Below are 72,089 nucleotides of genomic sequence, written 5' to 3'. Positions count from 1 at the left end.
TGTACATGAGTATGGGGTCTTCATGCTTACCTGGTTTAATGGATGACTTTGTAGATTCATATGGCTTTTAAGCGTCCTCCACAGTTTTGTATGTTTTTTTTTCGTTCACTGGACTCCAGACACTAGTAATGAGGGTGGGGAATTCAATAAGATGACAGAAAAGACCAGTGACTCCTTATATCGAAAGACATATCACCAGAATTACCAGTTATGACCACTCCTAACATCTCCGCACAGAAGCACATGCCTTAGCTACCTACTACATTTATATAGTGGAATGTCAAAGGTCTAAACTTTCCTGAAAAACTATTACATGCTCTAGGTGATTTATGGAGGGCTAGATGTGACATAGCTTACCTCCAAGAGACCTACTGTACTTCAGAACCGGGCAAATTCAACACATGACTAATTTTCGCTACCCTCGTGGATAGCACAGTAGCTTTCCAGATTATAAAAGTAGAGGGGTTAGCATTCTTCTAGCTTGGACCACTAAATGATCACTGAAAGATATAAAGGCTGATAATCATGGCAGATATCTCTTTGTTAAGGTGATCTTGGGGGGGATGGACATAACTCTGGTAAACGTATACGTCCTCAACACCAGTGAAGTTGCCTTTATACATTCCTATTTTAAAGATTTAACCCCCTTTACGGAAAGTGCCCTTATATTAGGAGGAGACATTAATGTGGCCTTGCACCCCCTGATGGACATTTCAGGTGGGTCTTCCCATTTATTGTTTGCCTTTCTTAAACGTTTTAGGCAACTTCTTCAAACAGAATATTTAGTTGACATGGTGAATACTGTACTTTACAGTAAAGAGAAGGACTACACCTTTTTTGAACATCTAACCAAACATTCTTGTATCAATTATTCCTTCCTTAAAGCAGTCTGACCTCTTCACTTAGGGGTGTACTTTTTTTGTTGTCAGCGGTTTAGACATTAATGGCTGTGTGTTGAGTTATTTTGAGGGGACAGCAAATTTACACTGTTATTCAAGCTGTACACTTACTACTTTACATTGTAGCAAAGTGCCATTTCTTCAGAGTTGTCACATGAAAAGTTATATTAAAATATTTACAAAAATGTGAGGGGTGTACTCACTTTTGTGAGATACTGTATATTGATAGCTGTACTCTGTCAGATCATGCGCCAGTAGTTCTGGAAACTTCATTATCCACTAGCTCATTAAGGACTTGGCAATTGGGACTTACCATAGTTACATACTTAGGTTGAAAAAAGACACAAGTCCATCTAGCTCAACCAATAAAAAACAAAAAAGAAAACACAACCATACAATCTCATATACACAATCCTATACCCGCAGTTGATCCAGAGCAAAGCATGATCCAATTTGCTACAGTAGGGGAAAAAATTCCTTCCTGATCCCCCGAAAGGCAATCGGATATTCCCTGGATCAACTTTACCTACAATTTTAGTACCCAGTTATATTATGGACACCCAGATAAGAATCCAGGCCTTTTTTTAAAAGCAATCTACTGAGCTAGCCATAACCGCCTCTGGAGGGTGTCTATTCCACATTTTCACAGCTCTTACAGTGAAAAAACCTTTCCATATTTGAAGGCAAAATCTCTTTTCCTCTAGACGTAAACAGTGCCCCCTTGTCCTCTGTGAATAACTCAACACAAAGTTCACTATATAGAACCCTTATGTATTTATACATGTTGATCATATCCCCCCTTAATCTCCTCATCTTAAGAGAGAATAAATTCAGTTCCTCTAATCTTTCCTTATAGCTGAGCTCCTACATGCCTCTTATCAGTTTGGTTGCCCTTCTCTGTGCTTTTTCAAGTTCCCCGATATCCTTCTTGAGAATTGGTGCCCAAAACGGTACTGCATATTCCAGATGAGGTCTTATGAATGATTTGTACAGGGGCAAAAATTATATCTCTCTCTGGAGTCCATGCCTCTCTTAATACAAGAAAGTATTTGTCTTGCTTTGGAAGCCGAAGCTTGCATGCTATTATTAAGCCTATGATCCACCAGAACACCCAGATCTTTCTCAACTATGGATTCCCCCAGTTGTACTCCCCCTAGTATGCATGGTGCATGCATATTCTTAGCCCCCAAGTGCATAACTTTACATTTATCAACATTAAGCCTCATTTGCCACATAGTTGCCCAATGAAACAGTGCATTGAAGTTGGCTTGTAAGTTAGAGACATCTTGTAAATAAGTTATTCCACTGCATAGCTTGGTGTCATCTGCAAAGACAGAAATAGTACTTTTAATCCCAGACCCTATATCATTTATAAAGATATTAAAAAGTAAGGGTTCCAACACTGGACCTTGGGATACACCACTGATAACCTTAGATCATTCGGAGTGAGAATCATTAACCACTACTCTCTTCTATCCATTTACAAACTGATCTTTCCAAGCCTGTAGACTTTACCTTACCTTACACATTAGCCGTGTGTGAACTGTATCAAACGCTTTTGCAAAATCCATCCAAGGTTTTACTTACCTCATCATAAAAAGAAATCAGGTTTGTTTGACAACTTCTGTCTTTCATGAATCCATACTGTCCAGCAAGAACTCATCTATGTGGTCTTTTATTAAACTCTCCAGTGTCTTCCCGACTATAGAAGTTAACTAACAGCCCTACACCAATCCAGCAGTACTATTCCAGTCCTTAACAAATCCCTAAAAAATATAAACAAAGGCTTTGATGTTTAAAAGAGCTCAATTCTTTTAAGATGCCATCTGTTCCAGGTACTTTATCCACCTTTATTCTGTCTAAATATTTCTGGACCATATTACTTTTGAGACATTGTGGATCATTTGGGGCTGTGTTAATACCATCCCAATCATGGTCATGAGCTCCCCCATGCTCCTTTGTATACACAGAGCTGAAGAAAGTATTTAATACATTTTCCAGTCACTCACTACAGATTATTTTGTAAAGGGGCTACATGCTCAGACCTAACCTTTTTACTATTAATATATTTGAAGAATTTTTTGGGGGTTTGTCCTATCTTTTGCAAACTGTCTTTCATTTTGATTTTTTGCGTCCTTGATTTACTTTTTACATATTCTGTTATATTCTTTGTAACAAATAAACGAAAATAGTGTTCCTTCATTTTTAAAATTTTTAAAAGCACTTTTCTAATTATTTATAGCTTTTTTAACTTTGGCCATGAGCAATATAGGTTTTATTTTTAGACTTTTAAACTTATTGCCCATGGGAATATACTTGGCAGTGAGTTCACATACAGTTTTTTTGAAGAATTACCATTTCTGTTCTGTGTTTATCAATGCCAATATTTCCTCCCAGTTTAAGTTTTGGAGAGTAGCCCTCATCCTCGGAAAATTTGCTCTCCTAAAGTTAAGTGCTTTTATATATCCTGTATGCGTTTGTTGCTTACAGCTAACATTAAATGAAATCATATTATGGTCACTGCTACCCAGATGTTCTTTTATATGAATATTGGTAATAAGCTCTGCATGGTTTGAGATTACGAGGTCCAGCAGAGCATCATTTCTAGTTGGGGCCTCAATAAACTGCAACATAAAATTGTCTTGTAATAGGTGTATATATTTTTGGTCTTTAACTGTTCCAGCAGTGCCATTACTCCAGTCAATGTCTGGGTAGTTAAAATCCCCCATTATTATCACTGTATAGGATTGCCAAGATCTATTCTTATCCGTCAGTAAGGGTCAGAATCAATTACCTACTTTCAGAGGAATTTAATTTACGAAATGGTACCAGACAGTCATACTCTCTGTCCCCCCTAATCTTTGTCTTAACATTTGAACTCCTTCTTTGTCACATAAGAAATAATCAAAATATTGCTGGCTTACAGGTCCCCTGAGGAGATCATAAAGTTGCAGGATACACTGATGATCTCCTCTTCTTTGTTACCTGACCTCACGTTTTCCTCCCAAATCTTATAGTGGAATTCCAAAATTACAGTGGACTTTCTAACTTCAAGATAAACTTGCACAACCCAGAAGAACTCAGCCGCACTCTCTTGCAATCCACTGTAGAAGCAGTAAAACCACAATTTTCTTTTAAATGGGCTCAATCACAGATTCACTATCTGGGAATTAGGTTGATGTCTTCCCTTTACAGGAATTTTTTAAGCAAATTGTCCTCTACTTCTGTCCAAGATTCATCAAGATCTTAAGCAATGGTCCTATTTCTCTTGGTTTGGATTTGGATGAAACAATATGCTTGATATTGTTATATACTTCCAAGGAATATGTTATGAATATCCTTCCAAGACTTCTCTACTTTTTACAAACTCTTCTACTTAAGATCCCTAAACCATTTCTCAGACAAATACGCAGAGAAAATACGCAGAGAATTCACTATGTTTCTATGGGCCCAGAAACCCCATAGACTTACACACACACCATTATCCCTCTCCAAAGTATGTGGTGGAATAGGATTTACAGATCCCCTGAAATATCAAAGAGCAGTTAATCTAACACGAGTTCTGGATTGATGCACTCACAACGAGGGTGCAATTAGAGGAAGCCCCTCTATCTGTTCTATCAAGTGGCATCCCTTGGCTTGTAGGAAATATTCCATCAACAGTCAAATATCCTTTAGTAGGATACACTGCCCAGCTCATACTTACCGAACAAGCAGACATTCTCTCAGCCCATGTACCATTTCACTCCAGTTATAGGCCATCCAAACTTCCTCCTTGGATTCTCTGATCACTCATTTGAGACTTTTTTTGATGTAGCACTACCCCTTGGGGGTTGCTTGTAATTGTATGATCTTCTGTGCCGCTTTGACCCTGTGAACTGTCCAGCCCTCCTGACACTGTAGGTTAAGAGCCCATTCACACTAGCATGACTTGTGAGGCGACTTGTGTAGCCCCAGGTCGCTTGACATAACAAAAGCAATGTTAATCAATCAGTGTCGTCTTAATTGGCACTACTGAAGTCGCTCTGACTTCAGAAAAGGGTCCTGTACTATTTTGAGGCGACCTGTGATCCGACTGTCCCATATACTTCAATGGGAGTCGCCTCCTTATCTTAATTGAAGCGACTTGTTATCAGACTTTCCAGGAAGAAGAAAGAGATTAGCCAGGCATTCCCCACAGACAAAGTCACCTGTCTCTTCAAAGTAGTGCACAAGTCTCTTCAAAGTCTCTTCCAAGTCTCTAAACAAGTCTCTTCAAGTCACTGGGCGACTTTCTGGTCGTGGTAGTGTGAACCGGCTCTCAAACATGTTGTGTATAACTTTAAATGACACACTGACACAATACAGATAGGTTTTAACTTTTTAGATTTGCTTTACTCAAGAAGAAGGCTTGAAAAGAGTATTAATCAACGAGGCCCTGGTTAAATGGCCAGGGCTTTTTTGAAATAACACCAAAGAACAGTGAATAACCAGTTATCATAACAAGTAAATACACCAAATATACACAGTATCATGTGTTATAAATAATTGGTGCGCTAAACGTTATTAGTGTGATTGCAATAAATCAACTCAATATAAATAACTGTGCTGACAATGTGACAAAAATATCTGAATAAATTCAAAGCATTAAAGTCCATCAAATCATATCCACACTGTGATGATAAATATTTTTGTGAAGCTGTAGTGATATTGCCAAAGTGCTGGAACCACGTCCCAAACTGTGTAACATCCACGTGAGTATAGTTCCCACCACCAGCTGGCTGTTCTTCTTACCAGATATAAATTATCTTAAGCAATCCAAAAATGCAGAAATCATGCACATCCACCCTCGTGTAAACCACACTTGAGAGCCTCTTCCTAGATGTAGCATAAATTTGGGCATGTAAGTGTGCTCTCCCTCGGTCAGAACGTAACAGATGGCTGGATAGATGGTTTAATCTCTCTGGATCCAGTAACAGTAGATCTTCTTATTGTCTCCACAGGTCTGAAGACTGTTCAAATCTCCTGTTGTAAACTCTGGTTTTTAACTCACCAGAGATCCAGCAAGCAAAAAGGTGACAAGCTAAATAGCACCTGTGATCAATTACCTACTCCCCTTAATTAGTAGTCTGAAGTTCCAACAGGAGTTGGAACTTGAGTTGAACAGGAGTCTTCAGACCTGTGGAGACAATAAGAAGATCTACTGTTACCGGATCCGGAGAGATTAAACCATCTATCCAGCCATCTGTTACGTTCTGACCGAGGGTGAGCACACTTACATGCCCAAATTTTTGCTACATCTGGTAAGAGGCTCTCAAGTGTGATTTACACGAGGGTGGATATGCATGATTTCTGCATTTTTGGATTGCTTAAGATAATTTATATCTGGTAAGAAGAACAGCCAGCTGGTGGTGGGAACTATACTCACGTGGATGTTACACGGTTAGGGACGTGGTTCCAGCACTTTGGCAATATCACTACAGCTTCACAAAAATATTTATCATCACAGTGTGGATATGATTTGATGGACTTTAATGCTTTGAATTTATTCAGATATTTTTGTCACATTGTCAGCACAGTAATTTATATTGAGTTGATTTATTGCAATCTCACTAATACGTTTAGCACACCAATTATTTATAACACATTTACACTTGCACAGTATCTTGGTTGCAGCTTCACCTTATTTTATTTATCAGCGCACCCTTTATTTATATCAATTATACACAGTATCATACAGTCAGTAAATTAATCTCTCAGAAAGCTATAAATTGCTATGAGAAATGCTTTTACTAATGGGAACTCCAGGCTAGTCTATAGTACCTGTATCCTAATGAGAGATAAGATAATCTAGATACCAGTAACGTGTCCCCTTTAAGAGCAATGATATACTAATGTTCAGTATGCAAGGCCTTGCTAAGATCTTCACCGGCAGTTGGAGCTCAAAGAACAAATGATTCCCCAGTGTGAGACAGGCAATGCCGGATAGCTGGTTCTGATTATTGATGATCCACTAACTGATCCCAGTGTTGAATGTCTGTGTTCAGTGCTTAGGAGAAACTGTAGCAACTGGACACTGGGCAGGTGCTCTCTTACTAATCCTGATGTCCCTCTTATGAGTTTTGGAAGAACAGGCAACAGCAACTCTCCACGATGTGAGACACTGAGATGGCTGCGCTCTGCTGTTTCAGTGAGTCCTGCCAAATCCACTCAATCAGCGATGCTGTAGGGATGTCCACGATGTAGCGATTGTCATCTGTCCCACCTGGTCTGAGTCTGCAGACAGCTGGGTGGTGTGCAGTAGGCCGCAGTTCTCTCTCTCTGGCGGCAGACCGATGCACACATGATGGATCCTGGGAAGAAAGAGGGCCTATTCAGCAGATCCCTTTATAGTCTCTTCCACAACTCTCTCCTGGAGCGAATTGCCTGCTGGAATGTGAAGTTCTTAAACAGTTAAGCAGTGCAGTAATATCCTTTTAGTGGACTCTAGTTCCCACAATGCTTTTCTTCCAGTCTCAGGAGTATGATGCATGAAATCCAAATCCAAAACTAGGGGAGCGTAGAGACAGTCTGAGAGAGCAGAGAATAAGTATGCAGTGTCAGATAATGGTAGTCTGCTCCCAGCTACATTCGAAATGGCCAGTTTCATCTTGATGCCTTCTTTTGCTTATCTGGATTTAAATCTCTAACGAAGCTTCAGGGCACAGTCTAACCTTCTTTATCCTTCTGGAAAGGCTTATCAACATCTTACAAACTTCTTTTCGCCCTCGTAGTTGAACATACCGCCCTATAATACTAAGTGGGAAACGGATCTAGGTATCACCTTCTAAAACCAACTGAGGGATATCATTATTTCAAGTTATGTTTAAGAAAATGGAATAAAAAATTCTAATGCGCTTGTACAAGGTTTCAGCATCTCTTCATAAAATGTTTCCTCAAATATTGCTGGCGATGTCACACTCAGGAGGGCACACACCTTCACATTTTGGAGTTGCCCGGTTCTGCTGCCTTTTTGGGCTAAGGTGAGGGATCTGGTGTATAAACTTACTAATGTACAACGAGGGGGAGGATGCAATGACCTACCTGCTCTATCTGGCCCCCATGTCTTCCAAGAGATATAAACGATTGCTTACAAAACATCTGTTGACCGGCGCGAAGGCATATATTCCTTTATACTGGCAGCAGACTAACCCACCCCCTGTGAATGCATGTCTATGCAAAATTTCAGAAACCTACAGAATGGAAGAAATACTTGCCTCCGCTAACAGTAAAGAGGAAAAATGGAGGGTACACTTTCCCCTTGCTTTATATCTTCCCCCTGCCTTCCTTTTTTTTTTTCTTTTTTTTTTCTTTTTCTTCTCCTCTGTGTTTCATAGTGGTACCAACCCATTTATGAGAATGTTATATGAATAAAGCCGGCACACGAAAAGGCTTCTTCCAAGTAAAATTCTTTATTCCAGCATGGATAGCAGTGACAATATAACAAATGTTAACGCGTTTCGGGTTTACGCCTTCCTTATAGCATGTACATGTACAATAAAATCAAGCTTATATAATGTGAACACTGCTCCTAAAACTATGGACGGTACATACTTAATTGCCATTAACATCAATACATAACACCAGAGAAGAGGTGGTATGTTCAAATCAGTCAAAAATCAAGTAAGGTGTCCAATAGCAAAATAAACATTAACCCTTAATAAACTTCACAATTATTTCAAAAAAAGGTTTATGTCCATCCTATTGTTCATACCACTAGGTGCTCTTGTATTGAGCTTGTGTATCTACCACACCTCACGCTGTAGTAAAGTGCGGTGTATATCACCTCCTCTAACTGGTCTTCCAACCTGTTCTAAAACAAAAAAGGAAAAAGAACTAAGGTTACCTTCATGGATTTCTCTGAAATGTTTAGACACACTAGAAATATTTTTTGCATTGATGTTTGATTCATCATTGAAATGTTCAGATATTCTTACCCTTTAATTTCCGAAAGGTGCATCCAACATATTTTACTTGACAAACACTACATTCTATGATATAAATAACCATTTATGAGAATGCCTGGATTGCAGGTGTACCCTTCACTTCTATGGCGATTAGCCTCTTCTGATTTTTTGAATTATGCCCCTGCTAATGGTGTTTTATTTTTTATTTTTTTTTAATTGTTGATATGTATATACGGGTTATGCTGTCATGACTATGTGAAACCTTCTTTAAGCTGCTGTAATTTTTTATTGATTGTTTTACTGTCCGACTTTACAAGATATATAAGATATACTGTATATGTATTATTTTATCTTTTCTATACATATGAATTCTAAAATAAAGAATTTAAAAAAAAAAGTTTCAAGAAAGAAATATTAAATAAAGTAAAAAAGTGCATTGTGCTATTTTTACTTATGTAAAGCATAGTTTCCCCCACCCTTAGCCTTCCTTAAACATCAGCTGTTGTTTCTAGTGTACCTTTATGTAGTCTGAACAAGTACAGCAAAAGTGTGTTTGCTTAGAAAACTATATTCATTCCACCCTGATAAATGACCTGCCAGGGTTATGAACATCAGACATGCCTGTCTGACACCCATTCATGGAAATCTGTTAAAGGTTCAGAAGGGAAGCAGAAGCAAAAACATCACATTTTTCATTAAAAATGAAGGGAAGACCAAAAAGTGACCATTTACCTTAAGGCAGCAGTATGTTCCAATAAATACATGTATAATACTTTTGACTCACAAGGGGCTACCAGAATGTTGTCACTAACTTATCTACTGTATCATTAAATACAGAAATGAGGTGTGAACAGGTGTTCTGCAGTCCTACCTGCTTAACATTAAAACTGTATTTATTCAATGACTGTATTTCGATGTCTAATAAAATTTTATGATGTCTAGGTCTATTATCCTTTCAAGAGACAAATGGCCAAATGAAGATTTACGCACTGCAAACCACATGCCACCACAATCATATTTTAACCTGTGTGATTTATTGTAAAGCTGTGCTCATACTGCATCCACAGATTTAAAAAAAAAGTCTTGTATTAAGAGACGCAAATGATTGAAGGACACAGACACATCATTTACTGTGCTGTCAGCCTTGGTAGAAGCGGTTTGTATTGCTATAAATAACGTCCAGCTCTGACCTTGTGGCATCTCACACAATCAAACATAGAATGGACTGAAAAGAAATGAAGCAAACAAAGCGCTTGTGAGAGATAGACCTGTAACCTTGGTCTCCTAGCTACATCCTTACCACAAATAATCATTGCTGGGATTCATTTTTCTGCGCTTCTAAAATGTTTTCCTTTGTAATCATTCCCATCTTTTCATTCATAAGCATATTTTAAGATGACAGTACAATATGTACCTAGCATATGTAAAAATATCCACAGTTACCAACAAGATTACAAGAAAATGCCTATGCAATGGCAATCTAGTAGTGCTAAATTACTTTCAAGACTATTCGTGTTTGCCACTTAAAAAAGTCAAGCACTTGGTTGGCAAATGGCTGGAAGCAGCAGTTGGCATTTTGTGTAGTTGGCTGCTTCCAGGTCAGCCATTAGGGCTCACTGGTATGTTTTAGCAACCTGACATTACAGACAGTGTATGATAAAACATTCCAAATAAACAATATTATTGACCTGTACATGTGGTCAGATCATTTAAATCCTAAACTGCAGCTTCTGATCAGTGGACGGGCAAATTAATATTGCACTGGAACCTATTTTTTCTTCTTAATAGCCCCATATAAATGGTTCTATAATATTAGGCTGTATATGTACTATAAAACCAGCAGTTCTAAATGCGCATTTTGCCACAGAAAGAAATAACTTGCATGGCTCTGCCCACTATTCTAAATTAAGAAAGGAATAGAGCCTTATTTTTTGGCTATGTGGTAGAAATGAAACTTGCAAATATCTTATTTAAAAAAAAAAACTCTACTGTGTCTCTTACAAATTAAAGTGGTTGTAAAGTGGTTCTTGGCTCCCCATACCTAAATACTTACCCGAGTCCTGTATCGATCCAGCCCTGTGCTTATCTGCAGGTCTTCTCTCCCCTCTCTCACAGGTTTGGCTAAGAGTAGCAGAAGCCATTGCCTCATGCTGCTGTTAGTCAAAGGACCAAGTGCATCCAAGGGGCAAAGGAGGCGGGGTTGGGGAAGTAGGAGCCAATAGTATAGGGTACTAACACAGACTACCCCAGAGCACTCACCAGTTAATGCTGCAGGACTCCTTAAGGGGCCCAAATCTCCACCCATGCTCTGCCACCAAGAGCCTTCAGGGACTTGACTCCCCAGCTGAGGATCAGTAGCCTGGATCGGTTTAACACTCTACCAGTCCACAAGGCAATATGCCAATGTGCAGGGTCCCATGCCAACCAGCAATGGTACAGGCCATCCTCGTGTGTCTGGATATGTTTCTTCTGAGCATAGAAAGCCATAGGAAAATGGATCTGAAAAAAGTCTATTAAAAAAAAAAAATTTATTTTTTTTGTCAGTGTCCAATCACCTGAAGTAATGGAAATGAAAATACCCAGTGCCCTGGGATGTAAAATAAAGAAAGAAATAATAAAATATTAGGAACAATAAGAACAAATTTATTCTTAAAGCAAGAATATAGTAAAGGCCTATGGTGCTATATAGCAACAAAAACAACTGGTGACAGCTATTTAAAACATTACTGCAACATCTATCATTTGAAGATAGCATCCAACAGAAAGAAATATATAGATAATGCCAAATTATCACATTTGGAGTAATTCAAAATACCTTCTTCTGAAGCAATCCCATATATTATCTGTGTGAAGTGCTACTTTAATGTGAGATAGCATCAATTAAATGTTATCAACCATACACAATATAAATAAGATATATTTGTCTTGAATATTATCACAAGACTAGATCTAGTGGATTCTAGACTGCCTGCAACATAACTTGATAAATAGGATAGGATAGCATACCATCTACTTAAAAGTCATACCAGTGTAATCCTAGGTGCCTATTGCTTCTCACTATTACCAGCTTTATTAAGAACTGGATTTTTTGTCTTACTGTAAAATCCTTTTCTCTGAGGTTCACTGACAGACACAGCTTCAATTCCTCAGACCAGTGGGCTTCACGTTGCCTCTCTTCAGGAGTAGGACTAGGCGGAATCATTTTTGTTTACGCCCCTGGGGCAGTCCCAGAGAGCATACCATCACTTCCTGCTGTAGGACTCCAGTTTGTAACAAGCAGCGTCAGAAGAACAAACAACTCAACCCCAACAGAGGGGCGGGTGCTGTGTCTGTCAGAGAACCTCAGAGAAAAGGATTTTACGGTAAGACAAAAATCAAGTTTTCTATTTCGTCCACTGACAGACACAGCTTCAATTCTTCAGACCAGTGGGATGTCCCAAAGCAGTGTCAACATGAGGGGTGGGAAAAAAACACAGCAAACGCAGATTTCCCAACAAGGCTAAACATAGCTAACCAGGTAACAACAGGAGCTCCACTAGGAACAACTGGAGCTCACCACCAGGAAAAAGTGGAAGCCTCTGCAACCACAGCCTGCAAAACCTTGCGGCCAAACGCCGCATCCGAAGATGCAAGTACATCCACTTTATAAAATTTTGTGAATGTGTGTACAGACGACCACGTAGCTGCCTTGCACACCTGAACCACTGACGCCTGATGACGGAAGGCCCAGGTGGCACTAAGCGCCCTTGTAGAATGCGCTTAAACAGGGAAAGGAGGATGCCTAATGGAGTAGGCCTGCACCACAGTCTGCCTGATCCACTTGGAAATGGTCGCAGCAGATGCCCCATGCCCCTTACGAGTTCCATCCGTAAGAACAAAGTATCAGATTCATCTAATCGGTTCAGTCACCGCTAGGTAAATCCGAATAGCTCTTTCCACATCTAAGGAATGTAAGTTAATTTCCTTAGGATGTGTAGGCTTAGGATATAGGGACGGTAGCACAATGTCTTCATTCAAATGAAACCCCGAGACAACCTTAGGAAGGAACGCCTGACAGGGTCGCAACAACACTTTGTCCTATGAATCACCAAGTAAGGTGACCGACAGGACAACGCAGCCAACTCTGACACGTGACGTGCGGAAGTTATAGCTACTAAGAAAACCACCTTCTGCAACAGAGTGAGCAGAGGAATGTCTCGAATGTTTTCAAAAGGAGACTTTTGAAGCACCGACAGAACCAAATTGAGATCCCACGAAGGTACCAGGGATCACACCGAAGGAGCAAGGTGGCGAACTCTCTGCAGAAAAGTGTGAACCAAGGACTTCGCCGCCAACGGCCTTTGGGAAAAAAATTGCCAAGGTGGAAATCTGGCCCTTGATGGTGCCCAGAGCCAAACGTTGATCTACACCCAATTGTAGTAATGTCAACAGGCGAGACACAGAAAAGGAGCGTGGAGAAACCCCTGCAACTCACACCAAGTAATGTATCCCTTCCAAATTTGATGATAAATCTTCCTGGAATTAGATTTCCTGGCATTCAACAGTGTAGGATTTACCGACTCCGACAGCCCTCTGTTCTTCAGCGACTGTAAAGCAGGATGGAGGATTGGTCCCTGGGACAGAAGATCTTCCCTGAGAGGAAGTTTCCAAGGGACGTCTGCTACCAGCCTTTCCAGGCCTGTGTACCAAGACCAGCGAGGCCAGTCAGGTGCCACCAGAATGACCTATGCACCTTCCTGTTGAGACGGGAGGCTAGCAGGTTCACATCGGGGGACCTCCACCGAAAACACAGTTGATGAAATACCTCCAGGTGAAGAGACCATTCTCCCGAATCCAACACCTGTCGACTAAGATAGTCCACTTGCCAATTCTCTACCCCAGAATGTGCAAAGCAGATAGGGCCCGAACATATTCTGCCCACCTAAAGATGCCAGGCAGCAATGGCACTCTTTGTGCCCCTTGATGATTGACATATGCCACAGCCGTAGCATTGTCCGATTGTATCCCCACAGGGCATCACTTCAGACGATCCGTCCTTCGGGACAGATAAAGTCTGATCGCCCGAATTTCCAGGATGTTGATTGGAAACCTGGACTCCTCCTGAGTCCAGATACCTGGGACTGAACACACTCCCAAGAAACCTCCCCATCCGGACAGACTGGCATCTGTGGTAATTACAGTCCAATACAGGGGAAGAAAAGATTTTCCCAGACATAGAGCCAGGGAGCGACTCCCTCGAACCCCGACTCAACAGGATCAGATTGTCCAATGGCAGGGGATCCTTGTTCTATTTGATCAGTTTTCTTCTACTGAGCACGAAAAGCGTCAGAACGCACATACGTTGCTGCCTTGGAGACCGTGGGGGTTACTAGCTGGCGTTCAGGAACTTGCCGCAGCTGCGGTCTGTCACATCCCGTTTCAGCGCGAGGAGGTGATTCAGCTCGCGGACGGCGAGCAGCGGTACACCCGGTCCCAATTTGTTTTGAGCCAGTATAATTTCTTGCAGATGTAAGCAGATTGATTGAGGGGGGTTTGGGGAGATGTATATGTGACATAATAAAGTTAAGCAATATTACACTATCCTCTATCCCCATTTGTCTGCTTGCATTTATTGCTGCTACACGGTTCCTGACCCTGGCTTTGGAGGAGGCTGATGAGGTGTCCTGGCTTGTAAACCATTGAGATTGGCTGGATATCTGGGGACAAGGGCTCATGCAGCCGATGCATACAGGCTCATAATGAATTGAAATTTGGTGAGTGTCCATTGCTAAGGGGAGCACAGAAGGTGTGGTGAAGGCTATTGAGCATCTGTTTGAGGAACACTGGTGACCTTTAGCTAGAGAGACTGCGTTTCCATACTATCACCGTTTATAAATTGGACATTCTGGACAGTGGTTCATAATATTTGGACAGTATAATATTATATGGACTAATGTTACGCAATCTTACAGTTCGATTTAAGCGCTGCTGAACGTGATTTATGCTTTTAAATTGCGATTAGGAAAATTGCATTTTGCATGTTTTACATTTATTTAAGGATTATCTTATTTACAGTGGCTGCTAGTGTCCACTTAAGGTGTTATACACAATTTTATATTATTCATACATTTTGAGACCACTAGCGCCGGGTGGGTGTATGTGGTTTTATCTTCAGACACCTCTTTTTAAATACTTCAACCAAATCATGCGGCGAAGGATCACCGCCGTCACAGAAACCCTGCCGGCAAAGGGGGTTGCATCCAGGGATTCATCACAAATATACTGTAACCCTTGGATCAACTGATCCACCAGCTCAGAAGGGTGTTGACTCCCCTCTAGGTCCTGGCTCAAAATCTTAGCCCATTCTGTTAAGGCCTGGGATACCAAGGTGATAGCAAACACCGGTCTTAAAATTGAACCAGTCACGGTGAACAGGTACAGGACCAGAGGCTCAGCTCTTTTGTCCACAGGGTCCTTAATAGACAGGGAATCCTCCACGGGCAAAAGTGTGGCCTTAGTCAGCCTGGAAACATGAGAATCCACCAACGGTGGAACCGTTACTTCCTTCAGAAGAGACTCTTTAAAGGGATATCTCCTAGGAAAATATTTAGTTATTCCAACTATGCGTTTTCGGTGAACCCCACTGACTAGTGACAATCTCGTCAAAATAGGCAGGAAAGGGAAACCCCTTGGTCACCTTGGACAATTTGCGGGTGCCAAACTGCACCGGCGTCACTGACTCAGCCACAGCTGGGTCCTCCAACTTTAAAGTTTCCCGCACTGACACAATTAGGGCCTCCACCAGCGCTTTTTCATGCGCGGCTGCAGAGGAGGAGGACTCGAGCGTGCGTGGACACAGACCCAGTGGGCTGAATCTCGTCCGTGGTGGCCAAATCCACCTCAGAATCTGAGAAAGCAGAGGATACAGGTGAAAGCGGGGGGCACTTCTTGCCAGGCCTCCTTTGCAGGACCATATCTACTTTGGCTACTAGCGACTGCAGGGCTGCCATCATGGCTGCCAGGGCAGACTGAGACCCAGAGGGTCCCGCAACTTCCAGGAATGGATCAGGTGGTGAAATGCGCTCCATAGGCTCCATGACTACAATGGGTTAAACGGAACCGCTCAGCAAAGAAACATTAAAAAGAAATTGGAGGCCCCTCCCCCCTGTGCACCATTGGGGCACCACAAGAATTAGAGCACCTGCGGCGCTGAATACAGCAGAGGAAGGATATATAACCCCCAGAGACTCACCACCCGAGCTGGTGTGCGCCAAACTGGTCTGCCACACTGCTGGAAAGAGAAGGAGGAAATGCTGACCTGACACTAGAGGCCCCCTGTAGCCTCAGCACTGCATCAGACTACAGGAAAATGGCCGCCATTGAAACTTTATGGGGAAACCAAAAACATGGCTGCTGGACCACACAAAAACTGGATTTTTGACTTACCGTAAAATACTTTTCTCTTAAGTTCATTGATGGACGCAGTTCCTGATGCATATCGGTAGGGTTATACTGCCCCCTACAGGAGTAGGACACTAGACAGAAAAAAAGTTCTGGCTTTGCCTATGGGCAGTCCCAGAGGGTACACCCTCTCTCTTCCTGCATAGGATGTCAGTTTTGTATCAAAGCAGTGTCAGAGAAGTAATACCAACCCAACTCAAATAGAGGAGCGGGTACTGCACCCGTCAATGAACTTAAGAGAAAAGGATTTCACGGTAAGTCAAAAATCCAGTTTTCACTATCATTCATTGACAGGCGCAGTTCCTGATGCATATCAGTAGGGACGTCCCAAAGCAGTGCCATAAAATGAGGGGTGGGAACAGCAGAAAAAAAAACAAGTCCCCAAGGCTAAACATAGCCAACCAGGTAACATAGGACTCATCAGAACAACAAGATGAGGTCCACCTGAAAAACAGTAAACATCCTCAAGGGAGACTAAGAAAGTCCCTAAACAGCAGCCTGCAAAACCTTGCGGCCAAAAGAGGCATCTGCAGATGCTAGCACATCCACATCATAAAATTTGGTAAAGGTGTGAACAGACGACCAGGTAGCCGCCTTGCAAACCTGAAGCACAGGTGCCTGATAGAGAAAAGCCCAGGAAACACTAAGTGCCTGAGTAGAATGCGCCTTAACAGGGAAATGAGGAACCTGACCCTTACTTAAATGAATAAGTCTGCACCACCGCCTGTCTGAAACATCTGGAAATAGTCACTGCAGATGCAGGAAGCCCTTTCTTAGGGCCATCCGTGAGTACAAAGAGCGAATCTGACTTCCGATAAGACTCAGTAGTCGCCAAGTACACCCTGATTGCCTGAACCACGTGCAGTGCAAACTCCTCAGGATGACAGATTTGAGAGGCGCTGATATAAAAACGGTTATAGAACTTTACTGTAAATATTAAAAATATATACTTAAAAAAGTGATGAAGTGTATATGCTAAACAGTGTTACATATAAGCATGAAGCGGATACAGTGCTTCATATAAAAATGAATCGGATGAACATCAATATCAAAAAATTAATTCATGGGGATGACGGCGTGAGGTGGTGCTCTGTGTGAGCTCCATGCTGCTACCTCCCTGAGCGTCCAAACGGCCGGATCCCGGTATGAATGCGATCACCGCTTAGGAGCATCTGAGGAATGCCTGCTAGGAAACCAAGAACTCGGGGAAGCAGTCCTCAGACACGGGCTCAAACCCGCAGCCAGGACAGGACTGCAGCAGGGGAGATAGGACGATACTTCCCCGGTGTTGGGAAGGCGGTGTCTTCCGACTTCAGTAAAGCTGAGCGTGGTGCTTTGGAGCTGTCGGGGAGTGTGAGTACAGGAGAGGAGACAGACAGCACGGCGGCTCAGCAACAGCTGCGAGTGTCGGTGGGAGAGATTCCTATTATAAGTGATCTTTTTTCAGATGTTAAACTCCCAGTGACCCTGGAAAGTGAGACAGGGGGAACCCAGGAGATGGAGAAAGAAGCCAAGGAGTCGGTGACACAGCTGACCCAAGGGGTCTCAATGGAGGAGACTAAACAAAGGAATATGGAGGGAACACAGCAAAGTGGTGCATTAAAGGTTATACACAAAGAAATGGATGCTACAGATCTGAAGCCAGATGTATGGACTCTTTTAAAAGCATTACCAACTAAATTAGACATGGAAAATATGGTGGCAAAAATGGAAGAAACTCATCGGCGAGATATGAAAGAACTACGCAGGGAAGTGTGTGGTATCTCGGATAAGGTGTCTAATGGTGAGAAAGTTGTAACATCTTTATCAGGCAGAGTAAAGGAGGTTGAAAAACTCCAGGATGAATATGGGGACATGATGGCTTCTATGCAGTTAAGGATGGAAGACCTGGAAGACTGGAGTCGACGAAACAATCTCAGGTTAAGAGGACTGCCAAAACAATTAAAAAGAGACCAACTCCAGGAGATGGTAAGAGATATTTTTCTTAAAACAATAGACTCTAACAATACCACTGCCGTAGTACTGGATAGGGTCCACAGAGCCCCAGGACCCAAAATGGCTGACTCCGATAGAGTAAAGCCCCGTACACACGTACCGATTGTTGGCCGTAAATTTTCGGCCAACGTCCGATCGGCCGATTGTCGGCTTGTTAGCATGATGCTTCCGACAACCGACTGCGACTTTTCAGGGGGAGTGGGGGTAGGAATGTGATATTAGAGATTATTGGGGAGGTGAAGGTGAAGTGAGGAGGAAGATATGGTACAAGAGGAAGATTATCGCCATATTTTTTATAATAATTTCGAGAATACGAGAATTTTTCTTTTTTCTTTTTTTTGAAGCAAGGATGGGGAAATATCTCTCACTCCTTACCCCCTACCTCTCTCGACAACCCCCCCCCCCCTTCCCATTTTTTTAGGGACTGATGAATTAGAAGACGAGAGGAGACAATTACCTAGACATAAAGATTAATCCCACAGATACACGGATACACATTACTGTCAGAAAGACACCTTTTTTTTTTTTTGTGTTGTATTATATGCCTACACGAGAGCACAAACACGGTATGGATGCCTCTTCCTCTCCCCTTTTTGGGGGGTAGGAAGGAGCACCTTCCTACACGAGGGGTTCTTTTTTTTCTTTTTTGGATATTTTTTTTCTTTACACTCTTTTTTCTCCCTTTACATTCAAAGGGAACATGAATACACATTTATTTATTTAGGTTTGGTTTGTTCACTTATTAAATCTAGTTTGGAGTGGTTTCGTGGTAGATTGATATTGTTTTTTTTTTTTCACATGTCTAGGGGTTCATATGAATCAAAGATTATGCATAGTTACATAGTTACATAGTAGGCGAGGTTGAATAAAGACAATAGTCCATCCAGTTCAACCTGTGTAGGTGTGTGTGACTGTAATCATCTAACATAGCCCTCAATCTCCTGATCCTTGAGATGTAAGTCTAAGAGTCTTTTGAAAGTCACCATACTACCCGCAGAAACCACCTCTTGTGGTAGACAATTCCACAATCTTGTAGCCCTAACAGTAAAGAACCCCCCACGTTGCCTGAGGTTAAAACGCTTCTCCTCTAATCGCATTGTATGTCCTCGAGTCCTCATGCAATTCCTTCGAATGAACAGCTTTTCTTCTAAGCTGAGATCCCCATTAAGATATTTATAAATTGCTATCATGTCCCCTCTCAGACGTCTTTTCTCCAGGGAAAATAAATCGAGCGATTGCAGCCGCTCTTCATAGGTAAGGTCCTCCAACCCCCTAATCAGTTTAGTTGCCCTTCTCTGGACTTTCTCCAGCTCCAACACATCCCTCCTGAGGACTGGCGACCAGAACTGGACAGAATACTCCAGATGCGGTCGGACCAGAGTTTTATAAAGTGGAAGGATTATAGTCTTATCTCTGGAATACATCCCTTTCTTTATGCATGCTAATATTCTGTTGGCTTTGGAAGCTGCCGCTTGGCATTGCATGCTGTTGCCTAATCTATCATCAACTAAGACTCCCAAATCTTTCTCCATTTTTGATTCCCCCAAGGGTTCCCCTCCTAACGTGTATTGTGTTTTTATGTTTTTGGTCCCCAAGTGCAAAACCTTACACTTCTCCACATTAAACCTCATTTGCCATGTCGTTGCCCACTCCGTTATTTTGTCCAGGTCATTCTGTAGGATATCTGCTTCATGCTGTGCAGTTATTGCCCTGGCCAATTTTGTGTCATCTGCAAAAACGGATAACGAACTACTGATCCCTTCCTCAATGCTGTTTATGAATAAATTGAACAAGGTTGGTCCCAGGACTGAGCCCTGGGGCACCCCGCTTACTACCTCAGACCAGTCTGAGTATGCGCTGTTTATTACTACCCTTTGGACACGGCCTTTTAGCCAATTCCGTATCCAAGAGCAAACCCTGCTGTCGATACCTGCAGACCTTATTTTATAAATTAAGCGCTTGTGGGGAACTGTATCAAACGCCTTAGCGAAATCCAAGTACACCACATCCACTGGTCTCCCCCTATCTAGCTCACAGCTCACTTCCTCGTAGAATGCTAAGAGATTGGTTTGACAAGAACGCCCATTTGTAAACCCGTGCTGGTTACTACTGATGATGTTGTTGTCTTTAGCATACTCTACGATATAGTCCCTTATCATCCCCTCCAAAAGTTTACATATTATTGATGTCAGACTGACAGGCCTATAATTTCCCGGGATATGTCTCTGGCCCTTTTTGAATATCGGAATCACGTTAGCCTTCCTCCAATCCCCTGGTACATCTCCTGTCCTAATACTGTCAGCAAAGATCAGGAACAGTCATCATGCCATTATTGTTTCAGGGGGGGGGGGGGGAGGGAGGGATGAAGGAAGATATTATGTATATGATATGACAACTGGGGATAGAGGTTATTTGTATAAAGGTAATATGTGTTGATGAATAATTTCAGAATTATGGGATCCGGCCAGGCCCAGGGGGGAGAAGGCTGAACCTTGCTCCGTAGATTGTTTCAGTCACGGACCTAATTAGGTGAACGCACGGGACACTTGAGAGTGCAACGTGCGTTTAAATAACAAGTTGTTAAATAGTAGGGAGGGTGGGGTGGGAGGACGGGCGGGTCAGGGTTGGGACCTCCGGTTTTTCTTTTCTTTTGCCTTTTTTTTTCCTTTCCCTCTACCCTCGTATCATCTCCCTTCCTTATTTCCGGATTTAAACGAGGTTAAATGGCAACTATAAAGAGTATAACATTGAATGCAAGGGGTCTAAATACACCCGAGAAGAGACATATGCTATTAAATGATTTAAAATGGTCCCAAATAGATATAGCATTAAAACAGGAGACACATTTTAAAGAAACTAAAGTACCTATATTTAGAAATAAAATTTACCCGTGGGGATACCACTCGACAAATAAAGAGGCTAAATGAAAAGGGGTGTCGATACTCATAGCCAAGAGGGAATACCATGGTCTCCAAAAGAAACAAAGATAGATTTAGAGGGGAGGTTCATTTTTGTTAAGGGATTAATAGGAGAGGTGAAGGTAACGTTGGCAAATATACATGCCCCTAACTATAATCAAGTGAGCTTCCTTACGAGGGTCTTGAATAAATTGTCAGATTTTGTGGAAGGACAATTATTATTGGGAGGAGACATAAATATCCCTCTAAATCCCTTGATGGATATTTCGGAAGGATGTTCTTCAATCTCCCCACGTATCGGTAAACGTGTAAGTCAAGAATTATATAAACATCAACTGGTGGACGCATGGCACCTCACACATCCTGGGGAAAAAGATTACACTTTCTATTCACCCGTACATAGACTATACACAAGAATAGATTATTATTTTATTCCTCATAGACAGTTACAAGCAATTAAAAAAATTGAGATCAGAAGTATCACATGGTCAGATCACGCATCGGTGATCTTACAGTATTCACTCTCTGAAACCCTATCCCTAGGGAGTCGGTTTTGGAGATTGAATGAGAGCCTCTTACAGACACCGGAAATCCTCAGGGACGTAACAGAGGAACTAAAATTTTATTTTCAAACAATTGAAACCCTGGGGGGAGATCCAGGCGTTCTGTGGGAGGCTCACAAAGCTGTGATCCGGGGGGTATTGATTAAACATGGGTCGAGGGTAAAAAGGGAGAGGGAGAAAAAAATGGTAACACTATTCTCATCTTTACAGGAGCTGGAGAATGCTCACAAAAAAACCCAACACCCAATATGGAGACAGAAATGAATTGCGTACGGAAACAGATCACAGACCTGTTAGGTTATAGAGCTAAAGCCTCCCTACAGCGGAGTCGCAAAATAGGATACGAATCAGGAGATAAATGCGGGAAATTGTTAGCTAATGCGGTAAAAGACATGAAATTGACTACATATAGCCCCAAAATCTTATCACCTAAGGGAAGTAGGATATCGCTGCCCAGACAGATCGCTCAGGCCTTTGGAGATTATTATTCCGCTCTATATAATTTAACAGATTATTCACCACCTATAACACAGATGGAGGAATATGTGGCCTCAGCTCAAATGCCTAAACTGTCGGAGGAAGTTTGCAGGGAACTGGACTCGCCAATAGAATTGATAGAAATACAACAAGCTTTGAATATGATGAAGACTGGAAGGGCACCGGGGCCGGACGGCTTTACCCTGCAGCACTATAAGGTGTTTTTCCCGATTGTGGGACCTTACCTGTTAAAAGTTATTTAATGATGTTGGGCGAAGACCAGCTCTCTGCAAAGACACGTTGAGAGCACATATTACGGTTCTACCTAAAGAGGATAAAGATTTAACGCTGTGCGGGAGTTACAGGCCCGAATCGCTTCTTAACACAGATTTAAAAATCTTTAAGAAGATAATAGCATCTAGTTTAAATCAACATTTACAATCATTGATTCATCTGGACCAGGTGGGTTTTATAAATAATAGAGAGGGGAGAGATAATACTACTAAAGTATTGACTTTATTACTTGAAACAGACAGATCTCAAATACCATGCGTTTTTCTAGGCACTGATGCAGAAAAAGCGGTTGATCGCGTCAACTGGAAATTTATGATATCAACACTCAAACACATTGGTCTGGGCGATATTATGATACAAAGAATTTCCTCTATATACTCTGACCCATCAGAACAGGTGAAAGAAAATGGGATTTTATCAGACCCTTTTAACATTAAAAATGGGACGAGACAGGGTTGTCCCTTATCTCCTATCCTTTTTATACTGTCCCTTGAACCCTTTTTGTGTAGAATAAGACAAAACCCGAATATTCAAGGTATTCCGATGGGGAAGGAACAGCATAAAATCTCGGCGTATGCAGATGATTTAATATTTACAATAACAAACTCCCTAATATCATTACCTACCTTAATTAGGGAATTTGAACAATACGGGGTCATGTCCAATCTAAAGATACATTTTAATAAGTCGGAGGCTATGGGTATTAGATCATCTAGTAATTCTTTACAGACGTTAAAGCAAAATTTTAAATTTAAATGGGCAGACTAAGCAATAAAATATCTGGGCACATATATACCGGCTAATTCCACTTTAGTATATGAATTGAATTTTAAAGCCCTTTTGACTACAATTCGCCATAAATTGGAAAAATGGAATTCGGGCTTATATTCTTGGCTAGGTAGGTGTAATCTTATTAAGATGTCCATATTACCTAGATTTTTATATCTCTTTCAGACATTGCCTATAAGGATCCCAATATGTTATTTTAAACAGATAAACTCAATATTCATATTGAGTTTTTTCATATTGAGCGAATAAGAAGCCGCGGATATAAAGACAGTTACTTACTCTCCCAAAAAAATATGGAGGAGCAGCAATACCAGACATCCGTAAATATTATTACGCTTCACATGTCAGGAGGCAAATTGATTGGTGTCGCCATGGTGAAATAAAGTTATGGGTGAAAATAGAACAAACCAATACAACGATACCCCTAGATAGGGCACTATGGTGTTATGAGAATTTACCGGCAGAATTAAAATTACATCAACTGATCGGGACAACCTTAAGAATTTGTTCACAAATTTGTCTCCAGAACGACCTTACCTCCTATGATTCACCATTATATCCTATAATAGGGAATCCACAATTCGTTATGGGATTAGAAGCACAATCTTTTAGAAATTTAGGTAAATCGGGATGCTTTCAAGCTTCTCATTTCTTGAGAGAGAATAAATGGCCCTCGCTGGAGATAATAAATGAGAGAGGGGCTTTCAGACTTTCTTTCTGGAATGCACTTCAACTTTACTATTTCCTAAGATCAATCCCTAACCCACAGAGATACAGCCGTCAACTTACGACATTCGAAGAATACTGCTCTGACGCAGGGAATATATCCCAGGTTAACAAAAATATATAATTTGATAAATATCCCCAAAGTAGAATATCAATTATCTTATTTTGATAAATGGGAAAGGGAATTATCTTGTGCCTTCTCCACGGAGCAGAGACAACAGATGATCAGTCTCGTTTTTAAATCGTCTATATGTACTAAATTTCAAGAATTACATTTTAAAATTCTAAAAAAGGTGGTATTATACACCATATAAATTACATAAAATAGCGATAAATAATTCCGATAGATGTTGGCGATGCTCAGTGGAAGAGGGCACATTAATACATATTTTTTGGTCGTGCCCTAAATTATCAGATTACTGGGGAAAAGTTAGAAAAGTAATGCAAAAGTTTTCAGAAATAGAGATACCAGAAGATCCGGGGTTCTTCCTTTTACAGCTGAGCGTGATCCCAAGGAAGAAATATAGGAGATCTTTATTATGCCACATGGCAAAAGCAGCTAGAGCCTGTATCCCTCTTAAGTGGAAGAAACAGGAGCCTCCAACAATTAATTGTTGGATACGTAAAATAGAAGAAATAAACAAAATGGAAGATCTAGTTCTGACAGGCCAACATAAAAGGGAAAAATATACAGAAACATGGGGTGCCTGGAATAGGTCTTTAGTATTAAATCATGGGATAGATAGGCTGGAAGAAGATTTAATAGACTCTTGAGTAATAAAATAAATTAAAGATAATCCGGAAAGAAAGGGAGGAGGTACTCCTTACCTACCTTCCCCCCCCCCCCCCCCCCCATTCTTTCCCTCTTTTTTTTTTTTTTTTTGTCTGTTTGTTTGTTTTTTTTTTTTGTTAGGGGTTGATTTGAGTATTAGAAATAAAGAAGAAAGGGTGGAAAAGTATTGTCGGAATTAGCTGTGTAATAAACAGATGATGTAGGAATTTACGTGAATAAGTTCTATCTTGTTCAATGGTTCTGTGTTTTTTTTTTCTGGATTATGCTGTCTCACCCGAAAACTTTAATAAAAATTATATTTGAAAAAAAAAAAAATTTATTCATGTGCAAATGATGCAATAAATATATAAATTTGTATAGAAGACTAATAAAGTGCTATGGTGTGACACTAATAGTCAAAAAAATTATGACTTATAGTGACAAAGTATGAATCACTCAAAAGTGATGGTTAACCGTGCAAATAATGTGCTCTTATGAACAATGGTAAAGTCCATATAGTAGTATTAACCACTTCCCCCTAGGACGACGTCATATGACGTCGTAAACTTTGCGGGGGTATACCGGGATGATGCCTCTAGCTAGAGGCATCATCCCGGTACCGTTGTTTGAAGCCGACGGTCGGCTTTCCGTCGGTACCGATCGATGCGGCTCGGGAGCTGCTCGATCGTTACATGGGGGGGCGGGAGGGGACGTCCCCCCCCTCCCGCCGCCTTCCGCGGCTTTTACCGGGGCTCCCGTCCCACCGGCTGGATGGAGTCCCGATGAATGCCGGAAACGACATCGATCGGGTCTCCGATGACGTAACCCGGAGGCGGCGTCCATGACGTCACTTCCGGGTTAGTGTGCTGCAAAACGGCACCAAATTTGAAAAACGGCTGTATGCAAAAATGCCGTTTTCGGCGTTTTGCATACAGGGAAGTGTAGTGGAGGGGTCGAGGGTCTTTTAGACCCTCGATCCCTCCATAAAGTGTACCTGTCACCGCATATTGCTGTCACAAGGGATGTTTACATTGCTTGTGACAGCAATAAAAGTGATCAGATTTTTTATTTTTTTTTTAAAAACTGTAATAAAGTTAAAAAAATAAATAAAATAAATGGGAAAAAAAAAAAAAATAATTTAGCCGCCCCGATCACCGTTAGCTCGCGCACAAAAAAAAACGTATACGGAAGTCGAGCCGCGAATGAAATCGCTGTTCAAACCACACGTGAGGTATCGCCGCGATCGCCAGAGCGTGAGCAATAATTTAAAAAAAAGAGCTACACTCCAACTCTAAACTGGTAACCGTTAAATAAATTTAAAGTGTCGCCTATTGAGATCTCTATTGACCGTAGTTTGTCGCCATCCCACAGGGGGGCGCAATTTTAAACTGTAACATGTTGGGTATCTATTTACTCGGCATGACATCATCTTTCACAATATACAAAAAAATGGGCTAACTTTACTGTTTAGTATTTTTTAAATGCAGTGAAATGTAATTTTTCCCCAAAAAATGGCGTTTTAAAGACCGCTGCGCAAATACCGCGTGACAAAAAATATTGCAATGACCGCCATTTTATTCTCAAAAGTCTCTGCTAAAAAAATATATATAATGTTTGGGGGTTCTAAGTAGTTTTCTAGGAAAAAATACTGGTTTTAACTTGTAAACACAAAGTGTCCGAAATAGGCCTGGTATGGAAGTGGTTAAGAAGTATCTTGTAAGGTAAACTAAAATCATCCAGGTGTACTCTATCTGTGATTCAATGATCCATTGAGTAAGGAGTGGATAGTATAATGCGCTCACCAGAAAGATGTGGGTCTCACAGACCCTGCAGGCATTTGGATTTATATAAAATCGCTCTTTAATCCTCCTCCATCAATCCCTTTCAATAGTATTCAAGGAATACACTGCTCCACTTATCTCCCCGCAATACTAATCCAAAAAAAACGTATGGGATCTCTAAATAGAGGACACAATGGGGGGGATGCAGGAGAAAGGAAGCCAGGGATAGTGTGAAACAGTTTTAATGACATAAAATCACAAATAAAATAATAAAATGGGTGCTTACATTGTAAGGTGCCTTCCTAGCACCAGAAAGAAAGCTCTTAGGGGTTCTGAAATGCCGCTGTTCCTGTCTTCCGGCAGGTGAGTTCAGGGCTGACAGGAGTGGATTGCAGTGATGGCGTGCGTTCCGCCGCTTAGGAAGTGACGTGTGAAGATCAATAGTTCGGCTTTAGACCACAATGCATTTCGCAATCTGTGCGTCTTCAGGAAAGACTTTCACATCTTTCTGGTGAGCGTATAATACAATCAACTCCTTGCTCACTGGATCACAGGATTGAGTACACCTGAATTATTTTAGTTCACCTTACAAGATACTTCTTGTCCACCTTTAATACCACCATATGGACTTTACCATTGTTCATAAGAGCACATTATTTGCACGGCTAACCATCATTTTTGAGTGATTCACACTTTGTGTCAATTTTTTTGACTATTCGTGTCACACCATAGCACTTTATTAGTCTTATATACAATTTATATATTTATTTATTGCGTCATTTGCACATATTGCACATGAATTAATTTTTTTGATATTGATGTTCATCCAATTCATGTTTATATGTAGCACTGTATCCGCTTCATGCTTATATGTAACACTGTTTAGCATATACACTTCATCACTTTTTTAAGTATATATTTTTAATATTTACAGTAAAGTTATAAAACAGTTTTTATATCAGCGCCTCTCAAATCTGTCATCTATAATCATTTTTATTAGTTACGTACTTTTAAAATTCTGGGGCAGCAGAAGGACTAAGCGCCTTCACACTGTTTACAAACTCCTCAGGATGTTTGGCTTAGGACACAGAGAGGGTAACACGATGTCCTCATTTAAAGAGGAAGTAAACCCTCCTCTGCAAGTTGTACCTATAGGTAAGCCTATGATAAGGCTTACCTATAGGTACTGAAAATATCTCCTAAACATGTACCGTTTAAGAGATATTTACCTTACATGCAGCCAGTGACGTCACTGGCGCATGCGCTCTGAAGGAACGGCCGCTGGTGCCGTTCCTTCAGAGCCCCGTGCCCGTCGACTCCCGCGCGGGAGTGACGTCACCACGGCTCCGGCCAATCAGATGGCCGGATGCCGCGATCCCGGAAGACGGGCGACTGAACATGTCGCCCGTCATACAGGTAAGCGGGCAGCACGGCGAGGGCTCCTTCTAAGGTAAGTATTTCATAATGAGCTAGTATGCAATGAATACTAGCTCATTATGCGTTTCTCTTTCAGGTTGTAAAAAAAAAAAAAAAAAAAAAAAAATGTTAAACGAGTTTACAACCTCTTTAAGTGAAAACTGGAAACTACTTTCGGAAGGAAGGACAGATCCGGATGAAGTACCACTTTATCTCTGTGAACCACCAGGTATTGGGAACAACAGGACAATGCTGCCAGTTACAACACCCTGCGTGCGAAAATGATAGCCACCAAGAAGGCCATCTTCTGGGATAAGGTAAGCAGGAGAACCTCCCGAATACTTTCAAAGGGAGGCGCCCCCTGAAGGTCAGGTAATCGCGCTGGAGACCCCCATCAGAGAGAGAGAGAGAGACTCCCAGACTCACTGTACCAAGATGAAGCAGAAGGCCCAGAACGTCTGCATGTGTCAGCAGCAAGTTCTATCCAAAAAGAAATGAGCTGAGAAACTGCCCAAGGTATAGGGATTTTCATAGGCTCCACTCACAGAAAAACGCCTCCAGGAACTCCAATTCAGAGTCCTATCAGAAAAAAAACACCGCAAAATGGCCAAGTCGGGTGTACCAAGATGGCCCCGATCTCCTCAGTACATGAGGCTACGAGAAAATGGCAGCCCCATGCGGCCTGCAAAGCAGCTGAGGACCCTCGTGGGGAACCCCCCAGACTACACAACAGGATTGATTGGCAAGTAGGCCCTTGAGGTACAGACAGAGACCCCCCCGTGTACAATAGTTCGCCTGTCGCACCCCCCATCTGGCCTGGAACATGGCCCCCGACCCCGGGAGTAGGCCCAATTAGCCCCCAACGTGGGAGGGGGTAGGTAGAAGAGGGGGTGCGAGACAGGACAGAGGGGAAGCCAGGATTGTGAGGGTCCAACCGTCCCAAGAAGGGGCCCGGATCCACCTCAAAATACACCAGGTGAAGAGGGGGGAAACATTTACTCACCATACCATGAACAGAGGCGGGCGCCATTTCCTGACAGGCCCCCTCCCTGCCGAAGTGTGTGGGGGGGGGGCTATGGGCCAAATAGGACCGCTGCTACTCGGGCCAGCTATATGCGACCTGGCAAGACGTTTAACTCGCAGAGCCAGTCCCCTTCTAGTGGGACTATGTCGCGGCTGACCCAGCGCAGAGCTAAGGCCTGCGCACGCTCGTTGGCCAATTGGGGTGACCACTGGATCTATACATCCAGCCCGTCAGCCAGATCCGGCATAGTTGCTTGTAGCTCTTACAGGAAAAAATTTGGAGAAAAGCTAACAAAAAAAAAAAAAAATTAACTAGAAAAAAAAACTATGCCAGGACCAGATATCCCAGCAGGGAACTAAGTCCTTACTCCTGACAGATTAAAACTGACATCCTATGCAGGAAGAGAGGGTCCCTCTGGAACTGCCCATGGGCTAGCCAGAACTTTCTGTCTAGTGTCCTGTAGGGGGCAGTATAAGCCTACGGGCTTCGTTCTAGGGTAAGTATTTCCTAATGTGCTAGTATGTGATGCATACTAGCACATTATGCCATTGTCCTGCAGGGTTTTTTGGGATACAACCGCTTTAAAAAGGTAAGTTCACCTTTGGAACATGTTACACATTCCACCCATATTTAGAGTGGAACATGTAACAAGTTCCAACTCCTGACTCCTCTCCTGACCCCCCCCCCCCTCTCTCTCTCTGACAACAGGCAGGGGATCTTCTCCCCGCACTTGCTGTCAGAACTTTTAAAACAATGTGACCATGTGGGCAGAGCTATGAACGATCACATAATAATAATTATTAATAATTATATAATTATATAAATTAATAATTTATTCACAAAGTTCTGTATATGAATGAACTACAAGTACAGCCAGCCTTTGCAGCCAAAGGCTTGAAGTTCTCAATGAACTACGAAAGCGCTGGTGAACGATCTCATAGTCCATGGATTCCTGCTGCTATTCAGTAACTGTCTGCCCATGTTGGAGGTAGGGGCAGACAGCTGTACTGAGATAGTTCAGGCATTGCACACAGCTAATCACAGACGCAATGCCTTTTTACCAGCAAAAAGTTGTGCATTTAATATTTTTTTTAGTAAAAGGTGTACTTAGTCTTAAAATCAGACTTGCAAGCTAAAAGTATTATTGTACATACAGATGTCCCTCAAATTTGTGAAGCAGAGGTGTAGCCATCTAAAACCACAGTGTGATGTAACTGGACTAAATGGTATTTCCAAAACAGTAAATCGCCTTATTAATTCTTTATCTTTTAATTTCTGTATTAGCACCTGACATGAGGTCAGCCAGTGGTCTGTTGAGGAGTAAAGGAAAATATAGTTATCCCACTCAGCAAAGCCCATCCCACCTGGTCTGTAAATGAAATGTTGCTGTAGGTTAAATATGGGTTGTCAGTAGCAGAAACTGTAAATGGTTTAAAATACAAAGTGTTAGAATTCTCAGGTACTTACATTTCACAGCATAATCAGAAACATAAATGTACTGGTTTAGCCATAGATCAGCTTTATAATATGCCAATAAATAAAAAATATTTAGGGGCACATTTATAAAGCAGTGCTTATATCTGAGCCAATATCAGAGCTTTCTCGGCAGAGAAATCTATCCACCATCTACACCCTGCACCCCAAATTTTATCAATGAGTGGGCTACAGTGTGCATAGTGCAGGGGAGGTTCTCTCCACTAAAAGCAAGCTCCATATTTCTGAAAAATACAAGCACAGTTCAAAAACCTTGTGACTAGACCACCAAACTCTTAGGCCCCTTTCACACTTGCAGACCATTAAGATCCGCCTGTCAGTTTTTCAGGCGGATCTGAACGGATGCCCCATGCATCTCTATGGGGCATCGGATGTCAGCGGAGACATGCCCGCTGACATCTGATCCGATCCTGTCCATCAAATCCGGACGAATGGAAACCCTATTTTCCATCCGTCTGGCGGATCGGATGGGAACAGGCTGTCCGTTCTCCTCCGATTCCTTCATAGAGAAGAGCGGGGACCTGACAGCTCCGTCTCCGCACACAGCGTGGAGACAGAGCTGCCATCCACCTGCTCAGCGGGGGATCAGAGGATCGATCCCCCGCTGAGAAAAAGACGGAGTCCGCCGATGGACTCCAAGTGTGGAAGGGGCCTAACTGTGCATATGAAGACTGCTGTGCATAAAGCTGCCAAAAGCCTGGATGTCACAAAAAAATATAAACAAAAAAGAAAAGAAAGGGGGGGGGGGGGGGACAAAAAAAAAAAAAAAGTATCAATGCTTCTTAAAAATGTACCATTCTGAAGAAACAAACCTTTATTAGTTTTTCAAGTATAATACATTTAAATACAATATAAACAGAAAAAACTTCCAACACATGATTTGGTAAGCTGGTTCATTGTAATATGCCTACTTTTCTACTATAGGAATTTTGTCTAGATGCCCAGTGAAGGATTTATAAAGTCTGCACCAAAGCAGATGTTTGTAATATTTTTAACAGCCTTAGTGAACACCAAGGAATGAGTCTCTTGGTATCCTAAATTTTACACACTATATCTGCATGAAAGACTGCTCCACCGCTGCAGTGAGATCTCTATCTGGATTTTTTTTTTTTTTTAAAGCAGTTTCAGAAGATTGAAAGGGATACAATTTATTGTAAGATTGGCATGAATGCTCAGCTACTGCCTCTGCAAATATTCTTTAAATGTATTGCATGCCTATAAATTACTTTTTATTGCTAACAGAAAATTGCAAACAAATCTTCTGAAGCTCAACATCCCACACAGAGTGAAAGGCATTTTTCTGAAGATACACTGTTTACCCGTGCAATTTCATTTCAGGATGTAAAATCATTTTACACTGCACCTTCTATTCTCGGATGTTCCTTAGAGCTGAGGAGATAAATAGTTCTTAGTGCTTACCTAAATTATACACACAAATTGTGTTTTTTTTTTTTCAAAGCAAAGGCATTTCAGAAAGCTTCAAATCAACAAGACTGTGGTTATACAGAACAATATAAACATAAACTTGTTGATGATGTTTATTATTAACATGTGTTAATGGTCCAGGAGTTGAGTAAAGTGCTGCAGGCAATCAATAGGTGATTATGACTGCTGTGGTGATTCATTTCCTCCTGTTCCCACCGCCGCCAGCCATTATCATGGCTACGCGGATGAAGATGTTCAAGGTGTCCATATAAATTCCCATGCATCTGCAAATGAAAAGCCAACGACAGGATAAGTTGCATTTATGAGATTCTAAACTACAAAAATACGTTGTTATAACACACGTGACAAAAAAATAAAAGGATGTCAGTTTCTAAACTAATGCATAGTTCACACTTATTGTTATTCTTCTACAAGTATTTTTTGCATTCTAGCAAGCTTGTACAATGTGATACAACAGGATCCCTATCCAGGATTATTACAAAATATTTAAAAAACAGACTGCTAAAGTATATGGGACATGTCCCTGTGACTTGTTTTGAAGGTGTTATGCTCTGGGTCTGCCATCCTGATCCTTGTCTGCCTATTCTCGGATTTGATATCATAGGACAAACACATGCAGGTCATGTATTTAAACATGTTTATTCTAAGTGACTCCTCAAGCAGACTTCAAAATAAAAAAAAGTCAGCAATAGCAGATTTCAGACCTCTATGCTGTTTCTATTGACATAAAACTCAAATGCCCAACCACAGATGAGAGAATATGATCATTTAAAAAAAAGAAACAGAACTTTCACTTGGCAAAGTCTAAGTTCACTTAGCTCAGTGAATAGGGTAAAGTGGTGATCTCTTCAATTATTAAATCACATGCAAACCCTGTTTTTGACCTACCTTTTACTGGATATTTAAAATGACCACAACCTGTCCCTATATACTAAGCCAAGAAAACATTCACTAAACAATTCTTTCCAGCAAAACGCCCGAATGACTGAGATTTAAGGTGGTTATAAAGCCTTAAGGTTTGTTTTTTTTATGCATTAAGGTAAAAAAAAAAAACCTTCTGTGCTGCAGGATCCCCCAGCCCCCCTATACTTACCTGAGCTAAAGTATTGTGTGTAAATGAGCCATTTTAAAGCTTGTAAAAGATCCCTTTTTGGCACAAATGGTTTGCTTGTTAGAAAACCTACAGTAGATCATACAGAACTAGCAAAAAACATTCTGCTTTATGGCTTTGCCATGACAAAACTGGGTGATATATCAAATGTCATGTAGTATAACACTGCAGCAGCATTAGCGACTGCCTGAAAATCAACTGCCCAAAGCAAGTATTACAGACTGGCCTCACACAATGGGGTCTGGGAGTAGTTCCTGGAAGTACAAACTAGAGGTAACCAATTTGAAACCTGCTAGGAAGCTCAAGTCAATAGGCACTTCGATGTTGATACAAGATTCAAATGAAAAAAATACTTCTCTAAAAAGTGAACAGGTCCATCACCCATGGAGATTAGCAAAAAAAAAAAAAACTCAAGCCTCAGAAAGTGTACATGGTTATTTAAGTGCGCACTAGGGGTAGCCCTAGCAAATTCTATTTACAAATGTCCAACCACCAGCAGGTAGCAGCATATAACAGAGCTGAGCCTAATTGGGCTGCTAAAGGGAGCAACTTTAAGGGACTAGAAGGCATGCAGAAAGCCCAAGGAAGTGAGCAGAAGAGTATATATCATTTTTTTATCCTCACTTAAGCAAAACAAGTAGCTATATCATGCATGGCATAAGGGGAACTACTGTAAGGGTAAAGTTTTTTTTCCAAATTTGGTGTTCTAAAATGATATTTCACTGAACAAGCAAACATTGTAGATCAGACTGTTTACCCAGCACATTTGTATACCACAGACCCTCAATGTCAATACTAGATTGTAAAAGTTTTCTGGATACTTACGAATTGATAGGGTCATATTTCACCATTCCATACATGGGTGTAGCTTCAGCTCGTTTGATAACTTTCTGTGTGTCATACAATAGAAACAAGCCAAACAGAACAAGGCCTCCATAAACAGCAACAGAATACAGTCCAGCACCAAATACAGATGTTGGTGGAAGAAATGCACTTCCTAGAATAAAAACAAAAAAGAGAAGACAAAAATCAAGATGTGGTTTATTACAAATGGAAGTTGAAAGCTTTTGGCACGAGGATATAAGTGTTAGGGGAAAGCAAATGTCACAAATACAGTTTTTTCTGCTTTAAACTACAGAAAACAAAACAGTTTTGGTTTTCATTCACTTGACGACCATAGAGTTCAGATATAATATCAGTACCAGATGTTTCTTAACACAAAACACAGGATAATAGGCATTGCATGCAGAAGGAAAATAGCTAATAAACCTAAAACATACCATTACTGTTTATCATATTACTGAACATATTCCTATTGTAAGATAAGAATGCACCAAAATGCAGATAAATAATGTACTTACCAATAGACGATGCCAGAACAAAACCCAAACCGATGCCAAGTGGTCCACCCATGTTTAGGAATTTTTCACTTGGTGCACACATGGCTACTGTTGACAATCCACCTACAATACCAGCTGTATACCACGCAGCTCTGACAAGTAGAGGGCCACCAAGTAATGTTAATGGTGCGACCACAGCTCCCATTACACCTGCAGAAATACATACACAATATTTTAATATTTAAAAGAGTGTTATGGTAAAAGGTATAAAAATGCTCCTAATCTGAAAGCTTTGCCAAGACCTCAAATCTTTTCTTTGGCAAACTTAACTTACTTTTTTTTTTTTTTTTTGCACTGAAAAAAAACTAAATTCTCTAAGCCAGGGGAAAAATATTTTGTAATCCGTATGTACAAATTCAACAAATTGCATACAAAGCTTTAATTTCAAACATACCTGCATGTAACATCCAGGCTAGATGCTTGGCACCAGGACTTTGGTCAAAAGGTATTGACCTAACCAGCATACCAGCTCCAATCATTGCTGCAAATGTTGCTCCAATGGCCTGGAAGGCAAGGTCATACAAGAACAAAGTCATAAAGAAATCTAAGATATTTCCTGAAATGTTTGTGCCTCGTGGAGGGTGATCAAGTGATCAAGTACTTTCAAACAATAGAAAGATTTGTGGACAATTGCATTTGCAAGTTTGCAAAACAAATTCCGGTTAAACAGGGCTACACATTGTTTAAGTAATTTGCTCCTGTAAGAATAAATGCAAAGTAATTTTAATCTTTCCTGTGCACTTACCAGCCAGGATCCTCTCATCATGAGGCTCATCAAAGCTGGGGACCTACTAACAGCAACAGCAGACAATGCTGTGAGACCAATGCTGCCAGCAAAGTACATGTAAGTAGTCCGGATCCTATCTTTCACATACTGAGGCCAAATTCTGAAAAACACATGAATACAGAAAGAATGAGCTTATGCTACATCAACCATGTTGTTACTCATATACAAACAGAAATGTAGTTGTGCGTTTTTATGTTTTAAGGGCTTTTTAATTAGGGTTGTGGTGCAGTGGTTGTTTGCATATCTTGTCCCTTTTCTTTCATGAGACCTGGGATGGAGTTTAATTTAGAAGCTGTATAGAGTTATGGGGAGAAGGATAGAAAATGTATGCAGTTTTGACTTTCTTATTCAATTAAGAGGCTCATGTTCTAAGGTGAGCTGATCGCTAACAAGGAAGCCTTTTGGCAGAGGGTTACTATCCGCATGTGATAGCTTCAACTCCTTTCTGGAATTGTCTGTGTGATTTAAAACACTGATTAGGTCAAGTTTATCTGTGGATACTATGGTTGTTTCGTCTCTTCATTGAAGCAATTTATTGCAATTTTGATGGACTTTATGAATATGATTTTTTTGTTTGATGCATTCACTGTGAGCACTTTACGATTAATGACTTACAGTATAAACATACATATACAGTATCTAACAAAAGTGAGTACACCCCTCACAATCTTTTCATGTGACAACACTGCAGAAATTACACTTTGCTACAATGTAAAGTAGTGAGTGCATAGCTTGTATAACAGTTTAAATTTGCTGTCCCCTCAAAATAACTGAACACACAGCCATTAATGTCTAAACCGCTTGCAACAAAAATGAGTACACCCCTAAGTGCAAATGTTCAAATTGGGCCCAAAGTGTCAATATTTTGTGTGGCCACCATTATTTTCCAGCACTGCCTTATCCCTCTTGGGCATGGAGTTCACCAGAGCTTCACAGGTTGCCACTGAAGTCCTCTTCCACTTATCCATGATGACATCATGGAGCTGGTGGATGTTAGAGACCTTGCGCTCCTCCACCTTCCTTTTGAGGATGCCCCACAGATGCTCAGTAGGGTTTAGGTCTGGAGACATGCTTGGCCAGTCCATCACCTTTACCCTCAGCTTCTTTAGCAAGGCAGTGGCCTACTTGGAGGTGTGTTTGGGGTCGTTATGTTGGAATACTGCCCTGCGGCCCAGTCTCTGAAGTGAGGGGATCATGCTCTGCTTCAGTATGTCACAGTACATGTCGGCATTCATGGTTCCCTCAATGAACTGTAGCTCCCCCAGTGCCAGCAGCACTCATGCAGCCCCAGACCATGACACTCCCACCACCATGCTTGATTGTAGGCAAGGCACACTTGTCTTTGTACTCCTCACCTGGTTGCCGCCACACACACACGACACCATCTGAACCAAATAAGTTAATCTTGGTCTCATCAGACCACAGGACATGGTTCCAGTAATCCATGTCCTTAGACTGCTTGTCTTCAGCAAACTGTTTGCAGGGTTTCTTGTGCATCGTCTTTAGAAGAGGCTTCCTTCTGGGACAACAGCCATGCAGACCAATTTGATGCAGTGTGCGGCGTATGGTCTGAGCACTGACAGGCTGACCTCCCACCCCTTCAACCTCTGCAGCAATGCTGGCAGCACTCATACGTCTATTTCCCAAAGACAACCTCTGGATATGATGCTGAGCACGTGCACTCAACTTCTTTGGTCGCCCATGGCAAGGCCTGTTCTGAGTGGAACCTCTCCTGTTAAATTGCTGTTTGGTCTCAGCCACCATGCTGAAGCTCGGTTTCAGGGTCTTGGCAATCTTATAGCCTAGGCCATCTTTATGTAGAGCAACAATTCTTTTTTTCAGATCCTCAGAGAGTTCTTTGCCATGAGGTGCCATGTTGAGCTTCCAGTGACCAGTATGAGAACGATAACACCAAACACACCTGCGACCTCGTAACACCAACAAGTCACATGACACCGAAGAGGGAAAACTCACTTTTGTTGCCAGTGGTTTAGACATTAATGGCTGTGTGTTCAGTTATTTTGAGGGGACAGCAAATTTACACTGTTATACAAGCTGTACGCTCACTACTTTACATTGCAGCAAAGTGTAATTTCTTCAGTGTTGTCACATGAAAAGATATAATAAAATATTTACAAAAATGTGAGGGGTGTACTCACTTTTGTGAGATACTGTATTTTTTTATACGCATTTATTAGTACCATAAACCTTATTGAGTGTGGTGTTAACATTAGCGCTGTACAAAGTATTCAGGTTAGACAGTAACTAGCCTAGGCAAGGCAGAGTTATTTTCACGAAAACAAGGTAAACAAGAAAAACAGAAAGGTGTACTGTATATGAAGAGGAGGGGAGGAGGGGAGGAGTGGGGAGGAGGTAACCTGTATTTGAGGGTGAAGATCCGCTTTAAGCAATTGCAAAGATCCCCACTTACTTCTTGTGGGGTCACAGAGTGAGCAAAATCTCTTCAACAGAAGAACAGACCATAATAAACTAATTTTTAAACTGCAGTGTGGGAAACATTGAAGATCCCAAATAAGTTAGTACTGCTGTTTGGGACATCTAAATTTTTGTGTTGTCACCAGAACAAGTAGTAAAATGGGACAAAGATCCCTGCAGACGTTCCCCCTTTAAAAAGAACAAAAATTGTATATTGGGTCGAGCAGAACACTATCCCTTTCACCACCAGATTTGAAAAATGTTTGTACATGATAAATTAGTATTATAATTTAAGGCCCCGTTCACACTGGGGCGACGCTACTTTGCCGGGCGACCTCACAGGTCGCGGCACGCTGCTCGCACCGCGACCTCGGAGCGGCCGGCACGGACTTCATAACATTGAAGTCTATGCCGGTCGCCCCAAAGAAGCTCCGGACCCCTTTTCTAAGTCGGAGCGACTTGTGTCGCTCCTATTAGAACGGGTCCGCAGTTTCTCTATGGAAGGCGACCTGTCAGGCGACCAGGTCGCCTGACAGGTCGCCCCCGTGTGAACGGGGGCTTAAAGGTCAGAAATGCTTACTAGCACTGCACAACTGTTTATTAAACCAATATTTTTATTACAGTTCATTCAGGCAAACACAAAACAATGCTTGTTTATTGTTACATACTCTCTGGTATGTAAAAGTGATCAGACAACTTCTACATTAGTGCCAGTTCACATTTCTGTGATCAGAGATTGCATGTAATTTGGAGCGCACTGCTCCTAAAATGACATGCGATCTCTGTGTGGAACAAATTCAGCCATACAGTTTGTATGGCTGAATTCGCACCGCAATTGCACCCAACTCGCACAGGACCCTTTTTTTGGTCCGCAGCAGAATCGGATCGCATGGTGGTTCACACTAGTGCGATCCAATTCTGTGCAAACTTTCAGATCGCACTGCAATATGCGATCTGATCTAGGGGTGTCGCTAACTTTTAATTGACACCCCCAGCGTATCGCATATGGCAGTGTGAACTGCCAGAGGATGCGATGCGGGAACACGCTGTATATTCGCAGCGTTCCTGCATCGCAGAGATCTGAACTGGCACTTAAAGAGCTGAGCCAGGAGATGAAATTTTAATGGATGTATTCTGAGTTCTAACCTACTGCCATGACATGAGGTAAATATCTTTAGCAGTCAAAAAGTAATCAAGACTGCATGCAATTATTGCGCCTATTTGCATTCAATCTATCGCTTCTCTATCAGCTTATTAAAACATTTTTTAACTTGCGCAACTTACACTGCTTTCTCAATTGCACCGACTTCATTGGACATCCCAAGCCCATAGTAACACAGTGCTCCAAGACCAACAGCAGCGCCTCCAGCGACAATTAATTTACCTGTTGCATCAACTGAAATACAAGAAAGAAATATATCTGAACTTAGTGTTAAAAGATATCTTCTAAGTAATAAATGCAGACAAAGGGGATGAAAAAAAAAAAAGAAGTTTTAAACCGGGGGGGGGGGGTTGAGGCACCTTAGGGGTGCACTTTTTAATCCTCGCCCTGGGTCACAGCAGACCTTGTCTAATGGCACAGCTCACAAGGAAGGGCTCCTTTCTTCTTCCACAAGAGAATAGGTACTAAGGCTAAGTGTCTTACAGGAGATATTTTGAAGAACCAGTTGAAAATATATATATATATATATATATATATATATATATATATATATATATATATATATATATATATTTTAGAATTTGTAGAATTAGGCTTTAAACACTTGCCGACCACAATACGTGTGTATATATATATATATATATATATATATATATATATATATATATATATATATATATATACTGTGCAGCTTGCAAGTGGTTTACAGGGATTATGGCTGAAAATATCAGCCATAACCCTGGTATTTATAAAAAAAAAAATGTTTTCAGGCTTTTTTTGACTCTCTCATAAAAGTGGTCCAAGTGGCTGCTAAGTAGCTGCTGGATCGCTGTTTCTCGGAATTACTAGCGTGCCTGGGAAAAAACAATTCAACGCTTACTGTGCTAGCCAGAGGTAAACAGAGACCAGGTCATCTCTTTTAACCTCTATGATCTCGGGGGACCAAAACGCCAGTCTAGGGCGGAGGTAAACAATTATTTTTTGTTTCCAAAGAAAAAGATCACATTTTTGTTTTTTTATCTTTTTCTTTGCAAGGTAAAAGGAGAAATTTGGGATCTTATAGACCCCAGAACTATCCACAAAGAGGACCTGTCATCCCATATTTCTATTACAAGGGATGTATACATTCCTTGCAATAGGAATAAAAGTGATCAAAATAAAAAAGGACAGTGTAAATAAAAAAAAAAATAAATAAAATAAGAAAAAATAAGAAAAAATAAATAAAAATTTAAAGCACCCCCATCTCCCCCTGCGCTCACACACAGAAGAAAACGCATATGTAAACTGTGTTTGCACCACACATTTGAGGTATCGCTGAATGTTAGAGCGAGAGCAATATTGCTAGCGCTAAATCTCCTCTAACTCTAAAAACCGCTGCGCAAATACCTGGCCTCTGCTAGAAAAAAAAACGATATAATGTTTAGGGGTTCTAAATAATTTTCTAGCAAAAAAAAAAAAAAAAGATTTTTACTTGTAAACAAAAAGTGCCAGGAAAGGCTTGGTCTTCAAGTTCTTAAACAAAGCACCAGACACCACTTTTTAAGCACTTGCAATGGAAGAGAATAACTACTTACAGCAGGGCTTGACAAATTTGCCTGAAATCTAGGAGCCAGCTAAAAAAGTTAGGAGCCAGTTTTTTTTTTTTTAAACTAACAACCAAGCTTTATTTAATAAAACGGATACTAAATTTACACATAAATACGACTAGAACCTCACTCTCCTCTATAGCGCAATTGGATGGAAACAGATTGTCTGTCTCTTTCCATCCGATGCCATCTGATCCGATCCACGGGATGGATAGAAAATAGAACCACCATCCGTCTGTTTTTGGCGGACAGGATCAGATGGCGGCAGATTACTGCTCCATAGAGGAGAATGAAGGGTCCAATCAGGTCTGCCTGAAAAACTGACAGGTGGACCTGATCAGACAGCCCGTGTGAAAGGGGCCTTCGGCTGTGGCATGGCGATGAGGAAAAAAAAAAAAAAAAGATTTTTAATTTTTTTTTTTTTTAATAATTAGAATTGAAAAAAAAAAAAGAAAAAAAAATATTTTTTTTTAAATTTAAAAAATAAAATTAATAATAATAACCACACTCCCTGTCCACTTACCTTTAAGCAAAGGTAACTGGACAGGGAGATGAAGCCTGCAAAAACTTCCCTCTCATCTCCTCTTGGGAAGGAGATGGGGATGAATTGAGAACAGGCAGTGGAAACAGTCATTACTCCCGGCCACACAAGAGGCCGCCAGTTCTCCATTGGAAGCCTCTCTCATCTAACAGAAGAAGGCCAAAAAGCCGGGGCCTCAATTTTCGGACGGCGCGGAAGTCTGTGCACTCGGGGAGGAGGTGGGGGCGCAAAAGGGACAGGACATCTCCTGCAGGGCACCCCAGGCGCCAGGTCGCTAATTCTAGTCGCAAATGCGACCTGGCGCCCGGGGTTTGTCGAGCCCTGACTTAGAGTGTCTTAATGGTTCCTTAAAAAAATGTATTAATGTTCTGACCTCTGTACATTTTGCTCCAGTACTTTCAGGAGTGTTGGATACTGATTTTTACCAACCTCAAGTCCTATTCTCTCTCCCCATCTTTACCTCTGTAACCTGTGTCTGTGTACATGATTCTGGCTCCTAATGTAGATGTTGACTTTGTGTGCATTTCCCAGCTCCCCCTTACAGTTTCTTGAATCAAAGAGCTTAGGCTGAGCTGACAGCAAGAGAGGCCACAAGAACACTAAATAGCAATAAGTGCCAGAATTATGCACAGAAACACAAGTGATGGAGTGAAGGGCACAAAAAGCACCCAGCACTGCTAAAACTCTCTGATCCTGGAAAACCTTGGGTGGCTCAGAACACTGCGAAACAAACCATTTGTTCAATCAGCAACTAATTGTTATTCTCTACTGCTGCAATGGTTTAAAAATAAAATGTAAGTCTAGAGACGAGTTCACTTTGACAAGATGTGACTTTGCGGGTATTACTTACTACGAGCTGCGGTTTTCATCGATGGCTCAAAAGCAGCCTCCTTGATCTCTTCACGTGCAGATTTACCACGTAATCCAAATCTAGATTTAGTGGCATAACCCTAATTAAATAGAAGAAAGTCATTAGTGAGTAATCATTAAAGAATATTTGACTTCAACATTTCATATTCCCAATATGTGCCTGCTGTATCATGTATTTGTATCAAAATGTATCCTGTTCTCGTTGTATTTCTTCCTTTATGTGAAATCCCTGGTGTTCCTGCCAATCATTCTGCTTTCCTATTGAAAACTTACCATACTAAACATAAGAGCACAGCGTGGTCAGTTTTCTGGCTGTGCTGGGAACTAAGCTTGCTCTCCTCCAATGATTACATTTCTGCAGACATGAATACACACACACACATACACCCTTTCACTTGGAAAACCATTGTAATGTGGTTTCTCCTCCCTACCTCTCTAAGCTCCTTATACAGCTAAGAGGGAATGTGATCACTTACAAAAATGAGGAAAAAAAAAAAAAATGGTATTTATAATGTTTTTCTCCTCTCCTCGGGTTCCTCTTCTGTGCTCCTGGGCCCTCCCTCCTGTTGAGTGCCCCCACAGCAAGCAGCTTTCTATGGGGGCACCCAAGGCAAGGCAAAGATCCGTGTCTATTCAGACACAGAGCTGCAACCAAGCCCCAACCCTCTCCCGATTGGATGACTGAATTTGATTGACAGCAGTGGGAGCCAATCCCACCACATTGCTGTCTCAGCCAATGAAGAAGGGAATCCAGGGCAGCTGATACACTCCTGCAGATAAGTATTACAGTGGCTGCTGCACACAGGTGTTTTTTTTTTTGCCTTTACAATCACTAAGGAAACAACAGATTGTGTTTATGTCTATATGCTAATTATACACAAAGTATTCTCTGGATATCAGATCCATAGAAAAATGCACCAAGTGACAGCAAAAAGCTCAGAAATGAAATAGCAGGCTATATTTTTCTTTTAACTGTATAACATTTTTACTTATATGACAAAAACATACCAAACAATGTATACTTTTATCAATTTAATCGGTCCCTAATCGACAAGGGCTGACAGACACACAAGGCTAAAATGCCCTGGTAATTGGTCTATCACCCCACTATAAACTGCTGCTAGGGTCTTACCCCACCATACCCTTGCCTAGGGAACTATTGAGAGACAGTGCTGCAGTGTTCTTAGAAGATTGTTTTCACCAGCATGGCACCGACGCACATTTCTAAACTCGACAACACACAACAACCCAGATTATGGGCTCTGCCGCATATTAGATTATACCTCTACACTGACAGACAATGGCAGACAGCGGACGGAGGAAGACCGTGTTTGTTATATTTAGCGGCATCGGCAGACGAAGAAGACATCACCATGGCGAAGAGGGAGAAGAACCACCGGAGAGAACCGTCTCTTGTGTTTTGTAGCACTACACTTTTTTTTGGTGAATGGGAGGGATCTGGTGGTCTCCTTGTTAAAGGGGACATCCACATTCAGATAAGCCCCCTGCCCACAGACCCCCACAACCACTGCCTATGGCTGTCGGGGAGAGCCCCCCAATGTTGAGGGCATGCAGCCTGGTATGGCTTAGGAGAGGGGGTGGGGTTAAGCACTCGCCCCTCCCTTTCCTGACCTGCTGGGCTGCATCCTTGGATAAGGGTTTGTTATAGATTTTAGGTGGAGAACCCATGCAGTTTTGTTGCCGGCAACTTTTTTTTTTTTTTTTACAAAGAAACCACTCCCTGTCAGGACACCTGCCCTGAGATTGCTTGTATTGCGGATATCAATGCTTCCTGAATCAACGACCTGGAACCTGTAAACTGATAAGGAATTCTGACACTCAATTACAGACTGCTTATTCCAGGTCTGACTGCTTATTCCAGGTCTGTATTGAAGTCAGACACAGCCAGGAACCCAGTATTTTCAGAAAAAAGCCAGTGATTGCAGTACACATACTCTTTTTACAACAGCTGTACTAAAAAAAAGGGTTTGAACTTTAATATGACAGATTACTAACCAAAGAACTTCTTAGATGTAAAGAACAAATTATACATGATAAGATGCACGCTTACCTGGTTAGGTTGTATGAGCCATTGGCTTGTTTTCAAAGGGGAACTCCTGATAGCTGGAGAGGCCGGAGTCAGAGTTGGGCGGACAAGGGTAGGAAGACCCCTAAGGCATGCCAGCCTTGCAGCAAGCATCTTGTATCAGTCTATGCAGATCTAAAGCAAAAAGGATAAACACATTTATTTTTGGATAGAGTAGGTTTCTATTGAGGTCTGGTAGAATGTTTCATTGATATCCATTGAAATGAGCCCACAGAGAGATTTGCCCTGGTGACTATTGTTACAGAGTCAGAAAGTGATGGGAAATCCAAAATGTTTGTCACTGTCACCAGAAGAACTCTGCCAATAGGGAGTGTAAACAGGGCTTTCCCCTGCTTCTTACTGCATCTCTGTGACAGGTATAATTCTAGGCTAAGTCTTTCTTTTTAATGTGGGATAGAGTGGAGGAGGATTAGGACAGCCCTAGTCAAGTCTTTATTACTATAGGTAGGAATACAATAGTCTCCCTATGGCATACTGCAACCAGAGAAGTGGCAGCAGCCTAGAGCCCCTACCAGATCTATGTGCACTTTTATTATCACACGTAGACTTCCTCCATAGCCCACAGCACTCTCCTGTTAGAATAACACTAAAACTCTTCCAGTCAAGGATTATCACAAAAAAAACTAAAATTTTTTATTGCTGTCTGCGTCCCCGTTGTGGAGATTCACCCCTCTGTTTGTAATAATAACCATTTTCAATGAGAAATGATGTCCTATTCACACTGGAGTGATTTGAAGCTTCAACAAAACGAAGTTTATTCCATTCATCGGTGCCCGTTCACACCTGAGCTTGAAGATTGTGGCTTGAAACAGTACATGAGCTTCTCTTGACACAGATTTCAATGGGTGTGCCTGAAAACCTGTGAAACAGCATGTATTGTAAGTTTTCTTGTCTAGTGCCTAAAATAAAAATTCCCAAGCCTGAAAAGTAGGGATGAGCTCAGGCATGTTTAGAAAAGAGCCCAAACCCGCCTGAGCTATTTACTGGGAACCTGTTAAAGCCAACAGCCAATCACAGGCAGCAGAGGCATTCCCCACACCGCAGCTGCACATACGTAAGAGGCATGTATAAATGTGGCTGAAGGGCGGGGAATGCCTCTGTTGCCTGTGATTGGCTGTCAATTTTGACAGCTTTCCGGTGCATAGCTCACCTGGGGTTGGACTCGTGTCCGAACATGTCTCAGGTTTTTTTACTGCAAAATAGGGCCCCAAAAATGTCTAAACAGTCAATAAAGCCACCAATAAGGGGAAATTTCCAATGGGGGCAATATTCCAGGGACAGCTTTGGGAGATTTTCCCCAACTTCCTGTTATGTTTGAGACAGGAATTAGAGAGAAATGTCCCCATTGGTACACAGGAAGCAAAAAAATAGCTTGGCAAGGATTTAAGGGCTAATGCATGTGGATGGTGAGAGGCACAAGTGGAAGCTGCTCTGCAAATCACATGCAATGTCTGTTCGTTACCAATTCAGTCATACAGATTGTATGGCTGAATTTGCATCGCATTCAGACCAAAGTCGCATAGGACCCTTTTTTTGGTCCAAACCAGAATCCGATTACATGGATGTTCACGCACACACGCATGCACACGCATGCGATCCAATTCCTGTCCGAACTGACAGTTCGCACTGCAATATGCGAACTGATCTGGGGGTGTAATTAACTTTGTATTGATACCCTCAGTGATTCGCATATGGCAATGTGAACTACCTATGAGTTGAGTGTGATGCAGTAACCAGCAGTGGATTTGCAGGGTTCCCACATCACAGATGCGTGAACCGTTGTTCTATCAGAAAACCATACCCCATCAGAATTCCATCCCTCCGTCATTTCTGGTGCGGATCAGCTGTGGCTTTGTCATGCACCAGCTGTAGCTGCGTCACACATCCTAGTGCGCATGCGCGTAATAGGTAGGGAATTTAGATAACATCGTAACGGATCATGCAAAAGTCCTAGTGCGCATGCGCACCAACGGGTCGGGCAGCGGCATCTCTTATAACAAACATCCATCTGATCCCCATGCCCAACACTGCACCGACCCGACAATGGCACATAGCTATCAAATGGACAGTGGGCGTGCGCGTGGGGGTAGGGAATAGGATTGTCCCATTGTCAGGTCGGTGCAGTGTGGGGCATGGAGATCGTATGCATGTTTGTTATAAGAGATGCCGTGGCCCGACCCGTTGGTGCGCATGCGCACTAGGACTTTTGCCGGACTCGTTGCGATGTTATCAAAATTCCCTACCTAGTCCGCGCATGCGAAGTAGGACGCGGATACAGCTGATGCATGGCGAAGCCACAGCGGTATGGTTTTCTGATAGGGTATGGTATTCTGACAGAAGACCGGCACTTAAAACAATCAAAAATGTCCTGGCTAAGTACACAAGTACACGTTTTTCTATTTTTTATAAATGTGCAAAGATTTCAAACAAATTTCTTTCATGTTGTCATTATGGGGTATTGTTTGTAGAATTTTGAGGAAAATAATGAATTTATTCCATTTTGGAATAAGACTAACATAACAAAATGTGAAAAAAGAAAAAAAAAAAAAAAAGAAGAAAATCTTTTTCCCACACCTGGGGTGTCACAAGTGGCACATAAATCCAGATATTGAAGTGCATTGTTGTATGTGCTTGTACTCAAACACCGGCCCTTGTACTATATGTACATTATAAGGATTTAGCGGTCTTTGTTGCAGATTCCTACCAGTTTCTGCTCTGAAAAATTCTGTAGCTATTTGTTCCACTGTCCAATATCTCGGATACTGATTCTGAAAATTTATTTTAACCAGCTGGTGAACTTTCTGCCTTCTGATCAGAAATGTTGCAACAACCGTATCCCTTTACAAGTAACTAACCCTTAGTGCCGGTTCACACTGCAGAGGCACCACTTCGGGGGCGACCTGTGAAGTCGCGTGCACCGCGACTTCCTCGCGACTTGCACGGACTTCATAAAATTAATGCCTATGCAAGTCGCTCCGAGGTCACCCCCGAAGTAGTACAGGACCATTTTTCTAAGTCGGAGCGACTTGTGTCGCTCCCATTAGAACGGTTCCTGTACCACAAATGGACCGCGACGGTGCATGACTTGTCAGGCTGACCAAGTTGCCGGACAAGTCGTATTAGTGTGAACCGGCACTTAGGCTCCATTCACATATAGGCATCTCAGATTGCGGGCAGAATTGCTGCGATTCTGCCTGCTTTCCTGAACCATTGTAAGTCGCGGGACCCCGTGCGATTCCCGTGACTTGCAATGGCACCCCAAACTCAGCGCGATTTTGCTGCGATTGTCGCCCAACAAACTGCGGTAAAATTGCTCAAACAGAATCGCGGGATGCCTGTAACCCAAAAAAAGTACAAGAACTTCTTTTGGGTGACAGGCATCCCTATTACCTAAGCTTTATCTCTTTCCTACTCTATGCAGCTAAGAGCCTGTGTCAGTAAGCTTTTCTTCACTGAGTAAGAATTGAATCCCCTTACCTGCAGGTCAACTGGAATACAAAACCCACTTGAAGCAAGTCAAAATAGAGACCTAATGCACCTATCAAGGAAATCTGACAGCTCTCAAAAGTGTCTTTGGTTGCATTCACATTATCTTGTTTCATTAACCTGTGCAAAATCATACAGTATGCTTGTGGTACCATTCATCGCCTATGGCAATCCAAACATGGCAACTACATGTGCATTTTTCACTAAAGCTGCACCGAATAGAACATTTTGGTGCCAAATCCAAAACTGCAGAATGTGCTTGGCCAAAAACTGACAGTTTTATATATGTGCATTATATTCAACTTTTTAATTATCATGAATTTAAATTATTATATGAAATTATTGTTGGTCATTATTGGCACCTTGAAAAGCTCAAGAAAAACGTATCCCTTTAAATTCTATGTATGTCTTTACACTGGTCTGTTGCGGTGTTAAAAATCCTGCTTGCTGCATTTTTGGTCAGTTAAAAAAAAAAAAACAATCGAAATTCAGTAAAAACACATCAATAACGCACCCATGTTACGTTTTTGAGTAACATGACTTATGAAAAACAAACCATAAGCACAGTAAAACTGTGGTAAAAACAAGAAAAAATTGCGGCAAAATCGAGGCAATTTTCAGTGCCTTTATCCATTATCGGAAAAATGCTGATAACATTTTCGACCGCTGAAATTTCAGTGCATCTCTATTTTTCACATAGCAAACGCTGTACTTAAAAATGCCCCATGCTCAAAAAAGGTGCACAAGCTATTTTGCCACATTTTGAAATGAATGAGATGGGTTAGAACTGCACGATTTTGGATTAAATAAGAATCGCTATTTTTTTGCTTAAAGATCACGATTCTCAGCGTAGCATCATTGTGAGACTCTGTGTGAGACGTAAAATATTGCAACGACTGCCATTTTATTCTCTGGGGTCTCTGCTAAAAAAAAAATAAATAAATATATATATAATGTAGGGATGCACCGAAATGAAAATTCTGGGCCGAAACCGAAAATGCAGGATGCCCTTGGCCGAAGATGACTTTTTCCCCCCAAATGATTTTAAAATAGAAGAGGGGCATACACCAAAAACAGGCAGTGACGTACACCTGTCGCTGCCACCCTGTCACAGTATATGTAATGTGATGGGTTGGCAAGAGGTTAATTTAATTACCAATGGTATTTGTAATATGCAGCATGAGGGGGTTAATGTATTGCCTCTGCTGGTCACTGATGAATTGGTGACCAACCAGTGGCAGTTAATTAACCCCTTTGTGCTGCATTAGTGCAACCAGTATCAGTGTTAACTAACACTGGTTGCACTGATACTGGTTGCACTAATGCAGCACAAAGGGGTTAATTAACTGCCACTGGTCGGTCACTAATGCATCAGTGACCAGCAGAGGCAATACATTAACCCCCTCATGCTGCATAATACTAATACCAATGGTAAGCTGCCTCAGCTTCCCCCCCGCCTCAGCGTCCTTACTGTCACTCTGCTCCTCCGGTGTCATTCAAAAGACGCGCCTATGGCCGGCGGCCTGCCTCCAGGTGATGTCACTACTACTACGATCTGTGTATGAATGAACTGACACACCTGGCGGGAGGGCGGGTGAGCGGCCACTAATAGATATAACTATGTGAGCGCTTCACTTCACTGTCAGAGGAGATATCCGCATGACAGGGAAGTGAAGCACTTACATAGTTATAGCTACTAGCGGACGCTCGCCCGCCCTCCCGCCAGGTGTGTCAGTTCATTCATACACATCGTAGTAGTAGGGACATCACAGGGAGGCAGGACTTTTCAAACCTGCGCTGCGTCCTCCTCCTTCCTCACGGCGGCCATTAATTTCTGCATTTTTAACCCATTTTCGGCTTGAAAATTTCGGTGCATCCCTAATATAATGTTTTGGGGTTCTAAGTCATTTTCTAGCAAAAGATACTGATTTTAACTTGTAAGCAAAAGGCTTAGTCTAGGTCACAGGTGTCAAACACAAGGCCCGCGGGCCGCATGCGGCCCCCCAGGCCATTTCATGTGGCCTTCGCACCTCTCATGCAGCTGTGGCAGCCCCCTTGTCTCTGCCCCCACCTTGTCTCTGTAGTCGGTAGCAGAGAGGACAGAACTCCTTTGCCAGATCCTGCAGTACTCTGTGCAGCTGCAGAAAGGCTTGTCTTTGCCCCCCCTCCTCCTCAGTAGTCCGCATCGTAGAGGAGGGCAGAACTCCTACAGATCCTGCACCTCTCTGTGCAGCCACAACACCACTTTGTCTCTGCCTCCCCTGGTCTCCGCATTCAGCAGACTCTGGAAGCTGACTCCAGCCCTTTTCTGGTTCTCCTCCAGACCCTGCACTTCTTCCCAGATCCACCCTCTGGTAAGGGGGTGCATTTTGATGTATGGGTGTAAGGGGGCGTGGGGTGCTCTAGCCATCTAATCTTACAGATATAACCGGCCCTTTGAGGGAAACCATAATGCTGATGCGGCCCGCGATGGAAGTGGAGTTTGACACCCCTGGTCTAGGTGGTTAACCACTTTCCGCCCGCCCTATAGGCAATTGACGGCGGTAATGTGGTTGCATTATCCTGACATCATATGATGGCGGCAGGATAATGCGCTCTGCGAGCCTGCATCTCCGAACTCGGTGAAGAGCCTACTGACGTAGGCTCTTCACCATGTGACCAGCCATGTCCAATCACGGCTGGTCACATAGTACACAGGAAGAGCCATTGATCGGCTTTACTCAGTACGTGTCTGACAGGCACGAGTAAAGGAGCGCCGATCTGTGGCTCCCCTGACAGGGGGGGGGTCTGCACTGGTAATCAGATCATTGATTACCAGTGCAGACCCTCAGGGGGGGGGGGGGTGCCACTAGAACCACCAGGGATGCCCACCCATGACCCCAGGGATGCCCACCCATGACCCCAGGGATGCCCACTATGGCCCCCCAGTGCCCTCCCCATCAGTGCTGCCCACCAGTGCCCATCATTGCCATCTATCAGTGCCGCCCACCAGTGCCCATTATTGCCCTCCAGTGCCGCCTATGAGAGCCACCCGTCAGTGCCAATCAGTCCCGCCTATCAGTGCCCACCAGTGCCGCCTATCAGTGCCCAGCAGTGCCACCCCATCAGTGCAGAAAAAACTTATTTATTTACAAAATTGTATAGCATAAACAAAAAAACTTTTTTTTTTTCAAACTTTTCTGTCATTTTTTTATTTGTTTAGCAAAAAAGAAAAAACCTTGTGGTGATCAAATACCACCAAAATAAAGCTCTATTTGTGGAGGGGGGGGGGAAATGACATAAATTTGGTTTAGGTACAGTGTTGCATGACAGTGCAATTGTCATTCAAAATGCAACAGCGCTAAAAGCTGAAAATTGGCCTGGGCAGGAAGGGGGTGAAAGTGCACAGTATTGAAGTGGTTAAACTAACCACATTTAGTCCCGGTTCACACTAAGGCGACCTGTGAGGCCTCACAGGTCGCCGTAGGTCGCCTCCCATAGGGAAGCTGCAGACCCGTTCTAATAGGAGCGACACAAGTCGCTCCGACTTAGAAAAAGGGTCTGGAGCTTCTTTGGGGCGACCAGGAGGCGACCGCCATACACTTCAATGTTATGAAGTCCATGCCGGCCGCTCCAAGGTCGCAGCGCGCTGCTCGCACCGCGAACTCGGAGGTCGCGGTGCGAAGTAGCGTCGCCCCTATGTGAACGGGGCCTTACAGACTGAAATTCAACTCTGATCTAAAGAACCAAATGATACATTGTAAAACATGTTTATTAGTTATCTCCCAGCACTGAGAAATGTTGATAAACATTTGCTGGAGCAGTGGGAGAGCAGAGAACGGCTCTGCACTGTATGCATCGTGGAAATACCGGATTGAGATCGTGAGGAGGGTTGAATCGGGATTGAGATTTTTTTTAACAATTAATTTGTGCAGCTCTACTATGCGTGTAGTGGAATAACATGCAAAAAAAAAAAAAAAGTGCACATTCAGTAATACCTGACTTTGTGCATCATAATGTGAACAGGGCCTCAAACTAATTGAACTGACATAAACCCACAAACAATAAAAACATCATCTAGAATAAAGTTTAGATTTTACTTTGGCATATACGTTCTTCAATTCATATACTGTACACCAAAATAACTTCTCAAAATTGGAGCAGACAGAATCTGGAGCAGAAATGAATGCTGACTAATCAGCGGCTATCTTTCATTTTTAAAGCTTATCAGAACAAGCTGAAGATAGAAGCTGATTGGTTGCCATATGCAACTACTACAGTATCTCGGGGGATTTTGCGACATCCTTTAGAATTGTGTCAGGGAGCAGCACCAAAAGTGTGGGTGCTTTCACCCAATTTATGTACCTGTCTGCAACAGCTACATGAAGTTTCTTGTCTTCGCTCTAGGGAAGTGAACTCACCGCTGCCCTCCTTCCCTGGCCACTGCACCCAATAATCTGATAGACATGGCAGAGGATTTTTATATGAAGGGTGGGTGGAGACAGATGGGGGAACAGAGAGGCGAGTTCTCTATCAGGTCCGCTCTACTTCTTAGTAGACAGTGCACAGCACTGGCGGATCCATAGTTGCTATTTAGACCAATAATAGCCTTTGAATCCAGCCACTGCTGTGCACGGTCACTCAAACGTAGAGCTGTCCTGATGGGGATGCAGATCTCAGTTCCCAATGAGGCTCTGCCCACCCAGTGACAAGTCACTGCCCATATCTGGATAATGACTTTACCTGTAACCCCGTGTACACTGAGCTTTCAGCCAGGGAATCTCCTGGCCTACAGCTGATTAAGGCTGGGAATACAGCGCTGTGTGGAAAGCGGTCACAGCCATGGCTTCTCAGCACAGGAACGCCCTTCTCAGGGTACTGGCATACCTCTGTACGCAAGATCACCATTGGTATTAATTACTGCCAGTTTCCTAAATGGAGAACTGACTGTTATTCTTAAGAGCCCATTCACACTGGAGTGGCACGGCTCTATACAACTTCAGGGGCGACTTGTGAAGTCCTGTGCACCACGACTTCGACCACAACTTCGGCGCGACTTGCATGGACTTCATATAATGGAAGCCTATGCAAGTCGCTCCAGGTCGCCCAGAAGTAGTACAGGACCCTTTTTCTAAGTCGGAGCGACCCCCTCAATGTCTCTGCTGTGACGGAGTCCCCCTCAATGTCTCTGCTGTGACGGAGTCCCCCTCAATGTCTCTGCTGTGACGGAGTCCCCCTCAATGTCTCTGCTGTGACAGAGTCCCCCTCAATGTCTCTGCTGTGACAGAGTCCCCCTCAATGTCTCTGCTGTGACAGAGTCCCCCTCAATGTCTCTGCTGTCACAGAGTCCCCCTCAATGTCTCTGCTGTGACAGAGTCCCCCTCAATGTCTCTGCTGTCACAGAGTCCCCCTCAATGTCTCTGCTGTCACAGAGTCCCCCTCAATGTCTCTGCTGTCACAGAGTCCCCCTCAATGTCTCTGCTGTCACAGAGTCCCCCTCAATGTCTCTGCTGTCACAGAGTCCCCCTCAATGTCTCTGCTGTCACAGAGTCCCCCTCAATGTCTCTGCTGTCACAGAGTCCCCCTCAATGTCTCTGCTGTCACAGAGTCCCCCTCAATGTCTCTGCTGTCACAGAGTCCCCCTCAATGTCTCTGCTGTCACAGAGTCCCCCTCAATGTCTCTGCTGTCACAGAGTCCCCCTCAATGTCTCTGCTGTCACAGAGTCCCCCTCAATGTCTCTGCTGTCACAGAGTCCCCCTCAATGTCTCTGCTGTCACAGAGTCCCCCTCAATGTCTCTGCTGTCACAGAGTCCCCCTCAATGTCTCTGCTGTCACAGAGTCCCCCTCAATGTCTCTGCTGTCACAGAGTCCCCCTCAATGTCTCTGCTGTCACAGAGTCCCCCTCAATGTCTCTGCTGTCACAGAGTCCCCCTCAATGTCTCTGCTGTCACAGAGTCCCCCTCAATGTCTCTGCTGTGACGGAGTCCCCCTCAATGTCTCTGCTGTGACGGAGTCCCCCTCAATGTCTCTGCTGTGACGGAGTCCCCCCTCAATGTCTCTGCTGTGACGGAGTCCCCCCTCAATGTCTCTGCTGTCACAGAGTCCCCCTCAATGTCTCTGCTGTCACAGAGTCCCCCTCAATGTCTCTGCTGTCACAGAGTCCCCCTCAATGTCTCTGCTGTCACAGAGTCCCCCTCAATGTCTCTGCTGTCACAGAGTCCCCCTCAATGTCTCTGCTGTCACAGAGTCCCCCTCAATGTCTCTGCTGTCACAGAGTCCCCCTCAATGTCTCTGCTGTCACAGAGTCCCCCTCAATGTCTCTGCTGTCACAGAGTCCCCCTCAATGTCTCTGCTGTCACAGAGTCCCCCTCAATGTCTCTGCTGTCACAGAGTCCCCCTCAATGTCTCTGCTGTCACAGAGTCCCCCTCAATGTCTCTGCTGTCACAGAGTCCCCCTCAATGTCTCTGCTGTCACAGAGTCCCCCTCAATGTCTCTGCTGTCACAGAGTCCCCCTCAATGTCTCTGCTGTCACAGAGTCCCCCTCAATGTCTCTGCTGTCACGGAGTCCCCCTCAATGTCTCTGCTGTCACGGAGTCCCCCTCAATGTCTCTGCTGTGACAGAGTCCCCCTCAATGTCTCTGCTGTGACAGAGTCCCCCTCAATGTCTCTGCTGTGACAGAGTCCCCCTCAATGTCTCTGCTGTGACAGAGTCCCCCTCAATGTCTCTGCTGTGACAGAGTCCCCCTCAATGTCTCTGCTGTGACAGAGTCCCCCTCAATGTCTCTGCTGTGACAGAGTCCCCCTCAATGTCTCTGCTGTGACAGAGTCCCCCTCAATGTCTCTGCTGTGACGGAGTCCCCCTCAATGTCTCTGCTGTGACGGAGTCCCCCTCAATGTCTCTGCTGTGACGGAGTTCCCCCTCAATGTCTCTGCTGTGACGGAGTCCCCCTCAATGTCTCTGCTGTGACGGAGTTCCCCCTCAATGTCTCTGCTGTGACGGAGTTCCCCCTCAATGTCTCTGCTGTGACGGAGTCCCCCTCAATGTCTCTGCTGTGACGGAGTCCCCCTCAATGTCTCTGCTGTGACGGAGTCCCCCTCAATGTCTCTGCTGTGACAGAGTCCCCCTCAATGTCTCTGCTGTGACAGAGTCCCCCTCAATGTCTCTGCTGTGACAGAGTCCCCCTCAATGTCTCTGCTGTCACAGAGTCCCCCTCAATGTCTCTGCTGTCACAGAGTCCCCCTCAATGTCTCTGCTGTCACAGAGTCCCCCTCAATGTCTCTGCTGTCACAGAGTCCCCCTCAATGTCTCTGCTGTCACAGAGTCCCCCTCAATGTCTCTGCTGTCACAGAGTCCCCCTCAATGTCTCTGCTGTCACAGAGTCCCCCTCAATGTCTCTGCTGTCACAGAGTCCCCCTCAATGTCTCTGCTGTCACAGAGTCCCCCTCAATGTCTCTGCTGTCACAGAGTCCCCCTCAATGTCTCTGCTGTCACAGAGTCCCCCTCAATGTCTCTGCTGTCACAGAGTCCCCCTCAATGTCTCTGCTGTCACAGAGTCCCCCTCAATGTCTCTGCTGTCACAGAGTCCCCCTCAATGTCTCTGCTGTCACAGAGTCCCCCTCAATGTCTCTGCTGTCACAGAGTCCCCCTCAATGTCTCTGCTGTCACGGAGTCCCCCTCAATGTCTCTGCTGTCACGGAGTCCCCCTCAATGTCTCTGCTGTCACAGAGTCCCCCTCAATGTCTCTGCTGTCACAGAGTCCCCCTCAATGTCTCTGCTGTCACAGAGTCCCCCTCAATGTCTCTGCTGTCACAGAGTCCCCCTCAATGTCTCTGCTGTCACGGAGTCCCCCTCAATGTCTCTGCTGTCACGGAGTCCCCCTCAATGTCTCTGCTGTCACGGAGTCCCCCTCAATGTCTCTGCTGTGACAGAGTCCCCCTCAATGTCTCTGCTGTGACAGAGTCCCCCTCAATGTCTCTGCTGTGACAGAGTCCCCCTCAATGTCTCTGCTGTGACAGAGTCCCCCTCAATGTCTCTGCTGTGACGGAGTCCCCCTCAATGTCTCTGCTGTGACGGAGTCCCCCTCAATGTCTCTGCTGTCACGGAGTCCCCCTCAATGTCTCTGCTGTGACAGAGTCCCCCTCAATGTCTCTGCTGTGACAGAGTCCCCCTCAATGTCTCTGCTGTGACAGAGTCCCCCTCAATGTCTCTGCTGTGACAGAGTCCCCCTCAATGTCTCTGCTGTGACAGAGTCCCCCTCAATGTCTCTGCTGTGACAGAGTCCCCCTCAATGTCTCTGCTGTGACAGAGTCCCCCTCAATGTCTCTGCTCTGACGGAGTCCCCCTCAATGTCTCTGCTCTGACGGAGTCCCCCTCAATGTCTCTGCTCTGACGGAGTCCCCCTCAATGTCTCTGCTCTGACGGAGTCCCCCTCAATGTCTCTGCTCTGACGGAGTCCCCCTCAATGTCTCTGCTCTGACGGAGTCCCCCTCAATGTCTCTGCTGTGACGGAGTCCCCCTCAATGTCTCTGCTGTGATGGAGTCCCCCTCAATGTCTCTGCTCTGACGGAGTCCCCCTCAATGTCTCTGCTGTGACGGAGTCCCCCTCAATGTCTCTGCTGTGACGGAGTCCCCCTGAATGTCTCTGCTGTCATGGGAGTCCCCCTCAATGTCTCTGCTGTCATGGGAGTCCCCCTCAATGTCTCTGTTGTGACGGAGTCCCCCTCAATGTCTCTGCTATCATGGAGTCCCCCCTGAATGTCTCTGCTGTGACGGAGTCCCCCAGTGTAATAACACTACAAGGTGTAATATGAGCACACAGCCACACACCAATATACACACAGGCCGCTCAATGACTACATCACACGCTGAGCACAATTACCTCTTATTAGACAGGAAACCAATCCACAGGAAGAAATGTCCGACCCCCGAACACAGAACTCACTCCGCACTTCTCACACCACACTACCGCTGCTCTGCTTCTGACGTAACTGCACAGCAACCTTCCCGAACTTTCCCAGGGTACAAGTTCCGCTGCACAAAGCATGTCGGGAAACGTAGTTTTCTTTTACTCCCCAGCGGCATAAAATGACGGAGAAGGGAACAGCTATAAACTACAACTCCCACAATGCCTGGCGTCACTAACACCCGCCTGCTCTGTGAAGGACACTGCGCTGTGTTATGATGTATCTTACACAACCAGTCCTGCCCTCTTCTGCTTGGTATTGCTGGGAGGTTTCAGCAACATAATAATGATATACACGTATATGTATAAAATATAACATTTACAATAATAATATAAAAATGACATAAAAGAAAAATACTTTCAACGCATTTTATTAAATAATAAAAGAGATTATAAGGAGTCAAACATTAAAAAAGATAATAAATTAACCACTTAAGCCCCGGAAGATTTTACCTGACCAGGGCCTATTTGCAATTCGGCACTGCGTGACTTTAACAGACAATTGCGCGGTCGTGCGACGCTGTACCTAAACGAATTTGACGTCCTTTTTTCCCCACAAACAGAGCTTTCTTTTGGTGGTATTTGATCACCTGTGCGATTTTTTGATCATGCGCTATAAACAAAAAAAAAGCGCAATTTTGCAAAAATAACAATATTTTTCACATTTTTTTTATATGAAATTCCCCCCCAAAAAAATGTAAAAATCAAAATTTTTTAACATTTTAGGCCAATTTGTTTTCTGCTACATATGTTTGGTAAAAAAAAAATCACAAAAAGCGTATTTTGATTGGTTTGCGCAAAAGTTATTGCGTTTACTAACAAAGGGAAAGATTTTTGTCATTTTTGTTGTTTTTTTTTTTTAACGCGTAATGGCGGCGATCTGCAATTTTTTTTTTTTTGCGGTACTGCGACATTGCGGCGGACAGATCGGACCCTTGACTGACATTTTTGACACTTTTGGGGGTACCAGTGACATTACTACAGTAATCAGTGCTATACATATGCACTGTTACTGTAAAAATGACACTGGCAGTGAAGGGGTTAATTTTTTTTTAGAGGGAGGGGTTATGTGTGTCCCTAGGGGCGTGCTTCTAACTGTGATTGGCTGTGGCTACTGGTGTAAGAACAGAGATCAACGGTCCTACATAGCAGAACCGTATGATCTCTATTCTTACACAGGGAAGAATGACAGGCGGCTTTGTTTACATTAGCCGCCTGCCTTTCTCCCGCTGTAACGGACAATCGCGAGTGACCTGATGTCCGCCGGGCACACGCGCGGGGGGGTTCCCTGAGCGAGCGGGAGCGCGCCGCTGGCAGCGCGCGCTCGCTTCCTAGAGCCTCACAGGCTAGCGACGTAGACCTACGTCTCTTTGCCTGTTAGGGGCTGACTGCCGACGTAAATTGGCGTTAGGCAGTCGGCAAGTGGTTAATAAATATAAGAGAATAATCAGCTTTTCGTTGATACTTTTTAGCTTTGTAGCCAGGGCTGGCCCAAGACATTGTGCTGCCTGGGTCCGAGAATGAAATGCTGTCCCCCCCAAAAAAAATAAAAAATTACGCCCTCCAAGAGGCCCCCACATTCTATAGGACTATGAAAGCAGTCAGAGGAGTGTGAGTGTGTACGGAGTGACAGCAGAAGGACAGAGCAGTAGACACTGGGCAGATGAGCGCACCAGGCTTTCTACTGTCTATAGTGCCACAGTGCCCTGCAGGGCTGTGGGCATGGTACAGGAGAATGCAGTGCTGCGGGCATAATACAGAAGAATGCAGGGCTGTAGGCATGGTACAGGAGAATGCGGGGCTGTAGGCATGGTACAGGAGAATGAGGGGCTGTGGGCATGGTACAGGAGAATGAGGGGCTGTGGGCATGGTACAGGAGAATGAGGGGCTGCGGGCATGGTACAGGATAATGTGGGGCTGCGGGCATGGTACAGGAGAATGCGGGGCTGTGGGCATGGCACAGGAGAATGAGGGGCTGCGGGCATGGTACAGGAGAATGTGGGGCTGCGGGCATGGTACAGGAGAATGCGGGGCTGCGGGCATGGTACAGGAGAATGCGGGGCTTTGGGCATGTTGCAGGAGAATGCGGGGCTGCGGGCATGGTGCATGAGAATGCGGGGCTGCGGGCATGGTGCATGAGAATGCGGGGCTGCGGGCATGGTGCAGGAGAATGCAGGGCTGCGGGCATGGTGCAGGAGAATGCAGGGCTGCGGGCATGGTGCATGGGAATGTAGGGCTGCAGGCATGGTGCATGAGAATGTAGGGCTGCAGGCATGGTGCAAGAGAATGCGGGTCTGCGGGCATGGTGCAGGAGAATGCGGGGCTGCGGGCATGGTGCATGAGAATGCGGGGCTGCAGGCATGGTGCAAGAGAATGCGGGTCTGCGGGCATGGTAGAGGAGAATGCGGGTCTGCGGGCATGGTAGAAGAGAATGCGGGTCTGCGGGCATGGTGCAAGAGAATGCAGTGCTGTGGGCATGGTACAAGAGAATGCGGGGCTGCGGGCATACTACAGGAGATGCAGTGCTGTGGGCATGTACCATGCCCACAGCACTGCATCATCTGTAGTATGCCTGCAGCCCCGCATAATGGCAGGTAGTGTGGCTGTGGAGCCTTAGAATTTAAAAATGGTGCCGCCCGGTGCCAACACGTCACCGCGCATGCGCTGCCGTCGCTCTAGAAAGCTCGTACATGTTCAGCTATCCCCGGCTTTCTCGAGCGGCAGCGGCGGCGCATGCGCAGTGTGCATGTCAGGCCGGCTTTCTCCCATTCGTGTCAGGCCAGCTTTCTCCCAATCATGAACATAGATATCAGATTTTCCAGCCGCCCCCATACAAAGCTAGCCAACAACTTAGCTTGTACTGGAATCTTCTTCTTTATTGAACAGTTTCACACTCAATTTATACACACATGAGCACATCCCCCTCTTGATCAAATTACCCCATCAGGTCAGGGGTTGCCTGATTACATTATCATATGCAGATGAAATTGTATACAGAAATAGAATTAACCTGAACTAATTATCTAGCCATCTGGATAGAAACAATATGTAAGTTCATTAACATTTAACCACTTTGCCACTGAGTACCGTAGTACTACTGCGGCAAAGTGGCTCGTTATCGTCTGACGACGTAGACCTACGTCGTGAGACACTCCCCCTTGTGGGCGGCGCTCACGCACCGCCGGAGGCTCGCTCCCGCTGTATTCAGTCACAGCGGGAGTCGGGCCAGGGGAGGAGCAGCGGCGATCGCCGCTGCTCTGCCCCGATTGTCGGGGATCTAGTGTGGAGATCCGCCCGCCTGTGTAAACACAAGCGGGCGGATCTCCCAAGTGACAGGGAGTGACAGATCGGAGTGTTCAGCATAGCTGAACACTCCGATCTGTCCCTGGCTCACACAGTCACCTCCCCCCCCCCCCACACGTCAGTAAGCACCAGGCATACATTAACCCCTCCCTCTCCAATAAAATTAACCCCTTCCCTGCCAGTGTCATTTTTACAGTAACAGTGCATATATATAGCACTGATTACTGCAGTAATGTCACTGGTACCCCCAAAAGTGTCAAAAATGTTAGTCAAGGGTCCGATCTATCTGCCGCAATGTCGTAGTCCCGCAAAAAAAAATCGCAGATCGCCGCCATTACGCGTTAAAAAAAAAACACCAAAAATGACAGAAATCTTTCCCTTTGTTAGCAAACGCAATAACTTTTGCGCAAACCAATCAAAATACGCTTATTGTGAATTTTTTTACCAAACATAGGTAGCAGAAAACAAATTGGCCAAAAATGTAAAAAAAATTTAGATTTTTACATTTTTTGGGGGGGAATTTCAAATTTTTTTTGTTATTTTTTCAAATTTTACGCTCTTTTTTTGTTTATAGCGCAAAAAGTAAAAATCGCACAGGTGATCAAATACCACCAAAAGAAAGCTCTGTTTGTGGGAAAAAAAGGACATAAAATTTTGTTTGGGTAAGGCGTCGCACAACCGCGCAATTGTCAGTTAAATTCGCACAGCGCCAAAGCGCAAAAAGTGACAGCAAAATGCTCTAGTGGTAAAGTGGTTAACAATTGTGGAAAAAATGGTGAAGAGGGCCATTAAGTCAATAAATCATAGCACCAACATCCCTTGTATAGAAAGACTAAGAACAAAGGTATATCATAGGACTTTAACGGTGCTTGGAATAAACCAACATATGTAATAAAAAAGTATACATTTTATTTATATCAAAATAAACATAAAAATTACATCAGCATAAAGTGCATTTTTACAGAGAAGTAAACATAAAAACATGCTTCCATCTGCACTGATTTAGCTCGATGCTGACCGGTTTTGCCGGAAATGGCTTCTTCAGAGCAGCACCAGACTATGAATGCTAATAAAATATATAAATACAGGTAAATACATAGAATTCAATTAATGCGCTCACCAAATATATAGATAAGGTGCCATGTGTCCAAGCGGTGTGCACCAAAAACAAGGCAAAAATCATACCTGTGGCATGAAGCCTGAACCTCAGGGGATGGTTGTGTAAGAAAGCCAGAGAGACCACATAGCCAGAATACGCCATTTAGAGCCTAAAGGTCACCCGCAGAGGGGAGTAGCAGGAGCTGGAGTGTTAAGATTAAATAATTAATCAGCCAATAGGGAAACAAAGTTCCGCAATATGCACAAACTATGAGTTTATAAATAAGAATAAATTAATCAAAAAAAGATGGATCCTCACTTACATTCATTGTAAATGCTGATTAAACTGGGCGGTAGCACCAGAATAAGGAGAGATAGCAGCCCAACTAGTGAACAAAAAAAAACCCTGCACTTTCTGACAAACTCCAAGCTTTGATTATGCAAGAATGAGCTGCCATTAGTCAGGATGTGACCCAGAACTTGATAAACAGCATGCCAGAGCTCATTGCAGAGGTCCCGAATAAGAAGAATCAACACAAATGCCACAAATAGTAGTAACTGCGGGGAGTATGGCTACTTTTAAAAGACTCTTGGACGTACATCCCAAGGACATTAACATTCAGGGGTATGGGAAATGATTTGCACTGACACAGGTTGAACTGGATGGACTATTGCAGGGGTGGCGAACAAGTTCGACAAAAGGAGCCAAAATTTTAAACTGTGAGAGTCAGAGAGCCACACCACGCAGTGACCTGCCAATGATCGCAGAGTGCCAGCCACACATTGCCCCCAATAATCGCAGAGTGCCAGCCACACATTGCCCCCAATGATCTCAGAGTGCCAGCCACACATTGCCCCCAATGATCGCAGAGTGCCAGCCACACATTGCCCCCAATGATCGCAGAGTGCCAGCCACACATTGCCCCCAATGATCGCAGAGTGCCAGCCACACATTGCCCCCAATGATCGCAGAGTGCCAGCCACACATTGCCCCCAATGATCGCAGAGTGCCAGCCACACATTGCCCCCAATAATCGCAGAGTGCCAGCAGAACATTGCCCCCAATGATCGCAGAGTGCCAGCCACACATTGCCCCCAATAATCGCAGAGTGCCAGCCACACATTGCCCCCAATAATCGCAGAGTGCCAGCCACACATTGCCCCCAATGATTGCAGAGTGCCAGCCACACATTGCCCCCAATGATTGCAGAGTGCTAGCCACACATTGCCCCCAATGATTGCAGAGTGCCAGCCACACATTGCCCCCAATAATCACAGAGTGCCAGCCACACATTGCCCCCAATGACTGCAGACTGAGTGCCAGCCACACATTGCCCCCAATAATCGCAGAGTGCCAGCAACACATTGCCCCCAATGATTGCAGAGTGCCAGCCACACATTGCCCCCAATGATCGCATTCGCTATTGTCACAGAATGGGCGGGTCAGGGTGCACTGCTGCTCCCTGGCCGCCACGTCTACGGCTGCGCGGTCCGAGCGCGGGACATTCAATTGTACTGCGCTCGGACGCGCAGAGGGATTCAGCCACAGTATACCATAAGAGGCAAAGAGCCAAAGAGCCGCATTCAGTTCGGCCGGGAGCCGCATGCGGCTCGAGAGCCGCGTGTTCGCCACCCCTGGACTATTGTCTTTTTTCAACCTCAACTACTATGTAACTATGTAACACTGCAAATATTGAATCTTTTGTAATTATACTTCAGTATACAATAGTAACATCTGACAAAAAGATCTAAAAACACTGAAGCAGCAGACTTTGTGAAAAAAATATTTGTGTCATTCTCAAAACCTTTGGCCACAGCTGTAGACTGCTAGTCTCAAGAAATTTTGGCTGAAATTTGGTGATGTCATTACTGTGCTGCTCACTGTTCTCCTTGCTGGAGGCTCTGACATGAGGAAGTAAAGTCCTGCTTCTACTAATATGGCCACCTCCACACAGAGGTCAACGCAAAACAAGACATGGTAGGTTAGTAAACCCAGTTCCCGATCATCTGATCACTGTGATAGCCTCTGATTGGCTCTATGTTTTGGACAAAAAGATGTTGCAGAGTGCGATCACTGGGTGCAGCGGAGTCCATTCAGATCAGACATTGTGGAGTAAACATGAACTGGCTTCTTTATTGGAACATAACACAGATATCAAAGATGTAACCTCATTGTAAGAAGAACAAACAGACAGGAAGAGATAACCAACAAGTTCAGTGCAGTGTACAGGAAATACAACACATCATAGAAAATGCATAGCATATCACTTAGCATTAGCGACATCTACTGTCCTATTTGTGAACTGCAGTTTATCGGCTAAGCTGAAAGCTGTTGTATCTCCAACAAAAGACACATTGTATCTTTTTTTTTCTGCTGGAAGTGAAAATTTAAAGAGGAAGTAAACCCTCCTCTGCAAGTTGTACCTATAGGTAAGCATATGATAAGGCTTACCTATAGGTACTGTAAATATCTCCTAAACATGTACCGTTTAGGAGATATTTACCTTAAATGCAGCCAGTGACCCCACTGGCGCATGCGCCCTGAAGGAACGGGCGCTGGTGCCGTTCTTTCAGAGCCCCGTGCTGTGACCATCACGGGTCCAGCCAATCAGATGGCCGGATGCCACGAACCCGGAAGAAGGGTGACAGAACATGTCACCCATGGGAGAGGAGAGCTGTCGGCGTTTCGGGGCTTCGTTCTAAGGTAAGTATATCATAATGAGCTAGTATGCGATGCATACTAGCTCATTATGTGTTTGTCTTTCAGGTGTACTTTAAAAAAAAAAAATTCTGAGGTTTACAACCTCTTTAAACAGAAAAAAATGTGTGTTAAAAAAAAAAAGGAAGATTAGGGTTTCATGTAGGTCAGCGTGTCAAGGTCTTACCTTGCCTTCCTGTCTGCAGCCATCTTGGACATGTGCTGACTGCTGTCTTTTATAGATTCTGATTGCTCATCGTTTTCTGCTGCTTCCTGGGCGTTGCTTAGTGATGAGCTTGCACACAGGATATATATATCACCTGTTGGCTTGCAGTCCTTTGTTCGTGTGTTTGTGCTTCTAGGTGCATCTCTGCTTGCTGTTTTCTTTTTTCCGTGCATGACCTGGCTTTGGCTGATGACCTTCCTGGCTCTCGATTCCCATTGGCTGACAACTTTTGTGTGACTACGCTTCTGACTAATCCCTATCGGCTCACCTGCTCCCAGATCCGAACTTGCTCACCTCATGGTGGGGCAACCCTGAGGACTGAGATCTGGTGCCAACAAGCAGTGATGTCCATCTCCACCATCAGGGGCTCTGGTGAACACTCTGCACCTCAAGTTAGCCTGTGTCTTCCACCAGGGTGAACCCCCTTTACACGTTTGGCTCAGCTATGGGAGGCCTGACACAGGGTCAAAGGTCAGGGTCAGTATGTTTTAGGTAGGATATAAAAAATAAAGCTAAATGCATGCTATTAATTCTGGGCCCAACTAAGGATAGAAACAACAAATAATATAGGCATATGTGGTATCACTGCAGTTGTCAAGAGCAGGAGAATTTAATTTTGGGTTGTGTTTTGGTGGTAGGTTGTAGTAATAGCAAGAAATATAGGCTTCAGTTTAAAAAAATATATATTTTTTACTATTTTGTCTAGAGGTTATCATTTCTATTTATCACTGATTAAAAGCCAAATTTGTCCTGAAAAAAAAAAAAAAAAAAAAAAAACAAGGTATAATCCTCCTGGATACACTAAGTACACTAAGTCGTTGTGATGAAATGTACTGTATAGTTTTACTAACACACGTCAAAGCTGAAAAATTGTATTTAGGCATTAGGATTTGTTTTGCCCTCATTATGAAGGGGTTAAACTTTCTTTCAAATAGAAAAAATAAAGATCAAAAGCACTAAAAAAAAAAAAAAAAAAAAAAAGAACCTAAATTCTATCATTTATCATCTCAATATTTCACCAAATAAGTTTCAGATTGCTACACATTTACCACACAAAACTGGGAAAACATTTTAAATAGATACAGTACAACAATAAGACCCTGTTCACATTATCATGTAGAGATAATTACAATATAAAGCACTAAAAGTGCTCTCTAACCCCAATCTTTTATTTGCCAGTTAGCACTCTAAGCCAGGGCTTCCCAAACTTTTTTGGGCCGAGACCCACTTCTGAATGCAGTTATTTTTCCGGACCCACTTGCTTGTAATTCAATATTGTAATACAGAATTTGTTGGTGCTATATAAATGCAAATAATAATAATAATGATAATAATTTATTTTAAAGGAAGGGGGATGTTAAATTAAAAATATCAATTTACTACTTTTCAATTTATTATTGAATACACTTAATTAATATATAAATAAAGATAAGGCTATATGGCACTCACCCTCCTTCCTCTCCCAGCGGTCCACAGTGAAGGTGAGGCCCCAGTTTGCCCTCTCCAGGGCACAGCACACCTCACCCAGAGTCTCCACGATGAGGAGCTCTATGCTGGTCTTGGTGTTCTGGCTCTTCTCCTTCAGATCCTCTACTGGGGTCACAGAAGCTGCCATGAACTCCTGACACTGCGGGGCCACCTGGTCCTCCTATGACACCGAGGCTGCCCGCTATAGCTGAGAGAATCACGCCGCCAGTATAGCCACCATCACTGCTGCCAGCAGGGCGGAGGAGCTGGCTCTGCATATCCTACATAACAGCCCACATACGTACTCACTGATGCAAGTACCCTCCTCGCGGGAAATGCAGACCAGCCTCCGTAAACTGCGTGGGCGGGGTCCTGAATCCATTGCAATTTGACTGCTCTGGCTCTCTGTAATTTGTGCGGGCTCACACAGCACAATTTAAGCGAACCCTCTCTCAGTTCCAGCTCATCGTGACCCACTCAAACACAGCTCGCAACCCACCAGTGGGTCCCGACCCACAGTTTGGGAACTCCTGCTCTAAGCCATACCAGCAGTTTCTGGCCAGCTCTTTAGGACTGTGTCCTTTGGACCCTGTTTGACCACCACACCTTAGGCCCCTTTCACACATACGGTTCGTTCAGTTCATCAGTTCAGTCACGTCAAAATGTATCAGTTTTTCATCCGTTTTTCATCCATTTTTCATCCGTTTTTTGTCAGTTTTTATCTGTTTTTCATCCGTTTTTCGTCAGTTGTTATCCGTTTTTCATATGTTTTTCATCCGTTTTCATCCGTTGTCATCCGTTTTTCATCCGATCCTTTTTTTTGACGGATGAAAAATAGGGCATTCATCCGTTCAAAAAAATAGACATTGACGGAAGCGGATGAAAACGGATGTTAACTAATGATCATCCATTGTCATCCGTTTTTTCATAGAGATACATTGATGTCCGTTTTTCATCCGTCAATGGATGCATGAAAAACGGACAAACGGACAGCATTAGTGAAAGGGGCCTTAGACGCAAGGTCGTTATATGTACCTCTAGATATTATTCTGGCTACTCTCTCCACAGGTGCATATTCAGCTCACAAATTATTCCTGCAATCTCCACCCTTCTGCTACATCCTGCAGCAGAAAATCTTCTGTGCATTGCCCATACCTGTTCAGTAGTTTTTATTAGGTTTCTACGGGGCAGTCTCCTTAGTGTTTGGTTTGCAATTGCTTATCTTTTGAGAAATTCCATTCAAAATTTAGAACCTTTTTACTGAATGTGAGTCTTCTTTAGGAAGCTTTTCTCTCAGTCCCAGAGTGTTGACTGGCACCAGAAGTGAGATGAGTATTATCAGTGGAGACACTGCCAGCTAAAAAATGTTTGTTTGTTCTTTTTGTAGTGTGAGGACAGGTTAGACATTAAGGTTAGGAATAAATTGTGTTATGCTAAACATATGCAAATTTTACACATGTTTACAATGCATAAATACAGAATAAACACACAATAATACATAAATTGTGAATCAGCAAATGAAGTAAGTGAACAGAAAAATTCCATATGAAGAATACCATCCAAAGGTGCCAACAAGTGAAGAATCGTTTCTTCCTGATATCAAAAAATGCCACCAGTAGATACCAACACCCAAAGTGATAATGGGGTACATGATTATCAGGTTTCCATGACCCCCTTAAATTTATAGTGGTTAGTAGTGGTGAGTCTCCTCAGACATCAAGGTCACACTCCAAACAGCCTCAGTATTGACCAGAGGCACCGTCAGTTGGATGCCCATAACTCAATTCACAGCATAGTAATTAATGTAAGGCACAAGAAGAAAAGTCTCACTATAGTGTAAAAACTTTTTAAAATAATTTATTACTATAAAGAAATACACTCACATATGATAAAAAAACAAAAATGCATGTGAATATAATCTCCAAACCGGCATAGACATCTGTTTCCTGGAACTGCTTTTTATCAACAAAGTCTTCTGTTGCCTCATTTCAGTGGGTAGAAGGCATGGGGCACTGAATCTTTTTTCAAGCATCTGTAAAAATCAGAAGAGGGGATTATTCTCCTAGGACAGCTGTCCACAGAGTAATGTTTGAAGGTCAGCATGTAGACTAAGTCTACAAGACTCTGGTCCGGCCACATCTGGAGTATGCTGTCCAGTTCTGGGCACCGGTCCTCAGGAAGGATGTGCTGGAACTGGAGAGAGTCCAGAGAAGGGCAACAAAAATAATTAGGGAAATGGAGGACATCAGCTATGAGGAAAGACTACAAGCACTGAACCTATTCTCTCTGGACAAGAGACGATTGAGGGGGGATATGATATCAATTTACAAATACTGCACTGGCGACCCTAGCATAAGGAACAAACTATTCAGAGAAAGGGAATACAATAAGACACGTGGCCACTCACTAAAACTAGAGGAAAGGCGGTTTAACCTTAAAATACATAGGGGGTTCTTCACTGTAAGAGCAGTAAGGATGTGAAATTCTCTTCCGCAAACAGTTGTATCAGCAGGGAGCATTGATAGTTTCAAAAAACTATTAGATGGGCACCTTAAAGACCACAACATACAGGGGTATACAATGTACGGTTAACAGTAGACACACACACACATCATAGGTTGAACTGGATGGACTGATGTCTTTTTTCAACCTCACTAACTATGTAACTATGTAAGCAAAGTGCAACATATATCACATATATCAAGTCTAGAAACTTATTTTGTTATGAGTTAAGTTCAATAAAAGCCCCATGTCTTCAGGGTCTAGAGGGTCCCCCTTCATCAGGTTCATACAATGTTACCAGAAGGATCTGCTCCCAACTATGTTAAAGTTGTAAGTCAGCGTGTAGCCACAGACAGCAGCCTTGAGTATAGGACTGTAGGAGTAACATTCTATTAAAGTCTTATCCTGAGAATATTTCCTATTGATAAGTCCCTGACTCTTTCACATGGTCCCTAGCTGTCTTCTTTTTAATATACTGCAGGCATTAGGGAACAAGCACACATAATCCACATGTGTAATTCCTAATCTGCATCTCTGTCCTATTTACCAAGTGTCAATATGAGCAAACTAAGTTGTGATCAGGCTTGGTTGGAGGTGACTCTGTAAAAGACACTGAACATAGGAATTCACATGCTCTCATTCACAACCACATTTGGATTTATTTGAGACTTATTTGTAGTGTTCTTCAATTAATAATGCTTTTTACAATGTCCTGTGATACATAGAACATTTTGAAGATTCCTTTACGTCCCTTTTTCTAATATGTAACTCAATATGAGGTCACAAATTTATTTTTTTTAGTTCGCTCTCTGCATCCACGGGCACATCTGCACTATCAAACCAAAATCCCTCAGGGAAATCCTTCAACAGCAGCTGATTTTATTTGGGCCCCATATGAATAATTTATTTTCTGCCATATTAGGACAGATTGCTTTAGTCCTAAATTGGATGGAGATTGAACGTTACAAATTCAGTTCTAAAGATTTTTTACATTTATTATATTAAATCATTGAAAGAATGAATTCATTCACGTACAGTGATCTATAAGGGTATTTCTAAGGTGGATAAAGTTTGATATATACATAAAAAAATTGCTCATAAATTTGCTACAACTTAATATCAAGATTATTTCTTTGTACACATTTGTGTAATTTGAAACTCAATATATATGATCTGACGTATATTACTAAGAGTATTCACATTTTACAAAGTCTATATGCATAAAATGTTTAATATCTAATATTCTATAGGTTTTAAAGGTATTTGCAAAGCCCGCTGGTTTAATTTTAACTTTTTGAAAATTAGACACTCGCTGATATTTGTCTAAACAAGCCTTAAAAAAAAAAGAAAAAAAAAAGACAAATAGCTACACTGCCAACTAAAATTACGTATTCATCCTTAACATGAGGTATTCATTTGTAGATTACTAATTACATTGAGATGTACTATTATGCAAACTATCTATTGCTGCTTCAGGGTGTTTTTTGTGTAATCACAACTCTGTCCCTGAAGATAAATCTCATATTTCCTCCAGTAATGATGCGATGCTATGCTGTTACCCCTGAGCTGTGACCATTATTTAAGAAAACAGTTTAAAGCGGAGTTCTGGCCACACACCCTTTTTTTAGCTAAAAATACCCCCCTAATCCTAAACTAACCCCAATTACACTAACACTAACCCCACATTACAGTAGTGTACAGTAAATGAATGTAGATAAAATTTTACTTTTAAAATTGATTGAAGAGCGCGGCCATCTCCGGTGTGGGCGTCTGAAGCCGCTGTGTCCCCTGCTGTGTCCTTCTTCCAGGTTTCAGCTACCCAGAATGCCGATCGTAATCTCACGCATGAGCTGTAGATTGCGATTGCCAAACAGAGTAGCGGCCGGCCATTCCCATTGCATCCTGGGATTGATGACGCTCATCTCTCAGGACGCAATGCAAAGGAGAAAGTGACTTTGGGGGCCACGGCTGCATAAGGAGGAAGAGGAAGGAAGGTAAGTTAATTAAAAACAAGGTAAGTGAAACAAAAAAAAATATTAACTATCCAATTCTTTTTCAGGTTTTTTTACTCTACCCGATGCTGCAAGTTTTTTTTTTTTGAGGGGGTAACTCCGCTTTAAATTCAATATGTGTTTGGAACAAAAAAATAAATAAATAAATTCAATATAACAGATGACCTGAAATCATATAATACTAATTTCAAGGTAATTGTTAAGTTAGATAGTTAATACAAAATCCCTTTATTGACTACCTATACATATTGTATCCAGATACACGTGTGTGTGTATATATATATATATATATATAATTTTTTTTTTTTTAATGGCTGTCTGAACCCCCTTGGGGACACTCACCCTTTCTGTTGGTTCTGATGACCATTTTCGCCAGGACCAGGAAGTAAGGGAAAAACAAAAATTTTGAGTTGTCACTGGAACAAATGGGAACAACTGCCGTGGTGACAACTGTTTAAATCTGTCCATATACTGATAAGAATTCTACCAATTTATCAGGTACTGGCTGAAATTTGATCAATGTGTGGCCATCTAAGCTCAATGGTAAGGACATGTTGGAAATTTTCCTTGATCCTCTTGGGGTGCTGCTGTCAGAATACAGTGCCCCGGTGAAAAATCCTCCATCCACCTCGTTTGTGTGGACTGAGGAATCTGTTAGTTTTCTTTTTGCTCAGTCTGCTGGTGTTTGAAAAACAGTGTACAGACAGACTAAGAGCGGATTCCCTCTACTTTTGGAGACATTTACTCTCATTTCCTGTTGTGTCTGCAGAACAGGTAGGGACGTGAAATTTCCTCAATGGTACACAGAAAAAAATATCACAGGAGCTTTAATCTCTCCCTATTCTATCTAAAAATATATACTTTGCGCTTAAAGGGATGCTTCCCATGCATTAAGATAAAAAAAACTTCTGTGTGCAACAGACCCCCTCAGTCCCACTAATACTTACCTGAGCCTGTCTTTATCCTGCGATGTTGCAGGGGTGTCTAAGCTGCCTGGGACTCCACTCCTCATTGGATGAGACAGCAGCACAGTGCAATTGGCTCCCACTGCCATCAATCAAAATCATTCAGCCAATTAGGAGAGAGAGGGGGCAGGACTGGGTTGTGGCTCTGTGTCTGAATAGACATAGGGAGCTGTTACTCGGCTTGAATGCCCCCATAGCAAGCAGCATGCTGTGGGGGCACTCAACAGGAGGGAGAGGCCAGGAGAGCCAAAGAGGGACCCGAGAAGAGGAGGACCCAGGCTGCTCTGTGCAAAACCAACTGCACAGAGGAGGTAAGTATAACATGTTTTAAAGAAAAAACAGGACTTTACTATCACTTTAATTAAAAATACCTGATAATGGCCCAAGTGTTGTTACCTCTGTCAAGCACTGAAAATGTTAATCACAGTTTTAGTGTAGTATTTTTAGACATTATTTTACTTTCATAGTACAGTTCCTCTCTGTGCTGTGAATATTCTTCATGATGCATACATATAGACATAAAAGGGCAAATTTAGTAGCTGGGTGATTACAAATATAGCATATGAATAAGTACTGTAACTACCAAAGGGCACTTTTTTAAACTTTTCTATACCAAGTCATGCATAGGAATAAATACTGTATTTACCAAAGGGCACTTTTTGAAACTTTTTTTATACCAAGTCATTATTTTTCCTTTACATGCTATATTAAAACAATCACGTTTTAAAAACACATACATACTCCCAAAAAGTCAAGGAAGTAAAAATAAAAAAAAAAAGAACACAATAGTACATGACTAAAAGTATAGAAATTATTTTTTAATATTGGGGTAGCACTGCACAAGGGTCTAAATATGTCTTATATCCTGGAGAAAAAGGTACAACCTTATGCTGTGGGAACCAGCCCTATGCATATGTGTATTTATATTCATGAGCTGAATTCCTATATTTGACACTTGACAAAAATAGTAATGAAAAATGTAAAAGCTAGGACTTGACAGTAAAGATGACTTAAGGGCAAAACTTTTTCTTTCCCTTTTTTGACTCCTGTCACATTTTTTTTTTTTTTGCCTTCTCTGTGCCATTGAGAAGATTTCTATCCCCTTCTTGTCCCAGAGCCAGATCAGGAACTGAGATAAATTCCCTCCAATGTGAGGGAATGCCTGATGGTCACCAGAGTTACCAGAACTAGTGGCTTCATTGGAAGATTTCCCATCTCTTAGTGTTCTGGTGACAACCCAATGCTTACTTTTATTCATTATTAGTGTTGAGCGAACACGGACTGTATTATTCGTGTTCGTACCGAATAATTGGATTTTTGTTACCCGAACACGGACCCGAAAACTTTACTGTATGTTCGGGTTTAAAATCCGTGTTCGGTCATTTTACTTCCTGTTTTGTATGTAATGGCGTGCTTTTAATGGCGGGCT

The 72,089-nt window shown here is 43.0% G+C and overlaps 1 protein-coding gene across 1 annotated transcript; it reads right to left on the bottom strand.

Annotated features, from left to right (window-relative positions):
• Positions 1-31,304: 31,304 nt before the first annotated feature.
• On the bottom strand, positions 31,305-56,450 carry GHITM (growth hormone inducible transmembrane protein). The gene is made up of 9 exons (XM_082268301.1): positions 56,306-56,450; positions 43,924-44,073; positions 41,833-41,932; positions 38,978-39,089; positions 35,216-35,357; positions 34,865-34,973; positions 34,432-34,620; positions 33,896-34,067; positions 31,305-32,222 (listed from the first exon to the last, which is right to left on the bottom strand). Exons 2-9 carry the CDS (start codon positions 44,050-44,052, stop codon positions 32,135-32,137), a joined length of 1,041 nt encoding a protein of 346 aa, XP_082124427.1. The 5' UTR covers positions 44,053-44,073; positions 56,306-56,450; the 3' UTR covers positions 31,305-32,134.
• Between the last annotated feature and the right edge of the window lie 15,639 nt (positions 56,451-72,089).

The sequence above is a fragment of the Pelophylax lessonae genome, assembly GCF_965119305.1.
Source record: "Pelophylax lessonae genome assembly, chromosome: 9".
Classification (NCBI taxonomy): domain Eukaryota; kingdom Metazoa; phylum Chordata; class Amphibia; order Anura; family Ranidae; genus Pelophylax; species Pelophylax lessonae.
The sequence above is the reverse complement of the archived record's forward strand: the minus strand, read 5'-3'. Positions and strand labels throughout refer to the sequence as shown.

Coding starts and splice junctions, on each gene's coding strand:
- GHITM (XM_082268301.1), bottom strand. CDS start 44,052: ATGCTTGCTGCAAGGCTGGCATGCCTTAGGGGTCTTCCTACCCTTGTC. Junction 34,974..35,215: donor TGATGAGAGGATCCTGGCTG/GTAAGTGCACAG, acceptor CTTGCCTTCCAG/GCCATTGGAGCAACATTTGC. Junction 34,068..34,431: donor TGTTCTGGCATCGTCTATTG/GTAAGTACATTA, acceptor TTTTTATTCTAG/GAAGTGCATTTCTTCCACCA.